The sequence below is a fragment of the Doryrhamphus excisus genome, linkage group LG8, assembly GCF_037039965.1.
Source record: "Doryrhamphus excisus strain RoL-2023G ecotype Guam linkage group LG8, RoL_Dexc_Guam_v1.1, whole genome shotgun sequence".
NCBI classification, from domain to species: domain Eukaryota; kingdom Metazoa; phylum Chordata; class Actinopteri; order Syngnathiformes; family Syngnathidae; genus Doryrhamphus; species Doryrhamphus excisus.
This window is the reverse complement of record NC_136364.1, coordinates 7296983-7357424: the sequence shown is the minus strand read 5'-3', so window position 1 is coordinate 7357424 and position 60442 is coordinate 7296983. Positions and strand designations below refer to the sequence as shown.

The window sequence follows — 60442 nt, the reverse complement described above, 5'->3', positions numbered from 1 at the left end:
GTTTGTCTACTTCGTAACATAAAGAACTAGAAATGTCCAATAGTAGAGTTTGTAACCTGAGTTTGTAAATAAAGTTAGTAATGAAAACAACATATCATATAAATTAGGCAGTAAAACTGACAGAAACACTGTATAATTTACAAATACATACCGAACACTGTGTATAGTGAATAATACCTTGATTAAAATAATAAACAACTACAGCAGTATTTTCTAATTGTCGGTATGAAGATCTAACGGATGAATCAGTCCCTATGTTGCACATCTTACCTTGAGTATTTTAAACAAAATTGTTGACGTTGAAATTGCTGTAGTGTAAAGTGATGATGATGATTTGCAATTCTTGAGTATTTTAAAGAAAAAGTGCACCTCGTTAAATATCCTTATTTGACATTTTTGGAGCTGTTTTAACAGCGACCTTACTAGGCCCGATAGGTGTGTTCCTTTACGTGCATTAATTAGCTGCCTCTGTTTATCTGCTTTTATAGCTTAAGAACACAGAAAAAAGTAGGACGTGCGTGTTCATGTTCATTTGCCACACTTTGAAAGGCATTTCAGTAAATAAAACGTGAGTCAATATTTTAATGTCGCCATCAGGGCAAACGAAAACGGGAACAAAATCCGAAATTGACGAGAGCTTATCTCTGAATGTGCAGCATACTGAGGTTTATTCATGTCACTTTCTGTGATACTGGATGGAATTCCCGTTTGCGTCACAGTTTTTTTCTTCTTCTGACACGTCAACATTAAGATCCTCCAAAATAAAAGGTAAGGTGCAAATGTCCTTAAATATGCTCTTAATAACCAAATGTAGTGGGTATCAATAATACTACACTGCCAATATTATTTCAATGCATTATCATTTCAATTGACAAACGTGCTTTCTTTATCAATTTAAGCTTCGCCATGATTTGCCCTCCTGCGCATGCGCACAGAGTCTGCCTGTAAAGCGATGGCGAAATTCCTTCTTTTTAAGCAAGAAGGAGCAGGACACTTGGAAGCATAGCTATCTCGATAAAGCTGAACATTAGGTGAGCATTGGCGCGTTTGTCCGGCAGCAGTACAGTCTTCGAGGCACGCTTGACGGGAGATCAGCAAACAAAGCAAAACAAAACATAAAAGCACATCTTGGTCCGGCTAACGGTTAGCAAGGCAGCGTCAGGGCGCTAGCTTTAGCATGTTAGCCCGTTTGTTTCGTATTAGTCGGGGAAGCTAGCGGAGTTGCTGTTGTTGTTCTTCTCAGGGCTGTACAAAAAGGAGCTGACCGTTGGGAGGCTGAAGATTTCCAGGAGGAGACTGTAGAGGAAACCCGCTGGTGTGCATCGGTGTCGTCCGGGCTGCCTTGAGTGAGTAACGTTAGCTGCTTGTTTTGACATGACACATACTTCCGTCATCAATGTTGCTCATTGTGTCAAAACACGCCATGGGGACTAAATCGGAAATGATCAATAACATCTTAAGTAGGCTGTGATCCACTTCCTAAAGGCGCTGCACTGTAGAGTTCCCAAATATCAATAATAATTATTACAGAATATGACACCTGTGGCTGGAGTAAACACCGGCTTGGCTGCAAAGCTAAGCTAGCTAATGTAGCAAAGGGTCTGCTTTCATGTTTTCGTGTTCTATTCAAAGCAACTCTTCAGCCTGTGGGTGAACTGTGAATGCCTCATATTTAAGGTTTCATGATGCTCTGCACCTGAAGACAGGCGCTGCTGCACTCAAACATGGTGTCCAGTCAGGTCGTTTTGTTTAAGATGGATTTTATTGCACACTCGTGTCCTGTTTCCACCATCATTCTACAAGCAGTAATTATTGCACAAATAGTGTACATGGACTCCGTCATGGCTGGCGTGCATGCTGCGGCATTAGGCGATCACGTTATGGAAATTGCAGATGGATAGTGGCCGCCTTCTTTTATTTTGGCTGTCAGGTACCGTTTTGAACGTCTTTGCCATCCACCAAGCCCGAAGTGGCCGAGCGTACATGGGCCTTCCCGTCAGACCCAGTTCATTGACCATCACATTTGTAAACGGACTGTGTTGTCTCAGCTTAAGGCGGGGCGGGGCTAAAGCTAACAGATAAGCCAGATCACTGCAAGGTTTTAGGAGCACAGGCGCTGGACTGTAATTAGGTTCAAGGACACATGATACATCTCTATCTCTCTCTCTCTCGCTGCCGTTTTGCTGGTGTTTTTGAACGTTTCATGTGATCTGAGCTTGCTGAGGCGCACCAGTGTTCTCAGTTTGGATATAATCCTTACAGGTCGTCTTCAGTTTGTGTTTCTGTATGCCTACTTTTTAGCTACGTATTGACTACTTTTCCCTCAAAGTGTGCAGGATATATGCCCGTCCAAAATATACTGCATATAGTAGCCACACAGCACATTTTTTATTGTTTTTGGAAACAATTTTATCAGTGTTTCCATACATTTTGACCACCACAAATAGATGTGGCGCTACCTGTTGACCCTAAATTCATAACTGCATTTGCTGGACTATAAGTTGATTTAGAGTATACAGTGCTGTGAAATAGTGTGTTCCTAATTTTTTTTGCATGTCTGTCACACTCAAATATTTCAGATCATCAAACAAATTGAAATAATAGTTAATGACAACTGCAGTTCTTAAATTAAACATTGCATTAAGGGAGGAAACATTTTTAAATCTAAATGGCATTGTGTAAAAAAATTGATTGCCTCCCTGTTAAAACATAACTTAAATGAATTGAGGTCTAGCAATGTGGAAAAGGTTATAAAGCCATTTCTAAAGCTGTGGGACTCCAGCCAACCACAGTGAGAGCCATTATCCACAAATGACCAAAACATGGAACAGTGGTGAATTGACCCCAAGAGCACAGCCATGACTAACTCTGTAGAGGTCACCAAAGACCTCACAGCAACATCCAATGAAGTGTAGGCCTCACTTGCCTCAGTTAAGGTCAGTGTTCATGACTCCATCGTAAGAAAGACACTGGGCAAAAACAGCCTGCTTGCCAGAGTTTCAAGACCAAGACCGCTGCTGAACAAAAAGAACATTAAGGCTTGTCTCAATTTTGGTGGTAGTGTGATGGTCTGGGTCTCGGGACTTGGAAGACCTGCTGTGATAAATGGAAGCATGATTTCTGCTGTCTATCAAAAAATCCTGAAGGAGACCGGTCATCTGTTGGTGACCTCAAGCTGAAACCTGCAGAATGATGCAAAACACACCAGCAAGTCCACCTCTGAATGGCTGAAGAAAGACGAAATGAAGACTTTGGAGTGGCCTCGTCCAAGTCCTGACCTGAAACCTATTGAGATGCTGTGGCATGGCCTTAAAAAGGCTGGAAAATCCTCCAATGTGGCTGAATGACAACAACCCCCCACCCCCCAGAGACTCATTGCAAGTTATCACTAACGCTTGATTGCACTAAAGGTGGCCCAACCACTTCTTAGCTTTAGGGGTAATCTCTTTTTCACACAGGGGCATGCAGCTTTGGAATTGTTTCCCCTTAATAACAAAGTTTCATTTAAAAACTACATTTTGTGTTCAGTTGTGTTGTCATTGAATTTATTTGAGGGTATGAAATATGCAAAAAAAAAGTATTCAGCAGTGAAAATGTGTGTCCTGAGGAAGAAACGACATATGTTGCATTTATATAGAAATGTATTTGACAGAATGAAAGTCTGCTAGGAGATCCAGGTGTCTTATCTCCGTTGTTCTCCCTATGCATGTGTGGCCATTCTCTGGGTACTCCGGTTTCCTCCCACGTTCCAAAGTATGTATGTCACTTAATTGGAGACTCTAAATTGTTCATAGGCGTGAATGTGAATGGTTGAATACTGACAACCAGTCCAGGGTGTACCTCACTTCTCTCCCCCAGTCAGCTGTGATAGGCTACAGCTTACCCGTGAGCCTAATGAGAGCTAGAAAATGGATAGAAAATTCAAGATCAAGAACAGAGCACACAGACCAACAGGCTGAGTAGGGTTCCTGTTTAATGTTACACATTAATAACATAATTAACCTGCGAGGCACAATAAGCTAAATTAACATAACAGGTTGGCAAGTTACTGCTAAGCAAGTTCGCCTCGCTCTCCATCCCATTTCACATCACTGTATTCTTCACAGGCCCTTAGCGCCTTCTCATGGCTGTCAACAGTAATGTTCACTCCTTGGTCATGTCAGTCAGTATTGATTAACAATTAAATGTGAAATTATACACACACATACAGTATAGTCGTCCCTCGTCACTTGGCGGTTTGAATTTCACAGCTTCACATTCACATCAGTTTTTCAAATGAATGAATAAATTATTGCTGTTTTGTGGTTGCATACTAAGTCTCACTGGTCAAAATATATGCACGTTTCAGCAATTTTGCGTATTCTTGGCTTAAATTGATTGGAAGCATTGGGAAAATGTGTTTAAAGATGTGGCGATGGGTCTGCGCTGGCGTCTCAAGTTTGGGCTATGCCATTCATGCTGTGTTGGGAGCATCTGCCTCGAACATGGTCCCCTGTGTCTGACTCATTTACAGCCATCCCGACAAGGTGTCATTCAACTGCCATTACATTACATTGATGAGAGGAGAGCCACCGCAGGAAGAAAAAAACAACAACAAGGAGCCTGACTAACTAACGCCGGCTTTGCCGACTGCTCTCTCTCTTTTTGGAAGTCCTGCTAGACCTCCACCCCTGTGCGCCCACATACTCATGCCTATAAGTGCGACTTATAGTCTGTAAAGTACCATATCATGTGCTTGTTAGCACACCTCAATGCACTCAGTTTGACAGAGAAGAAGATGTAGTATAAGGGATCAGTCACCACTGTACGCCCACATACTCATGCCTATAAGTGCGACTTATAGTCTGTAAAGTACCATATCATGTGCTTGTTAGCACACCTCAAATGCACTCAGTTTGACAGAGAAGAAGATGTAGTATGAGGGATCAGTCACCACTGTACGCCCACATACTCATGCCTATAAGTGCGACTTATAGTCTGTAAAGTATCATATCATGTGCTTGTTAGCACACCTCTAATGCACTCAGTTTGACAAAGAAGATGCAGTATGAGGGATCAGTCACCTCTGTACGCCCTCATACTCATGCCCATAAGTGCAACTCATAGTCTTGTAAAGTCCCATACTATGTGCTTGTTAGCACACCTCAAATGCACTTAGTTTGACAGAGAAGAAGATGTAGTATGAGGGATCAGTGATGCCAACTTTGTGACATTGTTGCTATATTTAATGTGTAATGTGCCTAGCAGCAAATCCAGAGACTTTCTGTCATTTTCGGACATCCCCCGCTAATGTGCTGGTGTGCTCATGATGACGTGTTCCCACATTTGATGTATTCTGTGTTGTGTATCATTTGCTGCAGGAGAACCTCTCTGGTGGTGTGAATGAGGGAAACATGGCAGACCACACCCCACCTCTGGAGTCCGGCCAGCTTCTCAGCCCTGAACTCCCCATTCTGGCGTCACCCCCGCCCCCGGCCATGGTCAACGGGGAGGGCCCCCAGCAGGTACTCTTGGTAGCTTTTGCTCCCCAACTGGTCTGTGTGATGTAGTACAGGGGCTCTCCACTGGTCTCTCCCTAGGACTCACATTTACCAATGCTCATTTAGTCACCACCCACATGTATTCAAATGATTTTCTATTTATCTTTAATTATTTTATTACACTTGATGTCATTTGTATTAATATTTATTTTCAATTTAGTACAAGTGTCGCGATACAACCTTTTCACTGGCAATACCATACTGATGTAGCAGTCCTGGATTTTGGCTGATACAGATATTAAGCCAATATTGGCCTGAATCATACATGTTTTAAGTACCTAATTTGTAGCATGGAATGATGAGTGGCATTACTCACCTCCAACAGTGCTGGCTTTTTTTAGTTAAAGGGAAGTTGGCAGTTGGCAACAGTGGCCTACCCCCCACTTGGTCCTGTGTGTCCAGTTCTTGGGGGATTTTGGTTATGAGACATGTAGAGACATGGGACATGTAGTTGTGATTAGTTATTGCGGTTACGTAAGAGTTTGACTTCTCAAAACAGTATACAGTGGAAAGAGTAATACATTTGCATGACAGAAATACCTCCTCGGGAAGATCAGACCTCACAAGTGGCTCGGTTTTAAACTTATATTTTGCTCATATGTGACCTGTATGATTTCTTTTCATGTCAATGTGAACAGCATTCAGATTTTTTTCAAATGCGACTCAGGCGTCTTTGTTATGGGGTTATAAATCTGATAATGTACGTGATGCATACATCATGCTGCAACTGCAGTATGATGGGTCAGGTGGCATATATCTCACCTGTACGTCATGGAGAGGCGTGTCATGCCGTGCTTATCGGGACTTTAAAGGTCCTCAGGGATGTAGGCAGTCATGGAAAGGCCTGCTTTATCGTGGAACTCGCCCATGTAGGCAAAAGTTTCTCCTCTCATCCAAAACTGATTTTAGCCAAGCAGCTGTGGTCATGTGTCAGCACTCCTGCCGCCCACACGCACCTTGGAGCAGACGTGGCAGCAAGTTGTCTCCAAACTGCCACAGCCAAAATTCTCTACCCTCTTTCTTCTTCAACTGCTACAGCCCATCATTTGCTTTACAAAATATTGACTCCCCTTGCACAAAGTCCTTAAGAAGAATGCTCTAGTAACGTGCTAATCCATACTAAAATATTGATTTGTGCTGTAATGTCCATTCTGAAATCAAAATAGTGATCATTTTGATACGTCAGCTATATGATTGTGTCTTTTGTTTTTTCTGATGGGTTGAAAATCATCCATCAACAAATGACGATGTCTTGTATTCTTTATGCTATGATTGGAAATACTCCTTCATATCAAATTTACCAAACATATTAGGTGAATTTGCACGTAGCAAGGGATCGGTATCACCGATTCCATCCAAATTTTTTCCCCCCTAAACACACGGAAATGCAATTGATGTTGTGCTTTTGCACCCGCACGTCACTTTCCAGACACTTTGCGTTCATACGAACCTGTCGCCTTTGTTTGGTCATGTGCACCAACAATGTAAAGCATTGTAATTAAACATCCCGATAGTGCATCACTCATGCAGTGTGAACGTAGCCTTATTTCCTCCGACGTGGCAGTACCGAACGCTGTCAGTTGTCCATTGCTGTGTACGTGATGAAGATGGCTGCAACCTTCGCATCTTCATCCATGAACAAGATGTCTGCCATGGATGCAAAATAAATCCAAATCATAAAAATGGACCTGACGAGCTGCGGAACATGTGGGTATGATAATTGCTGTGAAGAAGAGTGGCTCGTATGAAATGTGATATTTAGTGATGCGTACATTTTCAGATGCTAAAAACACTAAAGATACTGAAAGATGATTCATTTCATTTTCATTTCACACAACAGGTGTGTGGTTGAGTATCTCCTTGGCGGTAGAAGTGAGACAGAGCAGCTGTGACATGATTTTACGGTCATTCTGATGACCAAAACTTCAATTTCCAAAGTCTTTCTGACTTCCTGCAGTCTTTGGAGGGATGGGTGGGGGAGGAATAGCCCACACAGACAGCTTTTCTATCGTTTCCTCAGCCTCGTTGGGGTTTATCAAGATAAGACCTGCTAATATAAGCAAATGCCACGTCCACACGCTTTCCCAGCCGTCCTGTCATTTCCACTGTGGAAAAACAACAGCCTTTGTTCACATGTCGGCCTGCGGCGAGCGTGATCTCACGGAATTCACGTCTTGCCTTGTTGACTCCAGGAAAGGTTGCCTGATTACCTGCGCGCGTCACACGTGTCAGTGTGTTTAGTGTTTTATGCCAGGCAAAGGAATAAAACCATACTGCTGCACCTTCCCGCTTGACGTCACCGCCGCCCTCCTGTTCAGACCAGTTTGAGTCACTGCGTGTTTGCAACTGCTGAAGTGCGCTGAAATGTGTTCTCATGTGGCGTAATAACACGTATCTGATAACACACGGCGCGGCGGCTGTGTTTGTCCAACACAGTTGCCTTCTTAGACGATTTCAATGCTCAAATTCATGTTATTAAAAACATAGCAATTTGGTTATCGTAACCACCTTGACAGCTTGACATTCGATAGCCCTGAGAAAGTATTCTGATAAATGTCAATCGTACCCTATATAACAATGGCAATACACAACATTTAGAAAATGGGCATCTGTATTCCCTAATTTAAAAAAGCTTAAATATAGGAAGAATAACTGCTCCAGCAATGTAGGTCCGCTGCACAGGCATGGACATTAAGCAATTACCTTTATCAATCAGTGTCCCCAGCAGGGGTGTCCAAAGTGCAGCCTGGGAGCCATTTTTGGCCCACAGCCCCTGTTTTATTAAATTAATGAATTATGAATGACCCCGGGCCAGCTGGTCATTACACTAATTTGCCAAGACGTGGATGTTGTTTTCAGATAGCTTCGCATAATCCAGCCTACACTGGATTGATTTGAGCATCTTTTAATATACAAATTGGATCAAGAAAGAAAAGATGGTACAGTATGTACTCAAGATCTGGTGAGATTAAAGCGTGACGTCATTTCCTGTTCAGAAAAAAAAAACTGTCACGTGGGGACTAGGCATGGGACACTAAAAATAAATTCATAAATCTCATATTAATTGAAAATGTCAGTCAGCCAATCTGTTGGAAGACACACTGGGCGGGTGGAGGCGGGGCCGCTAGCATACACACAGAGTGCAGAGGAGTAGACTGCCATATATTTATTTTTTATTGTACTTTTCTTAAGTCAGGTTAAAATCTCGTCTCGTGACACCCCTCGTTGAACCAGTTATTCGTATCAACATTTTACCTTTGCTTCTTTGCTTTATGAAAAAATTATGAAAAAACAAAAAACCCCAGCAGCGGGCCACCCCACTTTGGACACCTACATGTTTGGCTAGGAACGGTCCACTCCATGTTTATTCCATGTTTATCATGATTCCTGAGTGGAGCTTCTCCTGACCAAGCAGCCATGACGGTGAAAACCATTCACAGTGATGGCTAACCCCTCTCACTGACCTTTTACTTTGACAAGCAGCAAGGACACGTCCTCCTCTTTTCTCTTTTGGTTTCTCCCTTCCCGACTGAGCCCGGGTATTGATGCTCGACTGGAGCAGCCATTGTGAGTCAGAGAAGAAGCTGCCGTGGTGGGGTCATTACCTGACATGATTCCTTTTCAGAGATGACTTTGTTTACAGCATGATTCAGCGCTTCCGTCCATTAACTGTACGCAACCCCTTTAGGTTTTTTCCCCTGCCGTTTGCGAGCTCAAGTGGCAACAGATGAACCTGTCAGTTACGAAAGCTAGTTAAAGCTCTCTAATGGCTAGTTGCCTTCTATGCCTTTATTTTTCTTCCAGATTTGATAGATGGATACTTAATTCAACTTCAAGAGAGAACTTGATTCCAGCCACTATTTAATATGGCAATGCTGAGAGATGAAAATATTCACCTTCATGCTATTCATTCTAAAATGCTGCTGCTCTTTTTCTCAGTATCTTGGTTATGCACTGTTAGTCACATTTCACATCATCTCTTGTTGATCTTTGTTAATTGGTTCCGGATATGGTTGCACAGCAGATGAGTGGTTAGCGCACATCTAGGAGACCCGAGTTCAATTCCATCCTCAGCCGTCATAGTGTGGCGTTTGCATGTTCTCCCCGTGCATGTGTGGGTTTTCTCCGGGTACTCCGGTTTCCTCGCACATTCCAAAAACATGCTAGATTAATTGGCGACTCCAAATTTTCCATAAGTATGAAGTGAGAGTGAATGATTGTTTGTCTATATGTGCCCTGCGATTGGCTGGCGACCAGTCCAGGGTCCAAGACAGCTGGGATAGGCTCCAGAACCCCCTGCGACCCTCGTGAGGATAAGCGGTAGAAGATGGATACCTTATTTATAATTTTATTTTTTTCATAGTTAGAGCATAGAAAACCTGTTTTCCACCTTCTAAATACATTTTTAACATTATTGGTGCCCTCAAGTCATGGAATAACACCCCTATAGAAACGTGGCTACATTTGTTATTTAATGCATTTAGTACAGTATGTCTTGCACGTGCCCTATATTTGTATTTTAGTTCATTTCACCATTTTGATGCTCGAAATTTATTTTATTATTAATTTTAGCCATAAACACACAATTTGCTTAAATATGACTAATAATAAGCTACAATCATAATACCCAACATGGCAGACATTGTAAGAGAAAATAAGTCAAGTTATTTATACAGCACTTAATCACAAAAGAGTCTCAAAGGGCTTAACAAGCAGGCAACAGTATATGATAGATAAATATGACATATTAGACATAATTTAGACACACACACACCAGGTTCACCTATTATAATTCTAATCACTATTATTACTTCAGCAATGTTTGTGCTATATCTTGAACGTAGCACAAATATTGCGACATTTGTCTTCCCAATGCCTTACATTTGTATTTCACCATTTTAATGCACAAATATGCTTAATTTAGTCCCAAAACATGCTGAAATGTGCATTTTTGTGGACTGATAAATGGTAAACCACAAAACAGGTATATGATGGAAGTTGTGGTAATGCGTTAGAGGAAATACTGCAAGTATTACATGTTATCATGAATGTACCTGTTAATACATGCTCACCTTGTTGGAGATTTTGGGAGGTGTTTTCATAGCGGCCTTTCTCGGTGGAATAGGTGCATCCCATCATGTGCATTACTTGGCTTTTTATTTTTTTACCAGTTTTTATATCCTTCAAAGGCACAGAACAGAGAAAGAAGTGTTAATGGCTCACATTAGGATTGTGTATGATGGTTAAATTGAAAAGTGCACTTTTGTTTTGATATTACATGTCTGTTTAGTCAGGAAATGTGAAATGGGTATGAACCCTGTTGGTGGTCATCTGGACTCTAGGGAGAGACACTCACACTTATTCAATGTTTTGTATTGATGGTGTCAATCCCACGTCCTTTATTGGGTGTCTTATTCTTTAAAAGTTGTTCAAATTCATAACATTTTTAGAAGACATTGATATGGTTTGACATGTGGTTTTTGTCTCCTCTGTGGTTTGTGTCTAATAATATATTTCATGTCTGGCTTTATGAACACATCTCGGAACCATCTTATTCAGTCATGTGATGTTTCCCATGGATCATAAAATTGCCTTGAATCATCACCGCACACGTACGAGTGCGCCATCGGCTGCTTGGAGACTGTGGCTGCTTCAGTAGCGTACTCGCATGAACCACCCCGTGCCCCCCTGGCATTCGGCTGGCTTCCTGTCCTCCAGCTGCTATGTGACAGCCACACGGGCTAAACAATCAAAGGGGAACAAATAGTGAGAAACCTGACCTCTGAGTCAGACACGGTGGGGACACGTCAGAGCTGAGAGTCATGAAACGATGCAGCCGAGGTACTAAAGCACGCGTGTCACTCTCACTGACACACAATAGGAAGAGCAAGTTGGATTGTTGCCCTATGTTAATACTCTTTTATTGTTCCTCATTCATCCACACTGCTTCCTTGTGGCGCTCTGCTCTCCCTAAGAGAATTAAAAAAGCCGAAAATGAGAGCAGGAAACGAGCGCTGATCAGTGCTCAGCCATCTGTGTGAGGAGTAACCTTTGCAGTCTCTCAGCAGTATTTCACAGTCTGTCAGATTCACTGTGCAAGGCTTCTAAAATGGGCTGCTCCGCTGAAATGCTTTTTGTTTCAGCAGGGATGAGAACAATCTCAGCCTTGACGGGATCCTCCAGCTGCCTAGAGGGCGCCAACATTCAAACTTGCAAATAGCATTGCATCGCCAAATGACATTTACATACTGTATGTCCTGTACAGTACTCCCTTGTTTAGTGCAGCCAATTGGTTTCAGACCTGACAAAGATGAGTGAATTTCCACAATTCCTCATTTATAAGTTGAATATTTGACTAGTTGAAGCATAGAAGACCTTTTTATGACCTTCTAAATGTGGGATTTAACATTAGAGCCCTTTAAACATGAAATAACACCCCTACGGTCACCTTTACACTCCTATTACCCAATATACTAGACATAATAAGAGAAAATAAGACATATTAGGCATAATAAATCTGTACACAACCTTCAAAATTTACATTTCAACATATATTGGGTCCCTCTAGGCATGGAATAACACCCCTATAGTCATATGTATTTTCCTATGAACCAATATAGTAGACATAATAAGCGAAAATAAGATCCGAGCCTGTGTGTGTTGCTGTAAATGTGTTGTTGTGCTAGAGGAGCAAAGTGGGTGGTGGACAGGAAGTACCGTTAGGGTTGCAAGTTGAGTTTTAGCTTGGCGTGGATTACAGCCACACAAGTAGCTTGCGTTAGGGATTATTCTGCCTATTGTGCCATCATTGAAACCTGCAATAAGGTGTGTTGTTCTGGCGATGAAGTCTGGTGCTTGTGTGTCTCACTCAATATTACAGAATTAAGAAAAGAATACAGCATTATACTGTATTTCACTTCATTTGGTCATTTGTATGCTTAAATTATTCATTTAGGCAAAAAACTTGCTAAATGTAGAGACAAAGTGCCAAGGTTTGCAAGTCTGATCCCTCCTGCTACGTGGTCTTATTCTTTATTACATTATAATGTGTTCATGAACCAGGGCCTACAGGTGGCTCTATATCTATTCAGTATCACTGAATGCTTTATGTTGCTGACCAGCTTCACTGAATGCTTGGTGGTTGACTTTAGAGGTTCCTTTGCAGTGGCAGAACCTGATAGAATGCTCTCTGTTCCATGCCTGAAATTCTTCTCCAAGAAAATGAATTATGCTTCCTTGTAGTCCTTTGACGGCATAGGCTCACTGTGCTTGGATGCTCCTATTTTTGGTTTGATTCCTTTAGTCCATCTTTGATCACTTTACAGCGAATGAAACAGCAAACAGGCTCCTGTTTTATGTGAATGAGCCGTCACCGTGTGTGTGAGAACGTGGCCCAGGCTGCTCTGGCTGTCTCTTTAAGGGAGGATGCCATGACCATGAATGAGGGCAGATGCTAGAGCAGCAGCAGCAGCAACTCCTTGAAGGCTTTATAACGTGACGCCGTACGCACGGCATCTCTCTTGTGACTGTCGACGAGCCGCTTTGACCCAGAGGCTGCCGTCTGGTCGGGCCATTGAACCCCTACATCCTCCGTTGTTGGCGGAGGGGGCATTGCTGCGTGTTTGTCTGTGAATGGGGGAAGCACGAGTAGGAGGGGGCTCGTCATATATGTCAGAAGCTGCGTGGCTCCTTAACGCTCTTGTTGTTGTTGTGAACAAGACATGGCAGAACAAAGGACTCCCTGCTGTTGTTCTCGTGTGCTGACTCAGCTGTGCTCACACCCTCCATTGAAATGAACCCTATTAGCGGGCACAGCAGGCTGCACGAGTGCTGGCACGCCACTGGCAGCAGAGGCAAAGGCGTCTGGAGTCCACCTCCTTTTCCAGACAGGGACTGCTGCTGATAAGCTTGCATTGTCTTGAAGGTTCAGTGTGGATGTCGGCGTGGCTTATTTGTTGAAGAGGGGGGTTGCTGTGGATACGCGGGATAAGGAGGCTGCACAGGAGTGAGCGCGGCGGCTTCTGCTGCAGAGAGAGCGCCGCGCTGCTACAGAGCAGATGAGTTTGAAGCGGGCTCAGCAAATAGCAGATTGACGCTGCTCCCATCATAAAGACAAGCTCTCGCTGCAAACGCACGCCGCCTGGATCCTGTGTGGGAAGCTGGCAGAAGTGTCAAGGATCAGCCGCGAGCTTCCCAGGTCAAGTGACCTCCAGGGAGGCTGTCTGAAGTGGTTTGGAGGGTCTGCTGGACCCTGGAGTCTTTTCTCTCCCTTGACTGCACCGCCAAGCAACGCCTGGATGAGAAAAAGCGATGCGGGCAACAGTAAGTAGCTAGAGCCAGCAGCTGGCTTTCTGTGCTTTGTCAGCGTGCAGTCAATGTCACCGTACATTTCAGACGACAACATTCAAATGGGCGAAGAGGCCACAGCGGCTGTGTGACGAGCCTCCGCTTTGACTCAATTAGACCTACTTTAAGCGAGCCAGTCAACCTCCCCAGCCTCTCCCCCACACCCTCCCATCATGTACCCTCCCTCCTCCCCCTTCTCGCTGACGCTGCTTGCGTGGGTGTGTATGAACCTCTACAAGACAGAGTGTGTGTGTGTGTGTGTGTGGCAGTTAAAGGGCTCTTTGCCATCGTTGCCGAGCACATGAATGGGAGCAGTGTCGGCGATGGAGGTGCTAATGATTTCGGAGCGGGAGGAGACCCTTAGCCACAGTCCAGTGCAAGGGGACTGTCTTCACTATGACAACGTCTACCACAAGAGCGAGGTAACTAGCGGCGGCAGCAGCATAACGCGCCGGCCGTCAAGAAACCTTTTATGTGCTTTTGTAGTTGCAGAGAATACTAAGCAAAATAGCCACAGGTTTAGAGTGATATTGATACTTATGTAAGGACGGCTTTACATTACTACTGTACTGTAAAAAAAACTCTTACAGTGCTACCTCTGTGTTTTTGTTATTAATTTGTTCCTAAAGGTCAGATGGAAACCAAACGTCTGCAAACCCAAGCAAATAATCTGGCAAAAATATGGACAAAAACATTTCATAATGAGAGGCTGGCAGTATGTGTCAATAAGTGTTAGGTGCTCACCAGACGATAACCATAACCATGACTAATTCCTCAACCTGATTGAAGACTTTGAAGTAGCGCTTAAAGATTACTTGGAAAATGAGTCAGATCCTCAATATAGGCTTTCTTATAATGTCATATCCGTATCTGTCATGAATATGCTGATATTGTCCACAATGTCATGGATATCAACTGTTCGCTCAAACTAATGTCAGCGCACTCTCATGTTGTTTTTCATAATTATTTCAGTTACTCAGTCATGCTGTTTTGTGGTGGAATACAAATTATATGTATTTTTTGCTTAAATGAAGCAAAAAGACTGCATTAAGTCAAATGCAAATAGTCATCCCTCCCTCTATACAGTAAAGTCTTGTTATATCGATATTGGTTATAACGAATTACTGCTTATTACGATACTATTTTCATTTCCCGCCAGCCAATTTGGTCTGCTTATATCTATACAAAAGCAGCTTAAATCAATCTTTGCTTAAGGATTTCAATACCAAAAAAGAACACGGCGAACGGCTGCTTCCAGTCAACTTTATTTTTCACACTTCCACCACCAGAGCACAGCACACACACCGATTCCCGCACTTCCTGGTTCACAGGTCCTGTTCAACCCGCCCCACATAGCTGGCCAAACACATGCCTGCAACAGAGGAACCAACTGACATAGCATACACACCTATTCCAACTAAGACACAAGCGTACAAATACATGTATTTAATTGTGTTGTATTCAGATATCTTTTTATCGCTTGCAATCACTGTTTTTCATATGTACATGCTGGCGTTCGTGGTTTCTCTCGTGTGTATAGATCAGGGGTGGGCAAACTTTTTGACTGGCGGGCCACATTGATTTAACAAAATTGACGGGGGGGCCACACTCGATATTTTACACATAATAGTCCAGCTGGAATTATTGTATCTGTAAAAGTGTCATGCAATCTGCTTTATGGGCACTTTGAGATCATTTATTTGATGTAAAGTAAGTTATAAATTTATAATAATAAATTGATTATTATTTGTTATTATTATTTGTTATTATTATTATATGCTTGTGTCCCTTTTTTCAGGAGCACTTTGTAAACAACAGACCACATCAAATCACAAAATTATTAAAGCTGTAAAAGTGTCATGCAATCTGCTATATGTGCACTTTGAGATCATTTATTTGATGTAGTGTGTTATAAATTTATAATAAGAATATTTTTTATTATGTTATATTATTATTATTATTATTATTATTATTATTATTATTATTATTATGTGCCTGTGTCCCTTTTTTCAGGAGCACTTTGTAAATAACAGACCGCATCAAATAACGAAATTATTAAATCTGTAAAAGTGTTATGCAATCTGCTATGTGCACTTTAAGATAATTTATTATGTAAAGTATGTTATAAATGTATAATAATTAGAATAAATGTATTATTATTTGTTATTATTATTTGATATTATTATTTTTATTATGTAAAGTGTGTTATAAATTTATAATAACAAGATAAATTTAGTCTTTTTTATATTTATTATTATTATGTGCCTGTGTCCCTTTTTTCAGGAGCACTTTGTAAACAGACCGCATCAAATAATGAAATTATTATATCTGTAAAAGTGTCATGCAATCTGCTGTATGTGCACTTTGAGATCATTTATTTGATGTAAAGTGCGTTATAAATTTATAATAATAAGAATATTATTTTTTTTATGTGCTTGTGTCACTTTTTTCACTTTGTAAACAACAGACCGCATGAAATAACGAAATTGATAAACCCGCCAAACCATGAAAATGTCGGCTCACGCCATGATGCCAGCTTGTATGTTGACTTTAAATGAAATACTTTGGAAAGAACGGGCGGGCCGTATTCAAACACTTGACGGGCCGGATGTGGCCCCCGGGCCGTAGTTTGCCCACCCCTGGTATAGATTCTATACACACGAGAGAAACCACGAACGCAGTTGGTTTTTCTGTTGCAGGCATGTGTTTGGCCAGCTATGTGGGGCGGGTTGAGCATGACCTGTGAACCAGGAAGTGCGGGAATCGGTGTGTGTGCTGTGCTCTGTTGGTGGAAGTGTGAAAAATAAAGTTGACTGGAAGCAACCGTTCGCCGTGTTCTTTTTTGGTATTGAAATCCTTAAGCAAAGATTGATTTAAGCTGCTCGACATTGTTCTATAGCATAGAGTAGCAAGTGCGAGTGAATAGCGAGTGCATTATTGCCCACTTTTAATGCAGTTCGGCACAGGATCGGATATATCGACAGTCCGGTTATATCGATATTTTTTCCGACTCCCGACAATATCGATATAACGAGACTTTACTGTATTGTAGTTTTTCCGAAATTAATGAATAATTGATGACTTTGTGATCTGTTATTAGTGTACACATACAGAAATACAAGTGCTATGTAGCATTCTGGTCACTAGGTGGTAGTAATGTGACATTAGCTTAACAGAACATGAAGCCATGGAGTCAGATGTAAATATTTTAAGTGTATTTGTTTTTATGCTATGTATTAGTTTTTGGAAACTGTGTTTCTGAAATACTGGACCTTGCAATCAGGGCTAAATTGGAGAGCCCCCAAATCATGGTGGGGTTTTTTTGGTCTGATACTTTGATCCATTGAGTTTCACGATTTCCTCATGTTTGGGCAATCAGTCAATCCAAAATGGTGCAAAACCTTAAATGACCCAAGTCACCGTGTTGACATAGGCCATTGTGCTCCAAGGTATGAAGAGCATGATCCTTTCAACTCAGGATCTAGGCAGTTTTACCAGACATGGCCAGCCAGCTTTATCAAGACATGATTTAAGCCAAAAACTCATTTGTTTTTGGCCTTTATTTTAACTCATTCAGTACCAGTACGTTGTTTTAGTTATTTTTTTTTTGCAAAAGAGGTGATGATTCACACTTAAAGTTGTCATCAGAATGTATCAGGAGTGCATTTTATAAGAGCTGAGCATGGATCGTTTGCTTGTGCTGGGCAGCAAGGAGGAAATGCGAGAGCGTGGAGGAGTGCAGCGTGCAGAAGGTTTGCAACACATTGTAGGGAAATATCATGTGGTGAGACTTTTTTGCAAACATCTGAAAATGTAGCCTGGAAAGACAATTTCAAAACAAGCTTTGGGTGTAAGGGAGCCATTTTGTAGCAACTGCAGAAGGTTGAGCAGGGCAACTCAACCTGCCGCTGCTAGCATTGCTGCTCATTGGATGCTCTGGAGAGTGTAACGATGAGAACGCTGTTCATAGATGGAGAATACATGAAAGAATCCTTCATAAGAATCTCCACTTGCGGTGGGTTGCAGTGGTGTACTATGCAGGCTGTGATGGAGACTTTAAAACACCATCGCTGCCGTGTGGAAATGTACTACTTTGTGTTTTGGCACTCATGGGAACTGTCGTTGTTGTAGCCATGAATTCACCGCATCATTCTAATCAGCAAATTACGGTACATACTGAACTAGCAATAGCAAGCCTTGTTGCTCTGTGGCACGGCACATTTTGATGAGGCCTCACAGGCATGCGGATCTTAATATGGACAAAAAAACCCATAGGGATGTGGTATCATACTCTCATTTTCATCCCTGTATCAGCTGACCATATCAAATGACAGTAACAACAACAAACCCATTTGCTGTCCTCAGGCCAAAAATGAGAATTATTCATCATCTCTCTTCAACAACACAAAACAAGCGTCACTCTATTTGTACTCCATTTCTACCACTTCATACTTGCTTTGATTGACTGCAAAACGCCTTCAGTACTCCACTTTCCTTGTTTGCTTTAGATTGGATGCAAGCATGGCACAATGACACCACGGTGATATTGTTGGACCTGATAGAGAGTTTACACACAGTCAAAGGCAAACCCTCGTGACGCAAGTGTTCCATGATGTTTATTCTACGATTAGAGGGGGGGGGAACAGCTGCCTTCTGGCTTGTTTATTCACACAGGCGGCGGGTTAGATAATAATTGTAAGCAGTTAATGAGAGCGAATATGGTGAAGGGATGAGTCACTTTGATTGAACAAACTTTTTGAACTCAAAAGCCTCCATATGCTACTTTGATTCGCTGCCTTTAGATATTTTTAGGAGGCTATTTAGTTGCGTGGCAGCAGATGTATCGCAGATGGTTTGTAGTTGATTTTTATTCAGACTTTCCCCTCTCCATGCCCCTTAAAGTGTTCCTGACAGATAAGTTGTCTGGACTACATCTTGTGGCTCAGCATCCACAATCCTTATATGGGACATGAACTCACATCTTTCTCTTTTCTTTGTGTTGTAAAGATATAAAACCAGTGGAAAAGATCCAAAAATGCTTGTAATGGGATGCACCTAAACCTCTAAAGAGCACCAACAAGGCTCCATTTGCATAATATGAGCTGCACATTAACCAAGCCTCAGCACCATTGTTATGAACATTGCTACGCCCAAGAACTACATTACTGGCGTAGTGACATGCCGCCACGACACAGCAGCTAGCTACTAGCCACTTAGTGACGAGCTTTAGCACACACTGGCTCCCAATGCCTCAGGCCACCAGCCAAAGGTAACACTACATGTCGCTGCTGGCGACACTGCTGCTGTCTCTGTTTTTCACATGCAGTGTCGCATTCCTTTTATATGTTTCTATATTAAATCAATGCACCCAGGAAAGAAGTTCCCCAAATACTCCCTAAGTATTACATCATATCATGAATGTACCAGTTACTACATGCTGACAGACTGGATAGAAAACCACAAAAGCTTGATGGACCTTTTTTGGAGATCTGTTTCTCGGTGCAATATGTGTGTGATGAGCATTCATTGGCTGCCTCTGTTTTGATTTCTTTGGAATGCATAGACAAGAAAGATTTGTGTTCATGTCTCACATAAGGATCGTTGATGATGGGCAACATTCCACCAAAAGGACCCTTTTTTCTTGAAGCAGGCGACATCAGCCGTCCACCACCTTGATGCTTCATGTTGTTGTTAGGACACGTTTTACAGGTCCTACTTTATGGCTTTTATTTCCACTCCCTGCTCCGTAAACAACTGCAGCTGCTTCTGCTTCCCACGAAAGTCCATTTGACTTTCCTCTCCTGCTCGTCGCTCCTTTTGGAAACTTTAAACAAGCCTTGAGTTGTAACCAGTTGCTAGAGCAAACCTGCATGTTTTTTGTTTTTTTTGCTGAATGTTGTGTTATTTCTGTGTACCGTAATACCATCGTCACATAGTGTTGCTGATGTTTGTGTCCTTGTGTGCTATGTATGTGTATGTGATGGTAGAAGAGGCGTAGTGCTGGGGTTGGTTAGGTACATCACGTCACGGTTTGAATTCCATCCATATTCTACCCCTTATCTAAGGTTGGGTTGTGGGGATGCAGGTCTAGTCTAGACTTTCCTCTCCCTGGTCCAGCTCCTCAGTGTGAATCCCGAGGTGTTCCCAGGCCACTTGATAGACATAGTCTCTCCAACGTGTCCTGGGTCTTCCCCGAGACCTCCTACTGGTCGGAAGTGCACCGACCAGATGCCTGAACCATGTCATCGCGCTTCAACTCTGAGTTTCTGTACAAATGTAAACCTTGAATGGTATCAAATCATTGTGTTTTTTTTTTTATGAATTGTATCTGAAACTGAGTATCCAATCTTCTTCCATCCGTCCATCCATTTTCTATGCCGCTTATCCTCACTAGGGTGATTGGGTTTATACTGGAGCCTTTCCCAGCTGTCTTTGGGCGAGAGATGCCGTACACCCTGGACTGGTCGCCAGCCAATCACAGGCCACATATAGACAAACAACCATTCACACTCACATTCATACCTATGGATAATTTGGAGTTGCCAATCGACGACCACAAAGACAAAATTTGACTGATCTTCCTTAGGTCTGGAATTAATATCTAGGATAAACAAGGGATTATTGTATATGTGAAAAGTGGATCAAATATAGCTTCTTGGAGATGCACACTCTGTCAGAGACAAACATGGCTCATTGGAGTTAAAGCTACACATGACAATGGCGTTTTCCATCGGGTTTACTAAATCACTTCTAAATATGTGCATCAAGGCCAACACATGATGGTAGCACCTCTTAGGCTTCAAATTGTTTAAAATACTACATGCGACCTTGAGTGATGTTGATGTTGGGGTTTTTTTTTCACACAGGTAATCCTGGTACAGGTAAACCCAGGTGAGGCCTTCACTATTCGACGAGAAGATGGTCAGTTTCAGTGTATCACAGGTAAGGAGACAGCTTTTATTCATTTTTGTTTTTTTTACATCACCAGAGCTGTCAAAAATGGTGCACGTTAACTGCTGTAACTACATTCAGTACATTAATTCAATTACAAGTTTTATTGTAATTAAAGCGTACGCATCACAGCAAGACCACAGACGGCGGCACTACGTAGCTCCCTACAGAGTAACACAGTTAGCCACTCTTTTAGCATTCATTCTGCTATGACCTGAACACATCACCAGCACTGCCACTCCAGCAGCAGATACTGTATGTACTGTATACTCACCCCGTCCCGTCATCCTGGGAAACACACTTCCTCATTGGCACTGCAACAACGCCACATGCATTCAGGGTCACTCTAAACATGACAAAAAGAGCTTTATAGTCAGTGTAAATCAACAGGAGAATAAAGTAAATCATGAAGTGGATGTTCTTATCACTCCTTTCTAATATTGGCTACATGCTGGAAAATACATGATTTTATGTCTTTGAACACAACCCTGCATTGCTCATTAACGCAGTTTAAATGTTCTGCTACTATTGACTACTGTTAGCTGCTGTTACATACAAACATGTATACAGATGTATATGATCAAGTATATATACTGTATATACCTGTCCTGTCATTTTTCAGATATTAATGGTGATTAATCATGATTCATTAATTAAACAACTGTGATTAATCTGATTTAAATGGTTAATCATTTGATATATATGTGTATACTGTATGTATGTGTGTGCTGAGGCCAGCCATCTTGGGCTCACAAAGGGCTAGCAAGAGTACTTGATACAACACCGGATGCTTTTTCTCCTCTGAACTACTTTTGATACCTCCTAATTCCCCCAAATCTGTACATGTGTTTTTCTTCTTCTGTGGTTTGGTGTCACATGGTTCTGTTCGCCACACGTAGGCTTGTCTTGTGTGTTACAACCTATTCACGCTCCTCATTTGTTTCTGTCTGGATGCAGCTATTTACCAAGCCCACACAGTGTGGATGCTATTTTTTTTTCCAACTCCCTACAAAAAAACCAAAATCCCAGTGTTAGCATCTGCTTGCTAAGATTAGTTTGTCTAATGGATATTTCATTGCATCACTCAGACCCTTTCCTTTGTCTCAATATGTTTTATTAAATGTGAAACACATCTTAAATTGAATTTATTGTGGCCTTTGACTTTTTGAGACATTGACACATGTGTTTTTTTCCAGAAAATGTTGGAAAAATTCGTTATTGTTTGACTTCACAGGCTGTAATAAGATATATGTGGTCCTGCACACTTTAGCATCAGTGCACAGTCTCTTATTGTTGACAAACAATGCTGCTTTTTGACAATGCCATGTGACAAACATGAATAAGGATGAGACAAAAGGCTGTACAATAGCAGGCATGGACCCAGGTTTGGATGACAAAGGAGTCAAGGCAGTGATCTAAAATGATGCCGCAGAAGCAGAACAACGCTCAGCGGCTCTCGCCACGCCTGAGTTTGCTGTTGGTGCATTGGCTGCCCATTACGAGCCGCATGAAGCTGGCTAATAGGGACTGAGCATAACGCTGCCTCCGTCACAGGAGAAAGGAGCTGGAGAGGTGCCACATAGATCAGTGTGGCTGCTACTAACTGGCCTGTCACAGAGTGCACTCGGCTCCGTGACGCGAATAGAAGGATGACTCACCGCTTACGTCGCAGGAAAGCAGAATGGATGTGTGTGTCTGTCTGCATGTCTGTGTTTAGTGTTTGTTTTGCGTCCTCTGCACAACAGGCCTCTTCTTGTTTGTTGGAGACATTTCCTTTGGTCCAAAGGCTTCCTCAGTTGTAAAATGTTAAGGTGTGTCACCTGGGGAGGTGGCAGTAGGGTGTTTGTTGTTGTCCTGCATAACAATGCCGCGACCTTTACATTGCAGAGACTAAAGCAAAGGTAGACAAACGCATAGCACAGCGTGAGCGTGAGAGTCGTTTCTCCAGGCCCAGAGGCAGCTCACATTTCTGTGACATTAGCCACGTATACATGGATATTGACCCAAATATTTCAATTGCATTCGGTTTATTTGCTCAAACGGAAAGAATTTTGATCCATAGAAATTTGTGGAACAGAATCTAAACCTTTCTATACTTTATTCACAAGTCCAGTTTTTCTTTAAAAAGAAAATATATATCTATATAAAACCCGTCCCGAGTTTAATTATAAAATATTAGCATGATTGAATTTTATCTTTTCCTGTTTAAATTTATGCCGGGTCCGTTCTTTCAGCGCATGCTCAGATATGACAAGCAATCTGCGCTGGACTGCTGCGGAAAGTTTGGTTTTGACCCAAACTAAATTTCAAGACTGGACAAACAAAAAACTTAATACGGCGTTTTCGCTATTCTATTTGATTATAGTGGTGCATGTAGACAAGAGATTGGAATATTCCTTTCCATGTGTACCATGTTTGCGGAAAAGTCATTCGGAAAGATTCCATTCAGAAAGAGGAAAAACTCCTCATGTAAACGTGGCTATTGTCCAAATTCTAGATTGGGAAGACTACTGGTTTGAAAGAGGTGCGGAAGAGTGCCAAACTAGAAAGGCCCTCCCCAAACAGAGGAGGCTAGGCTATCACCATCAACTAGGCTATGTGATGCCCATTCATATTTTTATGTGGTTGTTCACGTTTAAAAAAAAAAAAAAAACTGTTAATATGAACTCACAGCGTCCCAGAAGTGACGTGCATGTGCATCAGTAAGACATGGCTTGCATGTCCGTGTGATTCCATGTATTCCCCTTACCGTGTTTTTGGTCATTTCAAGGAGTTTGTGCAAGGGATGTCACTTTATTTTACCAAATGATTTTTGGTGGAGGACTTGCTTTAACGTTTATTCCCAGGAGTGTGTGGATGGATGTCTGGCAGGGGATTCCCGTGAGCTGCTTTACGATACTTTTTGAAACTAGTACCGATGCTCTGGGAGGCGATCCGGCTCCAGAAACTGTGCTCAGGAGAGCTGATATTCATGCGATAATCAGTCTTGCATACAGGAAGTTCTTGTAAACAATAGCCATATTTGCCTGCACAGCTGCAGTGTTGTTTATTTGGGTGGGTTTTTTGGTGCCTTTAAGACTTTTTTCGTGTTTATTATGATTAAGTAGCATGTAATGACTTCATATTGTTTGTTCTTTGAGGGTACAATGTTGATATTGTCCAAATGGTCATTGTAACCATTATCCAGGCGTCTGCGCCATCAAAAAAAAGCTCATTCCTTGCTGACTGATTCTTCCACTGCAGATGCTGTCTGCTTCGCCCCTCCTCATGCATCCAAGGATGAGGAGATACAGCGCTAATCCAGTCTATCAATATCAGTGATGTGGTTGGTTTTGATATCATGCTTAAAATAAGTAGTAATTAGCCCTCTAGGTGGTCAGGGGACCTTGGAATCGTCCTAACTTTCCCCTTTGTGCGACATTCCTGGCCAATAGCACTCATCTTAAATACATTGAAAAATGTATCATCAATCCATGTGACTAGTATTGGCCAACTTCACTCATTCATGCTTGGAATTGGCAACATAAAATCCTGATTGGCGCATTCCTACAAAATCATTTTCAGCATCGGTGAGTACCTTTTATCCAAGCTTTGTGAAGTACAATTTCCATGGCGTAAGTTACAGTATATGACCGTTCAGACCGCAGTAGATCGGATACATGCTGGGTTTATAGCGACATATGTCGCATTTGGAAAAAATAGGAATTGTACTGTTCACACTAACATGGAAAATCGGACACAGAAAGGGAATTGACCAGCAGTGGGAATGTAACCCCATTGTCCACACATTTCAAGATTGAGATCAAGATTGTCTCATTCTACTGGAAACCATTCTGAACATTTTTTTTTTTGTTTTGTTTTGTTTTTTTTGTTTTTTTTTACAGACCAGAGCTAATTTTTATACCTTGACAGTTTGAAGCCCATTAGATTATTCACCAGTCATCGGCATCAACAAAAACAAGCACCCCCAGAGGACAAGCCCTCCAGGGACATAAACAGGGAGACTTCAAATGTTAGACCCCAACAAGCCTTTTTAATCAAAATTTTCACCAAACAAGAAGAGTCCAGTTGCCTGAGAATCTACACAGATGGCCAACAATAGACTATGTCAGTGTCGGGGACAGTCCACGTGTACGCCACACCACACCACATTACTCACTTTCACGTGTATTTATTAGGAGGTGCCTTATTTTTAGCTGACGCACGTGGGAAGTAGCTGCATAGTAGCGTTTGACACTCTGCTTTATGGAAAGACAATGTGATGTTTTAAAAAGGGCTCTTGGGGAACGTTAGGATGGCAGGAAAGCATCCCATCGCTTGCCGTTCACTTAGTCTCCCCCTCCTGACTGGGATCGTTTACATACGGTAAAATAACTAAGCCCACCAAAATGCCTCACAGCTAGGCCTGTCACAATCATCAATACATAGATTAACTGCATGATTAATCAAAACAAATGTGGTTATTTTGCCAGCTGTGATAAATTGACTTCAGGAATCAGGAGGGGCTTGATGTTAGCTGTCATATAACATCTACAAAGCCAGGTTTATGATGTGTGTGACATCTGTGATAAGATATTGTGTACAATATGTATGTACTATTGTACACTGGTCACTACGTGGGTGAGACACACAAGCACCAGACTTGATCTGACTTATCTATCGATACAATGTATCCAGTGTTTTCACATGTGACGGCATTTCTTTTGCCGAGCGCCACGATACATCGCAGGTGAAGAGGTGCTCCAACACTTGCTTTTCAATGTGTCTTATGACATCATGAAGGGATGACATCATCACTGTGGGGGAGGGGGGGGGGGGTCTAGGCTTCACCACACATTTTGGGATGCAGCCTGTAGCTCTCCCAATTAACCATCACATCAGCTACAGAAGTGGAAAGTGTGAGTTAGATGTAGTTTTTCTCCAGCAATTATGCTTATGATGTTAAACTGTCATGTTAGCACTTCAGCATCACATAGCAATGCTGATGTTGCTAAGGTTTGTGTACTCCTTCATGTTGCGTTGTTGTGTGTGACGTGGTGTCACAAGATCTACCAAGATTAAATTGTGACAAGAATTCTTGTTAAGAAAAAAACAGTCTTGTGGGCGCTAGGCCTACGAGGAGGAGGAGGAGGATGATGGATAAATAAATGAATGACACAATCAATGAAAATGAACTGGATCATTTGCATCATAGCCATGTGCATATGCTTCCAAACAGGCATGAAGAAGGTTCACGCTGAGCACTGGTCAGCACCTCGGCTCCTTGCTTTGTCTTTGTCTGCATGGGTGTAGGCGGGGCCACTAGCATTCACACACCACATAAGATTTTCATAGATTCAAAACAATGTTTCAATTGAACTTTCTTGTCTCATTTTCATAGACCCAATCTTGTCTGATTAGCATTAAAGCTCTACACACATACGTACATGTTGTGTTCCCAGTAGGATTTAGGAAATGCACCTTTAAACCATCTCAATTCCAGCATTGCAGACTTTCAGTGTACTGCATTGGAACATTGCAACCAGATACCCATCTTCTTTCACACGCTGCTTTCAATGGCATGCTAATTTTGGACATGCTAAAGGCGTGTTTTGGTTCATGCATGCTGGGATCATGCTGGCGTGACATGCTCACAGAGTATCTGAATAATGTGCGTGTCGATTATATCTGATTCATCCTTCCCACTCTGCTAGCTGCTTGGTCAACCAACCCTTGTGTGTGTGATCTGTTGCCAAAGCTGTGAGACACCTCATATTCCCCATGATAGCATTGCAGATGTCTGTTTTCTGTCAGAGGGGCCCCGAGCTGACCCCTTGTGGCTGAATGGGAGCAGCCATCCAGATAGAGTGTACTCCGTAAATCTGAATCTCCCTTCCACTCCGGTGGCAGGTGTATTTGTTGTCATCCATTTTGAGCTACGGAAGCACAGCCAAGCCCAAACTGGCAAAGCAAGCTTCACCCAGGCCTTGGCATATCTGGCACCATTGTGCAGGGTGGTGATTTGCATATTTATGAGATGTAGCCGCTTGTCAATTAACTCCCATCCAGTCGAGTCAATGTGTGCTGCTCTTGCTGCAGTTACTCCAAACTCTGATTCTGTTAAGATCCTCAACCCTCCCAAGTATTACAAATGCACAGGAACAGAATATAGACTAGAAGAAGATTTATCCCACACAGTTGCAGTATAAAATATCAAATCAGTGATTCCCACAGGACTGCTGTCTCTGGTGGTGAGAAGACGGTGTTATTGTTTAATTTGCATAATTGGCCATGACGCATGGAAGTACTGTGTGTGCTGTGGGAGACAAAAAGTGAGCAAAAACATGCAATCTAAAAATGTGTAGATATTAGGGGTGTTCACAAATACACAAGATCAGGTCTATGAAAACGGAAAAGATGTCAACATTACTGTAATCTATACAATTTATTATAGTCTGATAATTTAACTTGTACTACGTTACCTTGCATTGCTCCCCACGAGGCGACATGCTGTATGTATGCTCCTGGCCCAGTCGCCACCCACAGATAAGACTGTTCTATGGAACAAACATGCCAAGGTGTTGAGACCAATGCTCAGAATGAACTCTCTTCCTGCTTGCTAAAGAGGCAAGAGACCAGGAAAACAGATACGCATGTGCATGGCAATATTTAGAGGCCAGCAAAATGAGCAGGTTAATTTCCAGTTATTATCATCCAAGAGAAATCTTGATTCTCTTGCTACGTCTTCTGATTCCCTGGCAGACCAAATCAGACAGACAGTCCTGTTCAGGCGCTCTGTCTACTAGTGGCTGTCCCAGTCTATTTATTTCTAAGAGGAACGGCCATACATACATACAACGTACCTCGTTTGACCTGACGCCATGCACCCCCTACTTCTGCACACTTCAAAAACATAAACCTTTTTACCTGTCAAATATCAAACATAATTAACTGGTAAATTCATTTCATCGTAATTCCAGGTCAAAAATATGTTTTTTGCATGATCATCCTACATGTGGTAAACAGCCTTTCCATGCTCTAAATAGGAGTAAGCTCCATTTATTTATAAGGAATCCTACTTAGTAGAAATTCTGCCATAAAAGACGGATTGCTGTAACTATATTTCTAGAATGACCACAAGCAAAAAAAGCTGAAGGCTGCAAATGGACACCAGGGGTCTACTGTAAATACTCTAAATAGCAGAATGCAAGCATGTAATTCTCGTGTGGGGAACATTTGGATTGTGAGTGCATCGCACATAAAAATGCTGTGGGCAGTCAGGACCACGGCCATTTAAGATGTGACACGCTTGCATGTTTGCCCACCATAGTAGCGTCTTCTCCGGAGCGCAACTCGTCACATACAGCTAACGTAATTGGCCCGCAAACATCACATTAGCTGCATTAGTACGTTATTTTTATGCTGCTACCTCCCCTCCTCACCCAGCTCCAAGGCGACACACTCAGCGTTCATTCACAGATTCCACTTTAAGTGGCTCCTAGGATGGCTGAGCTTGTGACTCACTCTCCCACTGCCGTCTCTATCCACCTTTTCAGTGCCTGCTCTGTGTTGGTGCATGTGTTGTCTTGTAAACATAGCAAATGAGTGGGGGTGAGCTGCTTGCTTCAGGTGATGGTGTATTTAGAGCGGAGCCTCAGTGTCCCGTGTGAAGCCGGGTCTTTTATTATTTAAGAGGAAAGACAAAGCAAAAGCACGGCCCCAGCGGCCATGGCGCTCCTCATTTTGCCCCTTGTCTGGCTGAGAGCAGCAGCATGAAGGTTACCGCTTGTCTCTTCACGTCATTCATGCCTGGGGCTGCACTGGCTTCACACATTTCAGATATATAGAACACCTAAGTGGATTTCAGAGTACAGTAATAGGGTTGTATACATGAACACAGAAACTAACACCAACTATTGTCAAAGATACTCTATATAACAAAGTGCTTTGTTGTTTTTAATATCTGCTGCAACAAAAGTGCTTAAAGCACTGCAGAAACCCTAGTCAAAGATTGTTTATGTAATAGGAGCTCTTTGCTGTTTTTAAGGATCTACTGCCAAAACCCTCGTCAGAGATTGTCTATATAAGAGGAGCAGTTTGCTGTTTTTAGGTCACATTTGCTGATCTTCTTGTGACATTTTCTGACAGTGAAAGCACCGACGTTGACTCATGGATCGGGAAATCTCAAGCGATATGGGAGATTTTTGATTGGCTATAATGATACTATAGATTGGATAGGCTCCACCCATATTTCATGGCCTCATAAGTGATGGAGGACATACCCTGCCTCGGCTTCACATGTCTGACTTGCTTCAAAGTCAAGCAGGAGGTGTTTGATTTTATGGACGGTCTGGGATTTAATCGCTTTGCGATTCTTAAGCTCGTCTAATTCATGTGTTTGCCTTCCATCTCCTCTTTGTAAGATTGTTTTTACATTTTACATTTTTTTTGAGTGCACCAAGACAATTAATTAATTAGATTTAATAATCAAGTCTTCATTGTGTTGCCTTTGAGAATCTGGTGTGAAATCACTCAGCCTTTCTGTTTCCCTCCCCACTCTGGAGGCGTTTCAGGGCCCTCAGAAGGCCTCCTGTGTAGATGAGAGGCTGAAACAATAGGATGTTTTGACATTTTCACCTGAACATGTGTGGACAAATTTGGACTGAATATTTGACTTGTATCAAGGCTCTATTGATTCATTATCGAACGCATAGGGGACTGTGGTCTTGCAGCGGTCACTTGGTGGCCGCTGTCCTCTGTCGGCAGCATAGTGGAGGAGTACCGGTGTTTTTCCCCTCGGAAGCCTGGCACTTGACGGCCACGTCAGCACAGCCAATGTTCCAGTTGATTTAGGGGGAGGGGAGGAGGGGGATGTGGTCCTTTCTATCTGATCTCTGTCAGAACTTGTGCGTCAGACTGATGCAAAGGAGTCCCTCCCACCTGTTGCCGTCACCTTTTTAAAGGAAGCCTGTCCTCCTGAAAACACAGCCAAGTCATAAAGGATGCTAATGTCATTGTGCAGCTTCTTACCGCCATTATAAATAGTCATCGGGCAGGTGCAGAATGTGGCAGAGTCATTTATTAGGCAAAAAATAAATCAAATGAAAAGAGAGTGCACTACACATTCCCAGGGGTGGTATTGTAGTGTGAAATCAATGAGGGACTGAGTCAGTGTGACTGCTTTCATTCAGGCTGCACTCGCCCAGGTTCCCTTGTTGGAGATTTTGCTGCTCACTACCTCCCCCTGTGTGTTCTTTGGAGCTGAGTCATTTGGAGTCAGCAGGCTTACACTCTGCCAGGGGCTTCCGAGCTCTTTTAACCCCTCAGGTTGACTACCATAAGGCCGTCTCTCTTGTCAAACTGCACTTTTTTGCCAGGAAAGTGCAACTACTGCCTACAGAGTGGAAGACACACGCTACACTGTGCCTGCAGGCCAGCTGACAACCAGCATTATAGCATCTAACCGCTCAAATCCTGGTCCACCGTCTTCTTATTACTCAAACGTCCACATGGAGAGCCAGAACATGGCCGACATCAGGGGTTGTTTTCTGTGAAAAATGAGTCTGCTTACGATGGCGTGTTGTTAGTGTCTTCATTATCGCTAAGCAGCATGACATAACACTACATAGCATTAAGATGTGCACTTCCTGTTCAGTGCCAAGTAAGCCTCACTCTGTCAGATAAGAGTATTAATATTTTATATGGAAAGACAGGAATGTAAATAAAACTACAGTAATCCCCCACCACAGCACACTGTTTTTCACACGTTTTTTCAACAATGAATCAATCATGGATCATGTTAGTTTGTGCTTGAACACGGCCTATTGGTCAAAAATATGTCTAATTCAACAATTGATATGTTTTCCCCAAGTGAAGCGTTTTCATGCATAAAAGTGGCTAAATGAAGTCAAATCCAAACAAAGCATTCATTCAAAGATATTTTGATGATATGTACTATTGTACACTGGTCACTCGGTCATATTACTGTGATGGTGTGTGACACACACAAGCACCAGACTTGATAAGTGGAACAACAGGCTTTTATTCCATCTGTACAACAGGTGTTGCAGCCACAATCCACGTGTATCCAGTGTAAGATAAAACTCAACCCGGAACCCTTGACCTCACTTTCTGTCCTGTAGCACCAGAATATATTTACAGCACAGCCACATCAGCTTGGGTCTTTTTATTTCTCTTTATGTCTACGATATTGGGATATAGGGGTGTTATTTCATACCTAGAGGGCTCTAACAATGATAAAACGCATTCACTTATCGTGGAGCCAATTAATTATCCACAATGAACAAGGGATTACTGTATGGTACGGGTGTCGGCCCCTCCTTCCCTCACCAAGACAAATACATGTATGGATGAGAAAAAGGCTCACTCATTCATGTTCTATGGAACAAATGCACCAGTGTGCTGAAACCAATGCACTTTCTTCATGCCTATTTGGAGGAAAACAGATGCGCACACCCATGGCAGTATATTGATTATCCACATTAATTAATGATCACCCCAGGCTGGGGATGCTGGGGATTCCTCATTGTCTCTCTCAAACATGGCATTCAATGTACAAATTATACAGTGATGGACACACAAACATGGCTAATTTGGAAAGTCATATTTTTCTATGCCTTTTGGCCGCACCAGGTGAGAGGTGGTGTCCTGGGTTTTGCGTCCAGCAGGCATGCTTCTCACCTTATCGCAAAGGGACCCTACAGAGAAAACTCATTTTGTCTGCTTGTACCTGCCATCTTGTCCGTTGGGTCACTACCCCAAGCTCATGACTATGGGTGAGGGTAGGAACGCAAATCGGCTGCTAAATTGAGAGCTTGCCCTTCGGCTCAACTCCTTCTGGGCCACAACGGACCGATGCAGATTTTGCATCACAGCAGATGCTGCACCAATATACCCGTCCATATTACAGTCCATCCTTACCTCGCTTGTGAACCAGACCCCGAGGTACTCCTCCTTTTGGGCCAGGTTCTCATCCTCGACCTGCAGATGCCACTCCACCCTTTTTCCAGGCATTCTCAAATATTCGAGGAGAAAAAAATAATAATATTTGTCTCTAGAAACGGGGAAAAGGAAACCACAGCATAGGCTGTGGAATGACACAGAACAGCACAAACGGTCTAGTCTGTTACTTCCAATATTCTACAAAAACTGAAATTGTGTAGATAAAGGGAGGGGAAACTGCGGTTTGGCTTTGTAAAGAAATGAAGATGAGTTTTGTAGCAGCCAGCTTTAGATGAGTGTAGTGAGTTGACATGTGCACTAGTACATAGTTAGATGGGGAAGTTGCAGACGTGTGTAAGCTTTTTAAAGCTTGTACACACATCTGTGCTGTGAACTCTGGACCCGTGTCACCATGTGCCAGAGCGCTACACGCTTCTCTTGTTTGCCAGCCTAAAGCTAATATTAGATGACTGAAGCATTCTTTCAGCAAGAAGCCACATGAGTGTCTAACATTGAGGATTGTGTTCTTTGAGGCCAACTTAAGATGTTGCTCATTGTTTCAAAGGCCAGTCTCTAGGCTTGTGCGACCAGTATGGCTGTCTATTTACAACTGGAACTCTCTGCCTAGGCCAGCGCTGGAAAAAGCACGAGCACCACTTCAAGCGGGCCACCGGGGGGTCACGGTGTGCTGGGTCTTTTTGCCCTCTTGCGTGACACGTGGATTTGGGTCCCTGGTGTTTACGTCCTTATATGCAACTTGGCTCGGAGGTTCTGCTGAGCTGGCTCGCTTCTGAGCTGAGCTCAGCCCCTGCACTCGTGGCCACAGCCACGCAGTAAACTTTATCTCTCAGCACTTTAGCTAAGTGGTCGCATTTGCCAGGAATTGGGTGGGAAAAAAATGTCTTTGCCTTTTTATTTTTTCTCTGTGACAAGTATTTCAAAGAAGAAACTAATGAATGAAAGAATATCTGAGTAGAGAGGCTACATGGATGTGTGCATCATATTTGCCATTGTCATTATGTTAAAAAACCCATCCCAAGTGCTGGGCCGGGACCAGTCATGGGTTAACAGTTTCAAGGTATACCATGGTATGAAATAGTCACGATTTGAAAAGCACTCATTTATTCCGCCATACCTTCTCTGTCGGTTCGGCACCGACGTGTATCATGTGTTAGGACCCTATGATTTCCCCCTTCACAGAATCACGGAATTGGCCAACAATGCCAAAATGTACTGTTAAAAGTCAGACTCTGGGGGCAAGTGACATGACGTGGCGTAATCGCATAACAAACACTAACTCCCCCTCCCTGGAATTAAACATATTCAAACTGTCCGTCATTTGAACAGCTGGCAGAATCTGAAAGGAAGCTAGTGGGGTAAGCCAGTGTCTTACCATGCCTGCTCACGTCATGCAGGTTCTGAGTAAAAAATGAGAGCCACCCTTAATCTTGCACCCATGGCACACTTCTGGCCTTGACAATAACAGCCGTGTTTGCCACATTTTGTGTCAAACAAATAAAGATGTCATAAAAAAAACTGCCATTGGAATTGCACGAGTCGCTGGTGACTCAAAATGTCAAAAACACAATTGTTAAAAAATGAATTTGGGGTAAAAATTTAATGATGCAGTCCTGCAGTCGCAACAGGGCTTTCATATGCTGAAACCACAGCCATGGGCTGTGTTACCCAATTTAACCGTTGCAGCATAGCTAGCACGGACGTTAGCTGCCTCGTTAGCATCAAGCGACGCCCTCACAGAGTTCTGCATCTTATAAATCTGCATCCATGAATCTAGCATCATTCAGCGAAAAGGCTGTACCTATGTGAAAGATTCTTTCAAAAGGGATGAACATGTAGAGGATTGACTCAGTCTACAACAGCTTCCTGTATAAATGGAGTATGCACCCGCAGTAACGATGGGTGGCAGACCACCAAATGTGGAGATGTGATAGAGAACTAGACAGAAGCCGAGGATAAGTGCTATAAATCCTTTACTCTCAGCAACAAGCACTTGGCAACAGTTGCTACATGCCCTTTGCACATGCAGTTGTCCATTTACAAAATGACAATGGGTAGAAAATATGATTTAAAAAACATTTGCACGGTTTGACTTAAAAAAAAAAAAAGAAGCATGGTTTGACTTTTTTAAAAAAGGTAAACAGCTAAGCCTGGAATATGCTTCTGTGTGGAGTGTGGCAGTCGTAGCTTGATGTGCATGCCAGGCCTGTGATTGGTCATCTTTTAGTACTTTATTTGTGACTGATGTAACACATTGATTACTTTACTCTCACTGTCTCTCTTTAGTTGCCATTGTACACTCAGGAGAAAAGATGCTAACAAGCGACTTGGTCTGTGAAGGTTGGGATTGTGTAAAAAGATGAAGACTGTGTCGGAGTGGAAAACGTAGCGACCGCTCAGAAGCCACCATGCAGGCTTTAGAACACAGTTTCAGCTCAAGAGCTTCATTGGAAATTTGGTTCTTCCTCTGGACCCAAACTTGAGCCTCATTTAAGTTCAGGCATGTTGTTCCCGCGGTGCCACGCTATTGTGTATGCTAGTGACGTGCCAAATAAGGAGTAAACGTGTGTGTATTCTGTGCAGAGCTGCGTCCTAGTGTGTAAAGAAAATGTGGAAATGGTCAAAATTTGCACCACTCCTAATTTCTTTGAGCTAGCCTTGAATGCAAGGTGAAGGCACCGCAATCGACATGCTAACAATGTGGGCGGTGCATTCTCACAAGAATGGGTTAACTTCCCATCACCTCCCGGCAGCAATATCGGGGGAATTCTTGGGACATCTTGGCTCTTCCACGCGTTAATAACTCATACTCGCCCAGAGCGATGTCTGCTAGTCCACAGTGCCCTCGCCCACACTGTCTGTGTCTCTTCTTTTTTCCAGTTTATTGCCTCCTTCCTGCTCTTGGCTCATTCTCTACCTTTCTTTATCGCCTGAGCTTCTATGAAGTTCAACATGTTGTGAAAATGGAGCAATGAATGAATCTATGGGTGATGCCTGCTGATGATACTGTGTGTAAACTACTACAGCCTAACCAGGGAATGTGTAGGACAGCATGTGGACATTTAGTATGAAAGCAGCATTTGTCCCCAAGGGAAGTGTTTGATCTGGCTTTTTCCTGCTTTTTACAGGTCCTGCTCAGGTTCCCATGATGTCTCCAAATGGTTCAGTGCCTCCAATCTACGTGCCTCCTGGATACATTTCACAGGTATGTGTCCTGGTTCCTCTTGGACTGATGGACAGTCTTGGCACTAGCTAAATATGGACACAGTTTATGGTCTACAATAGGGGCGTCTGAAGTGTGGCCCACGGCACAATTTGAATTTTTAATTTTCATTGATTGCTCTTTGTACACCCCCTCACACCTCACAAATGCATTTGATGTCCAAGTCATGGTTTACTTTCTAAAAACGTATGGTTCTTGTCTTGTCAGAATAAATGTGCCCCATTCAAGCAGTAGATGTTGGTACCTTGGTTAGCCAGCTCATCTACTATATCTGCCCTCTCAGATCATAGAAGAGAACGGCGTGCGGCGGGTTCTGGTTCTACCACAGCAACCGGAGTTCCACCCAGGCGGTCACTCTCCTCTCCACCATCCTCCACCACCGCCCCACGCCCACCTGCCTGCCTTCATCCCCCACCCGGCCATGATGCCCCCGCCTCCGCACTTGTACACGGGCATGGCGGGCAGCGGCGACATGAGCTCTCAGTACATCTCCCAGTATCACCCCGCCCACATCTACTCAGAGCAGGGTGAGCCAGCAATCTCAGCCTCTGCTTGTCCTCCAAAAACTCACCGCCGTGCTCCTGTTTCCACCGCATCAGTCTCTGCAGATTCCCACTCCCAACACGGACGCCCGGCGTTTGTCCACAGGGACGACAGAACCACCAAAACCTACGAGCGTCTGCAGAAGAAGCTGAAGGAACGGCAAGGAGGAGGAGGAGGGCAGGTGAAGGACAGCCCTCCCCCCTCGCCGCTAAAGACCCGTGGCAGCCCCTCACCGCAGGACGTCCACAACGGCGTGGGAGCAAAAGGGCCTGAGGCGGAGCAGGGTCAACCCAGCCACACGGCAGACAGGCAGACGGGCCGGGGTCGAAACGGAGAGGCTGGAGGTCAGTGGGTGAAAGCGAGGCTAATGTTGGATGCTAACCCCGGCTAGTTGTTATTATAGAAAATACACTCCTAGAATGACAGGAGGCAGCGTGGTGTTGAAATGATTACGGTGATAGCTGGGCTTGATGGAGCGATGAGGAAGATGATGACTGGTGCATCAGACATGTTGATGAGCCTGTTGGGCGTGGTGCAGACAGCCTGGTGCCTTCATCATATGCCATGACAAGCTTTGGGCCATACTCTCATGTACACTATGCCTTTATCCCTAACCATTTCCAAGTTCCAGCCTTTTCAAATAGTAATATCAAAACTGGAAGCAACTCTGGCGCCTGAAGGCTTAAGTCTGTTTTTGACAGTTTCTTATTTTTAGCCACCAGGAAAAACATTCCACATTTCTATTGAATTGGAAAAGACCATTGAAATCAATTTGTGTTTAAAACTGGCAGCTGAATCATGTGATGTTTTTTTAAATAATGTATTTATACACACATCTTTTTATATCTTCCTTTTTCTCCATAGAGCTGGATGCAACAGCCCAGGCCCTGCAGGTGCTGCTGAGCACCATCAGTAAACCAGCGGTTAGTAGTGGGCTCTTATTATTGGCCTCTGTACCTTTTTAGCCCAATTGTTTGGATTTGCATGTTTTTATGTGACCATCAGCAGTACGGCCATGAACATGGGTAATGATGCAAATGCGTTGCGTCATTAAACATCCTATTAACATTTGTGATGAATTCCCGCTGACGTCTGGCTAATGGAGTCGGACCTGCTGACTAGCGTGCTTGAGGGAATTTGCACTCCCAGATGTGTCGTCAGACGTCCACATGTTCAGGGATGAGGCTTGCGTATTGAAAGGGTTACGTTAGAAATATAGAAATCATCACTAAAGCTGCCTTCATACAGAATGTGTCACCTGGATGTGCTTTTTTCATGTCAGTGTAAACAGTACAGATGTTATCATTACAAATGCGACTCAGGCCTGGCTCGTATGCAGATATAAATCCCATATGTATCTGAAGCTGCCGCAGGCTGAAGGGTCAGGTGCCATTTATTCGACATACACGTCATGGAAAAGCGTGGTTTATCATAATAGACATCAATGTCTTACCACTCCTGTCTAACATCCACCCACGTGCTCCTTGGAACAAACATGGCAGCAAGTTTTCTATCTACTGATTGAGCCATAATTCTTCATCTGCTATGTTTGGGAAAATAGTCAAACTGCCACAAACGTGCTACAGGGGGCATGCTAGTGATGTGCAGATTGATACTGAAATTTTGATACGTCCAATACCAGCGTTTCATGCTCTAAAGTCATTACTCTTATCAAAATATTGGGCCAAGTGCCCGTCCTGAATGTCATACCAAACTAAAGCTTTTTAAGGCACCACTCCGGCGACATATTTTTGTATGACATGAGTTGCAGGGTGCACAACATAGATCACAACAACAGGAAGTCCCTCACGGCCGACATGCTTGTCTTTGTGAAGGGAAAGTGGGCGTTAGACAGCCGATATAGCCTGGTTGCTGCAACGGGGGCGGAGGTGATTATGCTTTTTCACAGAAATCAGCCAATACTGATCAGTGGCTGATGGATCGGAGCACCCCTATCCTTCTCATATTGATTAGATGGTATTCCATCATTACGAGAAGAAATCCTTTCAATGATACATAAAAGACTTCTGGGTATCTGAACCAACAGAAAGAAAATGGCAGTTAGAGGCACTCGTGAATGGGGATTAGCACTGAAATAGAATCTCTTTCACCTCCTAAAATGTTGAGCACAAAGCTGTGAGCTCTTTTTCAAAGCGTGTGGGTAAAGTGTGAAGGCTGATGTCCATAGAAAGAAGCTTGGCCCTCAATGGAGACGGGTTATTTATTTATTTATTTATTTGCTTGGGTTAAAGGGCTGTGATTCGAAACAGTGGGGTATAATGCAGCAAGGTGGGCCCCCCCTGGACTGGGGGAAGGACGGGCTATAAAGGCATCTTGACCTAATGTCCCACACATGAATAATGGCGGACTATTTAGAAACCTCCTCAGAAGGGAGGCAGAATCACAGCCCATTTCTGTTGCGAACAGTCGCCTAGATTTCTTACTCGTTGCTTCTTTTTTTTACAAAAAAAGCCAACAATTCAGAGAGTTTGAATACAGTAATTGGGGGTTGTCCAAGCTTTTTTTTTACCAAGGGCCGTATGCTGGAAAATGAAAGGATGCAGGGTCTACTTTGGTCTTTTACGTTTTGTAAAGCATCCCATGTAGATATGCTCAGACATGATATTTATGCTTTTTAAAAAAAGCCTATTGTGGAAAGTTATACCCACACTCCCATAGGAAGTGAAGATGCTGTTGCGTTGCAGGTGTCGGACATCCAGGCCAGAGGAGCAGCAGTGAGCTGGAGTGTGCCCACCAGGCCGGAGAGTGAAAACAGCACGGAGGACGACTGCAGCCCCCCGGGTCCCTTCAGCTACGAGGTGTCTGTGTCATTTAGCAGCAAGGATGGCAAATACAAGAGCATGTACTGGTGAGCGCCCTCACTTGGAGACGTGACACACGTTGACGACTGGAAACAACGCTGACTCCACACTTTTCTTCCATTGCAGTGGTGAGGAACTAAGTGCAACTTTGGAAAACCTTCGACCAGCAACAGACTATCATGTCAGGTTAGGCGGAACGCTGCAAGTTGAGTGGCTGCTTTTCAAGGAACTCTTAGTAACCCCTGTGGGTGGCTTCCCCCTCAGGGTCCAGGCCATGTGTAACTGTTTACAGGGAAGCCCGTCAGAGGCCGTCAGCTTCACCACATTAAGCTGTGAGCCGGAACCTCCCAATCCTCCCAGGAAGGCCAGCGGGACCAAGAACACACTGGTGCTGCAGTGGAAGGTATGCAGTCACCAGTGAAACCCACCACGCAAGCACCATAACGCCAAGCACAGAGGGAGGGGCTTAGCCAAAACAACCATGACTTCTAAGCAGACCTCCTGTGATCACACGGCTTGCTTGATGCACCTTGTTTGCATCCCATTGTTGCTGGCCGTAAAGAAGGGGGAGGCTGCAAGTGTAGCAGTCATCATTCTGATTGCTTCTTTCTTCTGCAGGCCCCCTGTGACAATGGTTCCAAGGTCCAGAACTACATTCTTCAATGGGATGAGGTAGTGAATGTTTGCTGGTTTTTACAGTTAGTGTATTGGAAGTGTGTTATACTGAAACTGTTTTAGTAACACAGCCGCCAGCTCTAATGCTGTGAAGAGCTGTGGTTACATTTGTCTCCAACAACTGCTATTGTGTACATTCCATGCTTCAAAAACATGGGAATGAATAAATCCTACTGTTTGGTTTTTTGAGAAGAAATATGTTTATTCAAACAATGTCAAAATCTCGTCTCATCGTGCATCGTAGGTCTCGTGAGTTAAAGGTCAGAGGTAGTGACATGATGGAAAGTCTCTCGAAGGCGGAGCAAGCAAGTGAGGGAGATGATAAATCTTTTTTATCGCGCTTGGTGCTCCTAACACATTACAGCGTTGTGAAAGGTCTATTTTGCATAATGGGGGACCTTTTAAAGAAATACATCCTGTGGGTCCAATAGCATCACTGCTGGACACACATGCTGTTTTCTTTACAAGCCCAGGCTGCTGCTGACTTGTTGTGTCGTGTGCAGGGCAAGGCCTCAGGCATATTTGAACAGTGCTACTACGGACCTCAGAAGCAGTACAGACTGACCAAGCTTTCACCAGCCTCAAGATACTCCTTCCGCATTGCAGCCAAAAATGACCTGGGTGTCAGGTAGGCACTTGCGCTTCTACACGGCTTGTAGATGTGTGTTGAAGTGTCTGGCCATCTTTGTGATTCATGCATGTTTCTGTCTCTCCCGTCTTCCTTCTCCAGTGAGTTCAGTGAAGTGGTGGACCTGTTCACCTCATGCAGCGTGCCACAGCCACCCTTCCCTCCGGAGCTGGAGATGGCAGGGGTGACCTGGCTGTGTCTGAAGTGGCAGAGGCCCAGCGGCTCGCCCAAGGAGGATGACGTCTACTACATATTGGAGATGGAGGAGGAAGGCTCAGTAAGCTCATGCATAAGAACTCCCAGTCTTTCTCATACATTAAATTCTTTGGACCACCACACCTTTGCCCTCACTCATAAACACATGATGATGGGACTTGGTGATCTAGGCTTGTGGCTACAGCTGCATATACATAGAGTACAGTACATTGAGTAGGTGGTATTGTGCATCGTGTCTCTGCTTCTTGACGCACCTGATGTGCAACATGAAACATGTTTTTGCGTGTACATGGAATCCTTCCTCATGAGGTAGAGCAAGCTAACATGATTTTTTTCAGTCATATATTTACTAACTGTAATGTAGGGCTGCAGTTCTTACTTATTTTCTTAGTGGATTCATCTGAAACTTGCTGTAAACAGGCTCTTGACTAACGGTGTTGAAAGTGCGGCCTGGGGGCCATTTGAGGCCCGTGGCACATTCTAAAAGTATAATTTAATAAGAAAAAATAGCTGTAATTTAACAATAATACAGTGAAAATATGAAGAGAAAAAGGTCATGTAACATGGAGGGGTAGTATTTGGGCCGGAATAACATTGATGATGATATGAGGAAAGTTAACGTCATTTTGGTAACATGAAGATCAACTCTCAAAGAGAAAGACTTCTTTTTGTCAAGTTGTAATATTGTTACAAAAAAATACAAGTTTTATTTTTTCTAAAATTTGGTTGTGGAAAAAGTTGTAATGTTAAAGTGTCCCCCAGACACCCCTGGGATATGCACCTACATGTACACACATGAAGATGGAAAAGAAATAACACATCTCGCTTTCACCATCAAATCACAGAAAAGAAGAATGTCTGCCGTTCAAGCCATTTTTGGCAGCTAAAGGAGAAAGTGAAATGATTTGTTAATTCATATGACATTTGCAGCTTCAGCCTCCAGCAGCTTCCTTCATGTACACACACAAGCACGCACGCACACACACGGCCTTCCTGAGCACATTCTCCTTTGGCCACGAGCTGTTTGTCTCCTGCAGACCTCCACGCTAACTTGTGAGCTTTCACTCAGGCGGGATGTTTGTCTCCGTGTCTCGCTGCCAGGGTTACGGCTTCCAGCCAAGCTATGACGGCGATGAGCTCTCCTGCACGGTCAGGAACCTCCACAGGAGCACCAAGTACAAGTTCCGGGTAAGGCAACCCCACCAACCCACCCTGTGACGTTGCGAGGTCTAGTCTGCCGCTTTGTGTGTGTGTGTGTGTGTGGATGCGACAGGCCTTGGGCGGGAGCGATGCTGATGTCCACAGCAGCTTCATGACTCATCCACTCGCTGCCTAAGTGTACACACGCAGACACCACAGCTCACCACCTTGGCGTGCAAGGCCTCTTTTTCTTCTTATCAGCAGCACGTCCACTACACTGAATAGATACATTTCTGCATGTCTCCTGAGCAATGTCTTGTACGCCTTATGGCAGTCGTTAGAAACCTACACCATCAAGCACTCCTTCACGCTTTCATTTGCAGTTATCCGCCTGCTACGCACCAGGCGGCACTGGCTACCGGGGAGGGCTTTGTCTCAGCTTTGGTTTGAGGATGATCCCCACTCTGCAGGCTCACCCAGGTTATCAGGCTTTTTTTCAGCAAATTTGCTGACGCCCCATCATCAGAAGCCCCAAACATTGATTGGAATTGGAATGTCAACAGCTTTTAAATAAAAATAAAAAAACAACATAATAAACAAAGAAAACACTGAAAATAAAATGCACTTGAATAGAAATGACAGTCAATGACTCACACTCGTTACTGTTTGAATATTGACCGCAAAAGTTATAAATAATAAATAGTGTGAAGTTGACATTGTGTCTGTGCAGATGTCAGCTCATTTACATACCCACTTCCTGGATTGACTTTTAGCAACATTGTGTGTGGAACAAGCTGTGTCCTTTTAACCAGCTGGCATGTTTTGTGGGGATCAAACTAACTTTTCACTAACATGTCAGAAGATGGAAATGGGCTGAAGTGGCCGTCAGATGTGTTATACACATCAGGCTCTAAGAAAGTATTCTATCGTGCAGCACAGCACACACAGCTAGCAAGTAGTGCACTCCATAAGCACGTAGCAAAGAGACTGAGGCCCTGTACAAGTGGAAACCATCTTTTTTTTTTTTTTTTTTTTTTGTTTTTTTTGGGCCAGTTGAAAAATGTTAGCATCTACACTGTTTAGTAAATAGGCATAGTAAATAGTTGCACAGACCTTGTGTGAAAAGGATGTAATACACAAGGCACGCCTACGAGTGGCACTCTAAACAGACATGCAGAGGAACCATGTACACACCCACCCGACCATAGAAGAAGAAAGAACACTTTAAGATTTTCCCACTCAGAAATCCTGTTCAGGGCACCCAGAAGGCCTTTTCCGTGTGGATGAGAGGCAGAAACCATAAAATACTTTGCTGTTTGCACCTGAAAGTGTTTCCCTGCGCATAGCCCCTGAATGACTTGTGGCTTTTGTGGATTCATATCTTCAATATTTGTCCAGCTTCTTGATGTCTTTGACTTCCTCCATCACACGTTGTGTCTACAGTAATCCTTCGTTTAAGGCGCTTGATTGCTTCCAAACCTGACTGTGATAAGTGAACCACTGCAAAGTAGCATTCCTTTGTTATAAATGGAATCTTTAGGTAAACACAGAAACCTATTTGCCACCTTCTAAATATGCTTAACAATAGAGCCCTTTAGACAAGAAATAACACCCCTACACTCAACCTTGGCATTCTATTACAGCAGCAGACATAATAAGAGAAAGTAAGACATAAATGTGTGTTGCTGTGAACATGTTCCAGTGCGAGGAGAGCTGAGTGGAGGATGGACAGGAAGTGTCGTTAGGGGCTACTACCTGTGTTAGGGATTATTGTGCCAGATGATTCAAAGCGTCAGTAAATCCCATTGTTCCATGATGAAGTCTGGTGCTTGTGTGTCTCAGCCAACATCACAGTGACATCACTAGCACCTAGTGACCAGTGTACAATACTACATCTCATCACAGTGTCATGCGTCTTCTGAAAGCCATTCTGATAGAGTGGCAAGAGATAGAGTGACAGTGCAAAATTGGAAGCGCAAAGTGGAGATGACTGCACTCCCAATTTACAAGAGAGCTTCACTTCCTGTCCTTGTGTCCTTTGTCCAGGTGGCGGCTTACAACTCAGAGGGTAAGAGTAACCCCAGCCCGGTGGTGGAGTTCATCACCAACCCAGACAGACCCAGCTATCCCTCCAGGCCCGTGGTTAAGGGGAAAGTGCTGCCGACCAGCTTCAGGCTGGGCTGGGGTGTGTAGACTTTTCATGGAGAAGATACTTCCTCGTTCTTTTAAATGCTTCAAGCTCATTGGCTCTTCTTTCACCACTAACATGGCTCCATTGACACTCTTCAAATGTAGAGCCCCCAAAAGAGAGCGGAGGAGCACAAGTGACCAAGTATGTTGTTGAGCTGTCTGAGGGTTTAAGTGGTAAGCGGCAAACACTTTACTCATCATCAGCGCCAACTAGGCGTGTCACCAGACACTCAGTTCACGAAGCGAGACGATACTCATGATTGAGACCAGACCGGGTTTAACATTACTTTTAAGAAAAGTACAATTAAAAGAGAAATATTGCAATGTACTAATATAATTTCTACTAGGACAAAAAGACTTCATGACTGACAGAAGGGCTAACTCTTCTCGTGTTGGGAATCTTGTGACACCCCTAGCAACTACACACACGCGCGCACGCAAACACACACTCATACAGCCATGTTTTGTATTGATAATGTTTGCACTTGGTAGGGTTGTCGTGGGAGCTGGTGTATTCGGGCCCATCTATGGAGTATGCGTGTGACGGCCTGAAGCCCGGCTACTGCTACCAGACCAGAGTGTACTGCATGAGTGAGGGGGGGCAGAGCCCGGTGAGTCATTCAGAACCAACACACACACACACACACACACACACACACACACACACACACTGCCCCTCTCGGGGTTTGTGTGCGTTTACTGCCTGGTAATGTGATTTCATATGCAGCGAGGAAGAGGGTTCAAAGGTGGAATTGCTGACTTTTTATGGAATGTTGCCCATCCACAGTCCTGATGTGAGACATGAGCACACATCTTTCTCTTTTCCGTGCCTTCTAAAGATATAAAAACGGGTAAAAGAGACGTGTAATTAATTATGTGTCAGGTGTTGGTGTTAGGTCAGTAGATGTTCAGACATGTGCATCATCTCTTCATCTCGACTTGACTTGTGTTGTTATTACATCCATACAAATACAGTATATATCACCCCACCATGTCAGTTACAGACACATTAGTCATTAATCATGATTAATTAATCTGATTGTTGAAGTTGTAATCATTTGACGACCCTGGTTTTTCTATCTTTAGATCTAACAGAAAAGAGAGAAGTGTGTGTTCATGTCTCACTAAAGCAGGGGTCTCAAACTCAATTTACCTGGGGGCCACTGGAGCTAGGGTCTGGGCAAGGCTGGGCCGCATCAGGTTTTCCCAAAAAAAAACAAAAAAAAAACGCATTTATTAAAAACAGAAAAATATACAAACTTTTTCAGTGCTTTGGTTCCGATTTTCTACAATAAAAGCTCTGATAAAACATTCCACTGTTCTCAAATATCTTAATTTTTATTTTTCTGCACAAAATAAGATGAAAAATAAATAAACAAATCAAAAATAAAGAAAATCAATCAATCAGCAATAAATAAATATAATAATAATAATAAAACAGCAAATAATAAAAACTTAAGAAACCACATATAGTTGGTGGGTAGACAAATTATTTTTTCAGATTAAAATGAACAAAGCATTATTAGAGCCCTGTAGACATGACAAAACACAACTGTAGTCACATTTATACTTTTTTTATTTACAACATATTTGCGTAACTGCAGGGTCTTGAGACACATGCTAACTCACAAACTAGAGAGCTTGCGACCTAAACGGTAGCCTTCAAGTTATTTCCTTTAAACTTAAATAGCCAAAAACTTACCACTTCCACACGGATAGGGAGGATAGCTATTAACAGTTATTTAACCTTTAACATGAACATTAATCAAACGTAATAATTCTTTCTGGGTACATGATACCATACAGCATCCATATCAAACTTGCGTGGGCCGCACTAACATTAAACTTTCATATCAAGGCAGGGGCCTCGAACTAGCGTCAATAGACTTAAAAATAAATTTTTAAGTCTATTGTTATGAAAGAAAGTCTTGCTAATTGATTAACCCTTTTGGGGTGCTCATCTTTAAGTTCTCTGTCAGCCGTGAGTGCATGCATTTATTCATGAGTGGCGTGGGAAGGAAACATGAAGGCACCAGCCAGCACAAGGTCACATAACACTCCACAAGGGGTGCGTGTTTATTCTACTGTTGGCTTTGCATGACGTGCTTGAGTGACAATCATTTTTCTTTGCAAGGTGTCGGAGACCCTGCAAGTCCAGACTCCACCGGTTCCCCCTGGGCCGTGCCAACCCCCCCGATTGGTGGGCAAGCCCAAAGCCCGGGAAGTGCAGCTGCGCTGGGGTGAGTCATTCCTTGCAGACTGGCATATGCATTCGCTATGTTGTGCACTTTATTGTGAAATGTTAAAGGGGAGAATTTTGCCCATCCACAATCCTTAGTAGTCCACAGTAGTATGTACATGCAGTACAATACTGCTGTTTGTCTTAATTCACACACTTCAAAGTACACAAAGTGTGTAATCTTTCATAAGCGTTCGGACTGCTCCCCCTCCATTCTCATGCAATGGACTATTCCATGTTACTGTGCATGTGAAGACGGCACGGAAACAAACCTGCTGGTGTGTAGTTATCCCAGTGGAGCAGAAAAAAGCAGAGTGGAAACCAGTTTTTTATGAAAACAACCAAGGACGCTAGACTAAAACAGGAATGCCAACTACACTTCCGTATTACTCCCTACGCGGAATTGGCTACCATGATGGTGAGCAGAGTCCAGAAACACTGCATTGTAAACATGTCCCAAACACAGTTCTCAGCCAGGAATTACTGCCATAGATGCTCCAAACGACCACGCTTACAGTTTTATTCAACTTGCCCAGAAGCCGTGGCAGATATGTGTGGTAAAAGTGTTGTAGATTTATAACGCTGTTACTAGTTCCCATTTGGAACTGAACTGTGTGTGCACGTGTTGGCACATACATGCATGTGTTAAAATTTCCTTTCAATGTGTGCGCTACACGGTGAGATGCCTTTTCACTTGCTGCTGGCTGTGGAGCCTATTTCTATGAGAGAGAAGATGCACTACCGCCACCTTGTCTTATACCGTCCCGGTCATCATTACATCCCTGCTCACATAAGGATTGTGGATGATGGGCAAAAAATGCTGCCTCATGCACCTCACCAAATTGATTTGTAACATGGATTTCCCAGGCCCGCCTCAGGTGGACGGCGGCAGCCCGGTTTCATGCTACAGTGTGGAACTGAGTGGGCCGCTGCCAGAGGAGAGCCGGGAGGTTTACCAGGGTCCAGAGCTAGACTGCTTCGTAGGAGGCTTGATGCCCGGGAGGACCTACGGATTCCGGCTCAAGGCGGGAAATAAAGCGGGGGTGAGAAAGCTCTGCAAATTGCCCTTCTTTATCTCTCACCTGAATAGCCTTTATGATTGTCTGAATGTTGTGTTTACTCCTCTGTCTTGGTAGTTTGGGCCTTTCTCTGAGCGCTATGAGGTTACCACCGGACCTGGGGCCCCGGAACAGTGCAAGGTCCCTTCCACCACGTGCAAATCACCCAGCTGTGTTGTGGTCAGCTGGGAGGTGAGATTTATTCATCTAAATGGTAATACAGTCATCCTCGCTACATCGTGGCTTTTCAAAAAAATTAACTAATTAATGATTGCTGTTTTGTGGTTGACAATGGCTTATTATTAGCCAAAAGTAATTGAAAGACAAGTCATATGTAGTAGTCTGGTCAGGAGGCATCAGTAATGACACAGAACATTGATGAGGCACGAGTTCTCACAAGTTCTCCCATTCTGTGTGGAAGCGGTACATTTTTGGCTTCTTTGTCCTTTGTTTGGTATTCACGTCCATGACATGATTGATCAACTTTGCTTCGATATGTCATACACTGTTTGAAATTATGTTCTACTTTGATCAATGTTTCAAAGCCAGTGGTAAATTTACACAAATGACATTTATAGTTCATGGTGCCAGCCGTGGCGAGCTAGCTCTCGCTGTTCAGTCCCATTTCTGGAAGTGACGCCATGAGAGTGCTGTGATTCAGCTAAACAAACCTAGCAGTGTACAAGACCGAGGATGTTTACAGTCATTATAGCCAAGATGTCAGCCATGTGTCAATAGCTTTGGAAGAGAAAAGAAGGGAGAAACACTTGGAGTTGAAATAGAGAACTTTTAGAACATGGATGTAGGCCTTAAGACTAGGGATCGACCGATATGTTTTTTTGGGGGCCGATGCAACACTACTTAATAAGGTGTAAATAAGTCGTGCAAGAGCTTGGTCATTTCATGTCAATGTGCGCCATCTTCAGTCACAGATTGCGTGCCAGTTGCGTCATTTATGTGTCAACAGAACACAGAACTAGTCTTCACACAAATGACACTTACTGCCACAGCAAAGTGTGGTACAATGTGGAGTCAAGATGCAAGTGTAAACACAGATTAAAACTGTAGTGCTTTGAAATTGCGTGGCTTCCTCAAGCAATGCTAAAGTGCTTTGAATATATAGTTAACATTGCCTTCTACTGGACGGGCTTGTAATGACAAGGCAGTCTGACGGTCCTTTTACCACCTATTACCAAGTGATGACTGTGAGCCAGAAATAGATGAATGTAGGGTTAAAGAGAAAATAGCTCATTGGGGATCTCACAAGACACTCACACTTCACAAGACCAGACAATACGCCAGATGGGGTCTTTTCTTTTAAGAAAAGTACAAAGCAAAAACATAAAATATATGACAATTTACTATTATAATCAATTACTTTCAACTAAGTTACAGCCTACTGCACTGTGTGTATGCGAGCAGACTGACAGAAGGGCTCACCCCGTTCATGCCATTGTTCTATGGAAAAGCACCAAAGTGCTGAAAGCAATGCCCAGAGTGAACTCTGCCTGACACAGACACATAACATGGCAATATATTGATTATCCCAAGTTCCCACGTGACTTTTTTTTTTTCGGAACGAAAAATCTTGTCACATTTTCATTGCGTGAGATCTTGTGACACTCGTATAGCTCAGCATGGGAAACCCATTAAGATTTGGATCTGTTTAGAAGTCAGAGAGCGTCTGTAAAGCCACTGAGGGACACAAAGGAGGATAGAATGACTCTAATTCTCCTCTCTCAGGCCCCGCCCTGCAATGGAGCGCCAGTGAGCGAGTTCCGTCTGGAGTGGGGTGCCGCTGAGGGCAGCATGCAGGTGGGCTACAGCGGGCCCGCCCTAAGCTACGAAATGAAAGGTCTACTCCCTGCAACCAACTACTTCTGCAGGGTACAGGTGAGAGCACCATCTGGACTCACTGAGTAATGTCAGATATGTGCTGGATTGGTTAAAGATATATTTAGATTGTGAATATTACAGTGAGATGCTGTGACGTGAGTACTAGGTGCTTATCAGACGTGGAAAGGGTGGTTTAGATGGACAGTAGCCACCTCATCCTGCCTTTATTAGCCTTTAGGTTGCTAGATTCTGAAAGCCTTATGTTAAGACCGCCATCTTGTGGACAAGTGTAGTCATTGCTCCCTGCTGACTCTGGTCTCCCTGGGTGCAGGCCGTGAATGTGGCGGGTGTGGGGCCCTTCAGCGAGGCGCTCTTGTGCCAGACACCCTGCTCTGTGCCCGCAGCCGTCAGCAGCATCTCCGCCATGAGGGAGTCCGAGCTGATGAAGCACGAAACGCCAGATGACGCAGAGGATGACGACAAGGAAGATGAAGAGGGTGATTGTGCCAGGCCGGAGCCTCTGTACTCGCCATCCACCTGCGTGGGGATTTGCTGGGACCCCCCCTGCGACCACGGTTCCGAAATCACGTCCTATCTGATCGACCTCGGAGAACGCCAGCCCATCCTGGTCGGCCGCGTCAGCAAACACATCATCCAGCACCTGCAGCCTGACACCAGCTACAGGTGGGTGCTGCCGCCGCACATGGCACTGTCCCATCCTGGCTGACGACACGGCTCATTCTTTCCAGGATCCGAATCCAGGCCCTGAACAGCTTAGGAGCGGGCCCCTTTAGTCACACCTTTAAGCTGAAGACCAAGCCTCTGCCCCCCCAGCCGCCGCGCCTGGAGTGCACCGCCTTCAGTCACCAGACCCTCAGGCTCAAATGGGGCGACGGCCCAGCCAAAGCCGCCACCTCAGACGCCCTCCAGTATCAGCTGCAGATGGAGGACAAGAGTGGCAGGTCCGTACCTCAAATGATGTTGTTGATTTATCTGCATCTTCTCATTTTCTTACACGTCATGACAGTCGTTTATGGCAGGGAATTGTTTCCAAACCTGACTCTGGTCAGTGGATTTTCGCAAGGAGGATTTCTTATTTATTTTATTTTGATAGAAACTGGTTAGGACCTTCTAAATACGCTTTTTAATGTTATTAGAGCCCTCTAAGACGTGAAGTAACACACCAATAGTCACCTTTACACTCCTATTACCCAATATAGTAGACATCATAAGAAAATAGGACATAACAGCCTGTTGTTCCGCTGATCACAACTGGTGCTTGTGTGTCTCACTCAACATTACAACACTGGTTCTCAATTATTTTCTGTCATGCCTCCACTGGGGGACAGAAGTGTGTTTGCGAACCCTCCCGAAAATTTAGAAATACTGTAGAGGAAGCACTAATATGTACATATCTTTACTGTACAGACTGAAATGCAAAGTGAAAGCAGCAAGATGGAGAGCAGTGAAGCATAGAAGCGTATTCAAGAGTCAAACTGCTCTGCATGCAGAGTACAACAAATCCAACCACTTTGCTCTAATACTCAACCCCTCATAGTTCACTGCACCCCACTATCAGAAACGTGCTGCATTACATTAGCATTACTGCCACCTAGTGACCAGTGTAGAATACTACATATATCACAACATCTTTAAATGCTTCTTATGTTGCTATTTTATTTTCTTTATCTACTATATTAGAAAATGCTCAATTTAGGAAATATGTGTAAAATGTCCTAAAATATCCATATTTTGTGACTAATAGGCCACAGTCAGAATAAGTTGATATATTTTTGTTTGTGTGAAGTGGTGAGGGATGAGTGTCTGTTTATGTTTGGACTAGCAGTGCATTATACTTTAATACTACACGGTGCTGTTGGACCACTGCGAGCTAAACCTCAGTAATGCTGAATGAATATCTCACACAAGACAATGCTGAATATTTCATGCAAGGAGACTCTCATTAGAGGCTTTTGTACTGTATCGTCATGGTTGGTCTTGAATCCCAAATCTTCTCATTGCAGATTTTTATCCTTGTACAAAGGAACCTGCCACACTCACAAAGTCCAGAGGCTTATTGAGTCTACCTCTTACGCGTTCCGCATCCAGGCCTTTAACGAGGCGGGCGAAGGACCCTTCTCCTCTGTTTACACCTTCACCACCCCTCGCTCTCCTCCCGCCCCTCTCAAAGGTATGCTTTCTTTTCCTCCTCCTCCCACTTGCCATTGACACCGTGTGAGAATACCTGAAGCTGTTGCTATCAGCCAATGTCAATGCTTTTTATCTATTGTTTTCATGTAAGCATTTTTATGCTTGAAAAAGCTTCATTAGCCACGTTTACATGAGGAGTTTTTCTCTTTCCGAATGGAATCTTTCCGAAGGACCTTTCTGAAAGCAATGGTATACATGGAAAGGAATATTTCAATCGCGTGTCTACATGCGCCGCTATAATCAACCAGAATAGTCAATGGGGCATGCGCAGTAAAGTGTAAACACCAACATCACGTGATATCGACTTCCTCGAGTTGTTGGAATAACTCCGTATTGGCAGTTTTTCCTTTGTCCAGTCTTGAAATTTAGTTTGAATCAAAAAGAAACTTTCCGCAGCAATCCAGTGGCGATTAAATCAAAGAATGTCTCGAGCTGCGTGTTACGTCATATCTCAGCATTCGCTAAAAGAACGCACCCGGGAACAGGAAAAGATAAAGTTCAATCTTGCTAATATTTTATAATTAAGCTCGGCACATGTTTTATATAGATATGTATTTTCTTTTTTAATAAAACTGTACTTGTGAATGGCGTATAGAAGGGTTTAGATTCTGTTCCACAGATGGCGCTAATGCACACCAAAGCTGCTTGCCAACCGCCAATAAACAACAGAAGAAAAACTCCACGAAGAAGAACGCAGTCTGACAACTTTCTGTTTGAGCGGGGGTATAAGATACCTCAATCGGATTGGAGAAAGGAATATTCCACTCCCGTGAATACGATTATATATTCATTCGGATTGGCACTTTTCTTTCGGAATGAGGTGTATACAAAGGTTACATTCTTTCCGTTTGAGCAAATAACCCGAATGGAATTGGAATATTTGGTTCCATGTATACGTGGCTATTGTGTGATTCAACCACAAACCAGCATGATTTAATATATTTTTGAAAATGCGAGGCGGTGAGGTATATCTGCTTATAATATTTCCGTCATGAACACATCACCCCATCCTTCCCTATCGCCCCTGCAGCTCCAAAGGTGGAACGTCTGGATGACAACTCCTGCGAGGTCACCTGGGAGACGCTGGCGCCCATGAAAGGAGACCCCATCATCTACGCCTTGCAGTCCATGATGGGCAACTCTGAGTTCAAGCAGGTACCGATTCTGGCCTCCTGTACTCAACATCGCACGTCACCCGCAGCCCACCCTGACATTCATCTCCCGAGAGCTCGTATGGGCGTTGCAGGTTGTCATTCATCCTGTGTGTGTCAGGGTCAGCGCGGTGCGTGTGCTAACGTCTCCTCATCAGATATCAGGATATCAGATCAGGGAACTGACATGTCAGCCATCCGTCCTTGTTTGCTTTGCTTCAGCGTACACATCAGCAGAGATCAAGCGTGTTTATTTCCTGTGGCGAGTTCTCTACCAGGACAACATATAGGGGGAAAGCTCACTGAAGGGAAGTAAAGGCGATGGGTTTCAAAGGGCGGTTTTAACTTATTCAATCCCAAAGACTTATTTATACATCTTTTATAGCACAAAGAGGTGATGATGCAACTCTACAATAGTAGATCAATAGATCATCTCTTCCATTGGAATAGGTGCTGCACAGCAATCAGGAAGGGAAAAACATATCTTGTCTTTTGAAATTTGAACGCATGCACAAACGTGCACACATTTTGTTGTGTTTATGTTGCGTCATTGTTGTTTAGACATTTTGGCTAATTATATATGGCTACATTGGTGTCAAGGTGGTTGAGTGGTTAGCATGGTGGCCACATTGCCAGGAGATCAAGAAAATGTGAGTTGGATTTCTATGTGGAGTTTGCATGTTTTCTCCGGGTACTCCGGTTTCCTCCCACATTCCAAAAACATGCTAGGTTAATTGGCGACTCCAAATTGTCCATAGGTATGAATGTGAGTGTGAATGGTTGTTTGTCTATATGTGCCTTGTGATTGGCTCGCCACCAGTCCAGGGTGTATACTGCCGGGGGTAGGCTCCAGCATACCCGTGACATACCTGTGATAAGCAGCATAGAAAATGGATCTTTGGACGTTTGTGTCAGAGTGAAAGTTATGCTTTTCATAAAACGCCTTTTTTTTATTGAGAAGTGATGTTTAGCTGAGTATTGAATGAGTTAAGATGGGCCACCATTGTGGGCGCCATCCAAGAGACGTGTGTGGCGCTCTAGACTGTCTGCACAACACAGCGGCTTCTGGGAAATGTGGTTATTACCGCTGACGGCTTGTTGTGGTGTTTACTCAGGCCTACAAAGGTTCCGCCACGTCCTACACGGTGCCGCACCTGCACGCCAACAGCGACTACCGCTTCCGGGTGTGCGCCATCCGCCAGTGCCAGGACGCCCCCGAGCTGAGCGGGCCCTACAGCCCCACGGTGACCCTCCCCCTCCAGCGACCCGACGCGGCCCCAGGCGGCTCAGCGGCGGCCTCGTCTTCCTCCTCCCGGGCCGAGACAAGCCGGGCTGGACGGAGCCTGACGGACGAGCAGTGCGCCTTCCTCCTCCTCATGGTCTTCTCCGTCATCGCCATCCTCATCGCGTTCATCATTCAGTACTTTGTCATCAAGTGAGCCCCCCCCCTGCCCCCACCCTTCCCCACCCCCCGCTGCACGGTTCTTAAAGCTTTATTCTTTTTCCTGCTCTTTGTTTTCCCGTCGGCACAGGTCTCGGGGGCGGGGCTTAGGAAGAGGGAGGGCTGATTAAGTGATTTGGCGCCTGGGACAGCTTCCTGCCCAGGAGGGTGGGGTGGGTGGGGGATCCGGGTCACATGGTCACACAGTATATATGTGCATAGAAGAAATATTGATGTTTGTTATTCACCACAAAAAAAAAAAACGTGACAGGATGTTGACGCGCGGTCGGCTCATCCCGGGACCCCCAGTGGGCGGCGTTTGCACAGTGAAGGATGGGATTGGGGAGGGCGGGGACACAAAAAACAAAACAAAATGGGACCACATGAAGGGACTTTTAAGAAAAATAAATAAATAAATAACCCTGCTGGATTTTAAGGCGGTGAAAAAAAAAAGAAAACGCTGGCTCGGCACTTTCCAAACCTTTTTCATGTTGGGAACGTTTGGATGCAAAAACTGGAGAAATGTTGCTCTATTTTTCTACGGCATCAAACAGGAGGAGGACAAAAAGCATCAAGAAAGCAAACCAACAGTCAACTGCTCTCTCCTTTCTGTTGTTTCTGCCTTGGTACAAACGACCTTTAACCTCCTTTTTCCTCTCATTTGCACCTTCGTGTACGCAAACGCTGACTGATGCGTGTGGCCCATGACTTTTATGGAACACACTGCACAGACTGCACCTGCGAGCCCTCCTTCCTTCCCTCTTTCCTTTCTACTCTCCTCCCTTCTTTGTTTGGGTTTTTTTTTGCCCGTTTTAAAAGTCGCGCGCCGCTGAAACAACGGAGCAAAAGGCAAAAAAGGCAAATTAGTATGGCTTGTTTCAGAGGCCTTGAGTGGAGAGAAGAACCACATTCTTAATTTCATGGTTTTTTTTTAGTGTTAGACAACACTAGAAGGTGTTTTATTTCATGTTCTTTTTTTGCTACCTTTATTTCTTCATGTGGCTAAATCATCAGAAAGTAGCTGTGTTAGTTTGATTTGATTTGGCTTGGTTGGTCAGGGTTACGTGTGAAGTATATATAATATATTTTTTCTATCAGGTGTAGTAGTAGATGTTGAAAGAATACACCGTGATCACCGTCAGTCCTCAAGCAGACACGTTTATCGTGCGATGTCACGTACTTCCTGTCAAACCCAAATTGTCCATGTGATAATTATCCACTACAAGATGGGATGGGGGGGGGCGTTCGCTGCTCTCAAAAAGAAAAAGAAAAAGACCTCTAGGTACCTTGCAAAACGTGATTTGCTCTTTTGGAAGGATTCCTGTTTTTGATAGCGATTGTGCCGTCGCAACATCTTGATGACCCGCTTGGCTGCTGGAGGAGATTCACCAAAAGAAGACATATGAGTCAAATATGCACAAAAATGGAGGAAAACCATTTTAATGTCATTTTAATCTTTGCAGTTACCTCATACACCTTTACATTCCAAAATGACTATTTGTTATACTAGACATACCTAGCAAACATATCACTTTCCAATCTTCCTTCTGGAGAAATGTATGGTCATAGAAATGTATTTAAAAGTCTATATGTATAGCCATCATATCTACAACAAATCCATGCACAATAAAAGATTTATTATTCTTAATTCCGCTTTCTTTTCTTTCACCAAGTCTGACTCCTTTGAAACTAGTCTTCATTATATTGGTGGCACAGCAGTAGTCTGCTAGCCTAGTATGTGATGACAGTGCTAGCCTAGTCCATGATTAGTCTCCAACTGATGTTGTCGAAACCACATACGTTGAATCTGCATTCGACGCTGAGTGTACTTACCTCAACATCAAGACCAGAGCTTTGTGGAACAAAACAAGTCCCTTGTTCACAGTGTGACCATAAACGAGTCCACATGCATGGACTATGCAGCTATGAAAATAAACATTGACACAGTAATAAAGTATACATGCAAAATAATTATTACAACCTGCAAGTTTTCTACCGCTTATCCTCATGAGGGTCACGGCCGTGCTGGAGCCTATCCCAGCTGTCTTCGGGCGAGAGGCGGGGTACACCCTGGACTGGTGGCCAGCCAATCACAGGGCACATATAGTCAAACAACCATTCACACTCACATTCATACCTATGGACAAGTCGTCAATTAACCTAGCATGTTTTTGGAATGTGGGAGGAAACCGGAGTACATGCAGAAAACCCACACATGCAAATTCCACACAGATGGCCGAGGGTGGAATTGAACTCGGTGTGGCCTGCGTGCTAACCACTCGAACACCGTGCAGCCCACAAGTATTCCATTTAATTGAAATTTTATTTAAAAAAGCATTCAGGTTTGACATTTCTTCATGGTTTTTACTCAATTTTATTTGCTTAAAAATAGAAATTAATTTAATCATTTGATCTATCTTTTTTCCTCTTTTTAATTTGCTTTCTTTTCACTGACATCGACTACAGCAGAAGCTCAATTAGCGTACTGCCTGGTTCATGTGTTATTTCCACTGGGGGAGGGGTGGCTGGTGTCCCCTCCCTCCTGCGCATCTTAACCTCCTCCCATTATCGTGGTTTGGCGATTAGATGCACACAACCTCCCTGAAGAAGAAGAAGAAGAGGAGGAGGTGCTCTCTGCTCTTCAGCTCTCAGCAACAGGTTGAGACTTTAGTCGTTCAGGTAAGTTCATATTTCTTCATAGCAGACGTGATTATGACTCAGTGTAATGTGTTAAACGATTGTATTTGTTATTTCGACATAACGGTATTATTATACTGTCTATACATGTAAACTACTTAGCATCAGCTTTGTGCTGCTGTTTTGGGTAGCAATTTCAACTGTCTTTATAGTCTATAGTTCTAATACCATTCATCACCATTCATCTAATACCAATGAATAGATTCTCTTGTCAATGCCCAAAAATTGCTGTGGTAGTATTTTTTTATTTCTTATTCCAATTGATTAAAAAAGTGTAACACAAATTAATATCTACTGCTGTTTTGGGTAGCGTTTTTCAGTTTTTACTGTTTTTAATCATTTTTATGCAATAGTTCATCAAATAAAGACAAATAATTTCTGCCTACGCAAAACAAAATCCTACAGTTTCGGATCATAGTTTTCAATTTTTTTTTAAGTATGTAATTGTTTTGAACATAAGGAAAAAAATAAAAAAATGCTACTCTAGTAGTATTTTTCTTAAATTCATCACCATTTTTATGCAGTAGTTAAATAAAAATTATGTTTAAATTGATGATAAATTGTTTAATATAACTATATATGGAATATATATATATTTTTTTATAGTTTGGGGTTTTTTTTCATAATTTTTTTCTTGGCTTAAAAATTGCAGAAAAATAGCTTACTGTTTTGGGTAGTATTTTTGTGTTTTTTTTATAATCACAGCATTTTTTTCTTATTTATTTTATCATATCATATCATAATATGATAAAAAGTGCAAAATGCTACGGTGCTGTTTTACGTATTTTTGGATGATGCTATATTTTTGTGAGATTAAAGTGTCGATATGGATGTGACTTTCTATTGCAAAACTATTTTATGCTGTTGAGGCCTAATTTGTCTGGTACGCTATGAGGTAGTATTCGTCTTGGTTGTGCCTGAGATTGAGTATTTCTACGGTTCCTGTGGTTTTTCCATCAGAAGCGGCCATGCCGTGGACCAGACCCCAGGTGGAGTTAGGGGCGGCCGAGGCCCCGGAGTCGCCCGTGGTGTGGGACCACCACTACGAGGGCTCGCTGTTCCCCACCTCCACCCTCATCCTCGTCACTGTCATCTGCATAGTCATCTTCATCGTGGGCGTGACGGGCAACACCATGACCATCCTCATCATCCAGCACTTCAAGGACATGAAGACCACCACCAACCTGTACCTGTCCAGCATGGCCGTGTCCGACCTGCTCATCTTCCTGTGCCTGCCCTTTGACCTCTACCGCCTGTGGAAGTACGTGCCGTGGCTGTTTGGCGAGGCCGTGTGCTTGCTCTACCACTACGTCTTCGAGGGCTGCACGTCGGCCACCATCTTGCACATCACGGCGCTAGGAGTGGAGCGCTACCTGGCCATCGGCTTCCCGCTCAGGGCCAAGGCGCTGGTGACCAAGCGCCGGGTGCAGTACATCATCGCCGCACTGTGGGGCTTCGCCCTAGCGTCTGCGGCGCCCACGCTTTTCCTTGTGGGCGTGGAGTACGACAACGACACTCGGGCCGGCCAGTGCAAGCACACGGGCGACGCCATCGGCTCGGGCCGGCTGCACATCATGCTGTGGGTGTCCACCGCCTACTTCTTCTGCCCCATGCTCTGCCTCGTCTTCCTCTACGGCTCCATCGGCTGCAAGCTGTGGAAGAGCGAAAGCGACGTGCGGGGCCCGTGCGCCTTGGCCCGCCAACGCTCGCACAGGCAGACCGTCAAGATCCTGGGTGAGTCCCAAACACTAAAGATCTTCTTAACAGTGACTACAACTTCCTGTCTTGGTCTTCCTTTTGAAGGACTGCCAGAGATTATTATTATATTATATTATTTATTATTATTATTATTTGCATCCAGATGTCAGAACAGGGGACACGAGCGAGGGCCGCCGTCTGCATCCGCATTTGTCCCGGCCCTAATTGGGTTGTGGTGGCAGGCCTCCATTCATCAGCTGCTAATTGCAGTTAGCATGGAGGTTGGCTGCGGTCATGTGATCCTTCATCAGCCTTTGAAGCATAGCCACTCACCTCAGCTCCTCCGTTGGCGAAAGAAAATGAGGGTGGTTAGCCACCTAGCATCATTGATGATACTGATGTATGCAATGTCACATGACATGTAATCACTGGTCAATACATTAGGTACACTTCAAGCATTAATTAACATTACTTTTTGCATTTTATTATAAAAATTGGATTTCAGTGAATCAGGTTTGGTTGCACGGCGGTCGTGTGGTTAGCGCGCAGATCTCACAGCTAGGAGACCAGGGTTTAATTCCACACTCGGCCATCTCTGTGTGGAGTTTGTTCTCCCTGTGCATGCGTGGGTTTTCGCCGGTTTCCTCCCACATTCCAAAAACATGCTAGGTTAATTGGCGACTCCAAATTGTCCATAGGTATGAATGTGAGTGTGAATGGTTGTTTGTCTATATGTGCCCTGTGATTGGCTGGCGACCAGTCCAGGGTGTACCCCGCCTCTCACCTGTAGACACCCCGCGACCCTCGTGAGGAAAAGCGGTAGTGAATGAATGAATAATTTAGGAGTGCATGAGAAAATAATCAACAGAACAAATGTTGGAATGATGGTCATGATGGCCCAAATATGGGCGTTGTTCCTGTGTGTGTGCCCCCCTTAGTGGTGGTTGTGCTGGCCTTCATCATCTGCTGGCTGCCCTACCACATCGGACGTAACCTCTTCGCCCAGGTGGACGACTACGACACGGCCTTGCTGAGCCAGAACTTCAACGTGGCCTCCATGGTGCTCTGCTACCTGAGCGCCTCCATCAACCCGGTGGTCTACAACCTGATGTCACGCAAGTACCGCGCCGCCGCCAAACGCCTCTTCCTGCTGCACCGTCACCCCGAGAGGACCCGCCTCCGCCGCCACGCCCACCAAAGGCAGATGAGCGCCACGGAGCACACGGCTACGCTTGACCAGAGCCTAACAGGCGTGTGAACGGGAGGAGGAAGACGGACGTTTGCAACATCGTAAGGGGGCGGCGTTTTCTACCACCTCTTGGCTCATAAAAAAGTAAAATACAGAAATGTATTTGGCCACGCATGTCATATGTCATCCTCGTGGCCGCAAACATCCATAAACTGCAGTCAGTCAATCCTTCATGCTAACGTTTCAATTTGGGCTACTTCCTTTTCAGCTTTCCTCCTACATGGACACCCTCTTTTTTTATTTTGGAGATGCAGTATTGAATAAAAATACCATAGGGCACCCACCCGGGCACACACCCACCCACCCATCCACCCACCCATCCATCCATTCTCCTCTGCTTAGTCTGGGTGGCGGGGGCAGCAGTCTCAGTAGGGAATTCAACACTTCCTGGTCCCCAGCCACCTCCTCCAGCTCCACCAGGAGGACACTAAGGCGTTCCCAGGTCAGCTATGGGACATGATCCCTCCAGAATGACCTGGGTCTGCCCTGGGGCCTTCTCCTGAAGGCGCATGCCTGAGACACCTTACCAGGGAGGCGTCCGGACTCTACTCTGAGCGTCTCCCGGATGACCGAGCTCCTCACTCCATTTCTTAGGGTGAGTACGGAAGGGGAGGGGTCACCACGGTGGTCTGCTGCACCAATCCGCCTACCGACCTCACGCTCGAACCTGCCCTCACTTGTGAACACCGAGATGCTAGCACACCCCGGGATACTTGAACTCCTCCACCTGGGGCAGCACCCCGGAATAGACTTTCCCAGGGAGGCTGAGGTGTGTGACGCCTCTATTCACCCTTTTTGAAAAGGGGGACCACCACCCCGGTCTGCCAATCCACTGGTATTGTTCCTGACTTCCACGCAATGTTGAAGAGACGTGTCAGCCAAGACAGTCCCTCAACATCCAGAGTCTTGAGGTGTTCAGAGCGAAACTCGTCCACCCCCGGAGCTTTGCCACTGGGGAGCCTTTTGACTACCCCAGATACCTCAGCCACGGTGATGGAACTGTCCGCTCTTGTCCTCAGACTCTGTTTCCTCTGTGGAAGGTATGTCAGAGGGATTGTGAAGGGCCACAAAGTATTCCTTCCACCGTCCGACTATATCTTCACTGAGCTCCTCCCACAACAGTGTTTTTGCCGCATACTGCTTGGCCTCCTGGTACCTGTACCTGGTGCTTCAGGAGTCCCACAAGTCATCCATGCTCCATAGGACTCCTTCTCCTGCTGGTGGCCGCCCATACCTCTGGTATCCAACATCAGATTCGGAGCCTGCCGCCATGACTGGCACCGATCACCTTGTGGTCCCAGCTCTGATAACCTGCCTAAGCAATGGAGGTACGGAATACGGCCCATTTGGACTCGATAGCCTCATCCTCCCAGAGGTGAAAGTTAAAGACCCGACATACAGGGTCTCCCAGGTCTGTCCAGCATCCGCCCCTGCCATCTAATCCATTATGACTACAAAGTCCATCATAGACCTGCAGTCTAGGATGTCCTGGTGGAACATGGTGTTAGTTATGGACAAACTGTGTTTCTCTCCATACGGGTTCACATCGGGGAGGCTGTAACGCCCATCCCGGTCACACTGTCATCGCCCACATGAGTGTTGAAGTCTCCCAATAGAATGACGGAGTCA

General features: G+C 44.0%; 2 protein-coding genes across 4 annotated transcripts; both read left to right on the top strand.

The window, feature by feature from the left end:
- The first annotated feature begins 909 nt into the window (after positions 1-909).
- Positions 910-54817, top strand: fndc3a (fibronectin type III domain containing 3A). Of its 3 annotated transcripts, XM_058079094.2 has the most exons (27): positions 910-1031; positions 1244-1346; positions 5361-5504; positions 20753-20828; positions 34925-35001; positions 35303-35546; positions 35619-35906; positions 36427-36485; positions 38268-38431; positions 38511-38570; positions 38649-38787; positions 39003-39056; positions 39563-39687; positions 39790-39964; positions 41005-41091; positions 43090-43228; positions 43339-43407; positions 43726-43844; positions 45368-45473; positions 46340-46515; positions 46609-46722; positions 48274-48423; positions 48698-49050; positions 49116-49328; positions 50391-50557; positions 51608-51732; positions 52844-54817. In XM_058079094.2, the coding sequence occupies exons 3-27, from the start codon at positions 5394-5396 to the stop codon at positions 53165-53167; spliced, it is 3714 nt and encodes a 1237-aa protein (XP_057935077.2). In that variant the 5' UTR covers positions 910-1031; positions 1244-1346; positions 5361-5393; the 3' UTR covers positions 53168-54817. The 3 variants fall into 3 exon arrangements, with proteins under 3 accessions (XP_057935077.2, XP_057935080.2, XP_057935075.2); XM_058079097.2 differs by lacking the exon at positions 1244-1346 and having other exon boundaries at positions 919-1031; XM_058079092.2 differs by lacking the exons at positions 910-1031; positions 1244-1346; positions 5361-5504 and adding an exon at positions 14158-14308.
- A 708-nt stretch (positions 54818-55525) lies between these two features.
- mlnr (motilin receptor) lies at positions 55526-59041 on the top strand. Its single transcript, XM_058079104.2, has 3 exons — positions 55526-55848; positions 56827-57600; positions 58503-59041. Exons 2-3 carry the CDS (start codon positions 56835-56837, stop codon positions 58820-58822), a joined length of 1086 nt encoding a protein of 361 aa, XP_057935087.1. The 5' UTR covers positions 55526-55848; positions 56827-56834; the 3' UTR covers positions 58823-59041.
- The last annotated feature ends 1401 nt before the right edge of the window (positions 59042-60442 follow it).

Coding starts and splice junctions, on each gene's coding strand:
- mlnr (XM_058079104.2), top strand. CDS start 56,835: ATGCCGTGGACCAGACCCCAGGTGGAGTTAGGGGCGGCCGAGGCCCCG. Junction 57,601..58,502: donor GCAGACCGTCAAGATCCTGG/GTGAGTCCCAAA, acceptor TGCCCCCCTTAG/TGGTGGTTGTGCTGGCCTTC.
- fndc3a (XM_058079092.2), top strand. CDS start 14,192: ATGGGAGCAGTGTCGGCGATGGAGGTGCTAATGATTTCGGAGCGGGAG. Junction 14,309..20,752: donor ACGTCTACCACAAGAGCGAG/GTAACTAGCGGC, acceptor TTTTTCACACAG/GTAATCCTGGTACAGGTAAA. Junction 46,723..48,273: donor GTGTTGTGGTCAGCTGGGAG/GTGAGATTTATT, acceptor CTCCTCTCTCAG/GCCCCGCCCTGCAATGGAGC.